At 31.8% G+C, this 68,325-nt stretch overlaps 3 protein-coding genes across 3 annotated transcripts; 2 read left to right on the top strand and 1 right to left on the bottom strand.

Moving 5' to 3' along the window:
- Positions 1-3,030: 3,030 nt before the first annotated feature.
- Positions 3,031-12,091, bottom strand: LOC143241733 (CYFIP-related Rac1 interactor A-like). The gene is made up of 4 exons (XM_076484959.1): positions 11,690-12,091; positions 6,986-7,084; positions 4,222-4,343; positions 3,031-3,048 (listed from the first exon to the last, which is right to left on the bottom strand). Exons 2-4 carry the CDS (start codon positions 7,053-7,055, stop codon positions 3,031-3,033), a joined length of 210 nt encoding a protein of 69 aa, XP_076341074.1. The 5' UTR covers positions 7,056-7,084; positions 11,690-12,091.
- A 9,686-nt stretch (positions 12,092-21,777) lies between these two features.
- LOC143241732 (sodium- and chloride-dependent glycine transporter 1-like) lies at positions 21,778-51,275 on the top strand. Its single transcript, XM_076484958.1, has 4 exons — positions 21,778-21,906; positions 31,216-31,278; positions 50,852-50,998; positions 51,186-51,275. The coding sequence occupies exons 1-4, from the start codon at positions 21,889-21,891 to the stop codon at positions 51,273-51,275; spliced, it is 318 nt and encodes a 105-aa protein (XP_076341073.1). The 5' UTR covers positions 21,778-21,888.
- A 5,594-nt stretch (positions 51,276-56,869) lies between these two features.
- Positions 56,870-62,540, top strand: LOC143241968 (sodium-dependent proline transporter-like). Its single transcript, XM_076485305.1, has 3 exons — positions 56,870-56,938; positions 57,444-57,517; positions 62,158-62,540. Exons 1-3 carry the CDS (start codon positions 56,870-56,872, stop codon positions 62,306-62,308), a joined length of 294 nt encoding a protein of 97 aa, XP_076341420.1. The 3' UTR covers positions 62,309-62,540.
- Positions 62,541-68,325: the final 5,785 nt, after the last annotated feature.

Below are 68,325 nucleotides of genomic sequence, written 5' to 3'. Positions count from 1 at the left end.
AAAAATATTTTCTCAACCCAAACGAGCCGCTTACATATAAATTTCTCCACAAGTGGGTTTCTATCACCTGAGTCATACACACTGTTAATCCAAAGACATATATTAACTACAGAGTCATATCCAACACTTAACTACAGTCATACACACTATGTCAATCCAAAGACATATTAACTATAGTCATATCCAACACATCATAACTACAGTACACTGTACCAATCCAAAGAAATATTAACTACAAAGTCATATCCAACAGTCTTAACTACAGTCATACATACTGTGTCAATCCAAAGACATATATTAACTACAGTCAAATCCAAGCACATCACTACTATAGAGTCATACAAACTGTGTCAATACAAAGACATATACAGTTATGACAGAAAGTGTTCGTGAGCTGAGTTGTGAGTAGGGTTTTCCTCATAACATAAAAGTATCATGATTAGGTAATGAAAGTATAGTATATTATACATATTATAATAACACACATCTACATAAATTTTTATGTAAATTAAACGAAAAATAAACTGTTTATAAACAAATAACCAAACATAGGAGGGGCAGAAAGTGTTCGTGCATCTACTTTAATGGTCAGTTGTGTAGCCTTTCAGGCGAAGTTACTTGGCAATCTCTCCTCATTGCCCCTCTATGATTATTTGACAGTACTTGACTGGTATTTTCTTCCATTCTTCTTTACAGAAGGCCTCCAACTCTGCAAGTTTTTCAGATGACGCTGATGAACCCTGGTGTTCAACCTCATGCCAAACGTTTTCAATTGGGTTGAGATTGGGTGACTGCGATGGAAACTCCAGAATGCTTATATGGTTACTCTGCAACCAGGATTGCACATATTTCGATGTGTGCTTAGGGTCATTGTCGTGCTGGAAGATCCAACATACTCTCTTCTTTTTTCATGATTTCATTCACGTGGTGAAGACTGCCTACATCAGAAGAGCTGAAGGAACCCCATAGCATGATCGAGCCACTCCGGTTTAACTGTAGGACAGTGTTCTTTGAAGATTTCATTCCCCCTTACAGAAAATATTCCAAACATCATTGTGGCTGAAGAGCTAGATCCAAAGAATACTCTTCCAATAGGTAAAGGGTTTATGTACATGTTTCTTGCATACCTCAATCGGTTTCTAAATGAACAGGCTTTAAATATGGAGTTCTACAGGGAAGACATGCTTTGAACCCAGAAAAGCTGTAACATGTTCATAACTGTAGAGGTGCTTATTTCAACCCCAGTTTCCCACCAGTTTCTGTATGTCATTACGTGTTAAACGAGGGTTCCTGCTAACTTCTCTGAGAACCTTCCCTCGTTCTCTCTGGAATTTGGTGGAGTGTCCTGAAAGAGGGAGGTTAGCAGTTGATCCTGTAAGCTTAAACTTGGCAATAGTGCTTTGAACAGTAGATTTCGCACATTAAGTTGTGTAGCAATACCGAAAGAGACACACCGAGACTTGTATTTTACAATAATTCAGTTTTTTAAATCACTGGACAGTTGTTTCCTGTTTGCCACAATGACCAAGCAGATAATGACGGAGATAGCGCTAAATTGACAGAAGTACATTTTTTGCTGGCTAAATTCCAATAATTATGACACAATGTGACATATATAAACTATTACTAACAATGGTTAGTGAACTGATTTTAAATCTATCACACTGGTACACACAGTGTGACATCTCTTTACTTTTAAAACTACATCCTTTAATATCTACATAAAAAAATTCTACTTACTTTTAAATCATCAAATTCTAACACAAAGTCCAAGATTTCAGCAAACTGTTTTACTAAAGCTTGTTGAGTCTCTAAGTGTTGCATTGGAGTCATTGGACCAGAACACAAATCCCACAGTATATGAGGAACTACTTGTTCTACAATATAAGACAATGTTGTTAAATAGGCTTAACGCTTGTAATCTGCAGTTTGTTCAACCTAAAAAATTAAGTTCTCTTAATTATAAATTTTAGTTTTAAAACTAAAACTGTTGGTCAGTTAGTTCAATTGCATAAAAATCTACTTTATTCCAACAAACTTCAAATGCACATAAGTTCTTAAATAAAGTTTGTAATCAGACTATAGTTAACCCACTTATGACCATTTATCAGTTTATCCTAATTACTGTTATCAACAGCAACTAACCAGGTAGTTTTATTTACCAATTCCTTGGTGACTGTATGATCACCATCACCAAGACAATGACAACAACTGTAATTATTAAATGAATCCTGTGAAAACATTGTTCAACTGGTGACCCAACTTGTTGAAGTGCATAGAAGCATTATTTCTAAAACTATGTACACAAGTTGAGTCTCTTATATAAAAAAAGAAGTGTTTACAGCTGAGCTCAGATCAAGAGGACAAAGGCTGTAAAGTGTAACACATAACAAAGCAGTAGCAAGTTAAGATGTAGGAAATGTTTAAACTGACAAAACCCAAAAGCAACTAGGTTAATGATGCAATCAATGTATAACACCTATCTTTATATATCCTGTCTAATGATATGTTTATGTATAACACATAGCCTTACATATCCTGAGCTGAGACAGATGAGATTATATGCCTTACTTAACACTGGTCATTTTAGTGGAAATAATTTTAGTACAATTTTTTTACACTTTGTTAAAGTAAAGAAAACAAATAACATATCTACACAATTTGTTTAAGACAGCACGCCTACATACCTCTTGTTTTAAGACATCAGACAACACACCTACATACTTGTTTAAGGTTCTTTAACACAACCTTCACACAATTTTGTCAACTTGTTAATTTAACTAATTTATCAGAAATCATTTATGTTAAACAGTTTTCTACCTAAGTGAGTCAAACAAAAACTACCATCTAAGATTTAACATAAAATGCTATAAGTATATCCAACAACAACAAAACAAAAAGAGCAAATACTTTCTTTAAAGAATTTACAAAGTCTGTGATAATTACCTATTTCTTGAGAATTCAGAGAATTCTCTCTGCTTGGTGACCAGAGGTATAACAGCTTCCCAAGCTGCACTCTGATTGCTTATTTTAAGGGTTCCCTATTGCCTGTTGAAAAATTAAAAGAAAGCCTATGTTTGATAGAAGGTTCTTTGTGTAACATGAATGCTGCCCAACAATAAGTCCAATTTATTCAAGAATTGTATACAAGTAATAACACACTACAAGAAAAGCTACAGTATTACTTTATAAGAAACTTCCAAATTGTTAACAGTCATCTGTAATCACAGATATTTAAACATACCAAGACTGTATCAAAGAAGGCCACCTACTGAGACCAGAACTAAAAATTAACCTTTAAAGGTAAGACAAAACATCAAGTTTATTTCAATAGGAGTTGCAGTTGATTAACGTTTTCAAACCAACTCTGCCTAAAGTTACAATAAACAACACTGTTTTATGTTTTTGGTACCTCAACATATACAATATTATCAGCCATAAAACCAACAATGTTTTATGAAGTTAGACAGCATAAGTTAGTCCTAACTCTATACATTATGCTACCAATGTATAGCAATATCAATGATAAAAGTATAATAATAAAACATTCTAAAATAATAAAACCAGATATACTAAACTTATTAACAACAGTAACACTAAAGAAGGAATACAGTTTATATCACTTATGGAGCATAGAAAATGAAATTTTCACTTCAAGTATTATTGAAGGTTTAACATTTACTGAACATAACAGATAGAACTGTGTATAAGTAAATTATCCCTAAAACAAATTGTGATCAATGTAAGTGGATCCAACAGTGAACAAACCCTGTTAGGTGGTGAATCAAGTGTAGGAGAGTACCATACAGCAGCCAAAAGTAATTTTATGAGGATATGAAATAAGAAACTGAATGAGTGCTTGAATTATACAGTAAATAATTAAATATTGGTACTATAATTACAAGATAACAGTGTGAAATGTAATATAAGAAAAACCAGTTTATTAGATAAATTATGAGATGTGTATAACACAGCTAATCTGAGTAACTATCTCCTGTCATTTAAAGTGTATAGAGCAGAAAATAGGAAGTGACAGATAAAGGTATGTATCAAGTTTTATTATAATAATATACTCTCTTTAAAAAAGAAATCTGGTTTAATGATGCAACTATTCCAAGTAAAATTATTTTAATGTTATTTATAAAAGGAAAAAGTTTTTTCTATATTAAAGACTTCATATTTATGTCCACAAGTGAGATAACACAAAACACAACAACTCACCACTTTGATTTCATTTCCTGCTCCTTTGTAAACCCTGAGGTCAGCTAAAATCTGTCTTGAATGCTTTAGAGCTTCTTGTACAATACTATAGGTTGTCATTTCAGACTGTGAAGGTTTTGCATCTGCAGCATTCAAAATATTATTAAACTTTGAGATATCTTAGACTACACACAGACAGTACTTGTGTAGTAACTAATGCTTTATTGTACTTTCAAAAAATGCATCTTAACATATACAACAGTTTTTATTCAACTTTACTGTTGGATCAAACCATAATTTTTAAGCTCTTTCATTTATTAACTTGCAAAGAGTGGAGATCCACCAACTGACAACCTTAATACAAACAGACAAGACACTTGAAGGAAAACAATACACTACTACTATGGAATAAATGAATGAAAACATACTTACATGAAACCAAAATCTGTCACGATATTCTACTATGGAATAAATGAATGAAAACATACTTCACATGAAACCAAAATCTGTCATGTTATTCCACAAGTTATTTGTCGCCAACTTTGTGCATGGAAGACAAGAATGGCGCGTTGATTACAGGTGAATGACTCACTTTGTTTTATTGCTATGATAGTTTTATACTGATAAAGAAATATGTTTATTACAAACTATCTACTGAAATTGTTTTCTTCAACTGTAAAAACAGAGGTCATTCTATTTTCATTAATTTATTACTTACACCCCAGGAATGTGTCACAAGAGTTAAATAAATAAAAAAGGACGTGGAATTTTAAACTGATAAACTACCATACATTTTGAACTAATAACTTGTAAAGAGAGAGGGAGAACAAAGGATTGCTACAATTTCTGTGACAATAAATGGTTTTGATTATTTAAGTGCTGCATATCTAATGTTTGGAACACTGAAGTGTGAAGCAGTTGAAAAGAACTTGCAGCAGGTACTAGTTAGAATAATAGTTGAAGCTGTAAGTCAATGATTTGTAATTTAAAGAAAATGTCTTCAGCCAGACAGTGTCAAAACTCAACAAAAGTAACCACTGCTGAAGACACAGGTATAAGAACCTATAATAAAACATTTAATGAAACCTCCTATATGTGGTAAATAACCATTCTGAAATCCATGTAGTTAAATGTATCCAAAAGATACAAATTAGTCACTAGAAATATTAAATATTTGCTATAATACAGGTAAGGAACAACATATACAGATGACAAAGTGTCTTATAACAATTATGTAATAACTGGTCTATCTGAATAAAACAGAAACTATACAGGGTGAGCCAAAAGTAGGTGGACAGCATTTGGAATAGGTTTATGTATCTGTTATATTAATGCAATTGTATATTATAACTATGTTGCAACTATATTATTTGTGTTATATAATTACAATTTTATAATTACATTTGTTTTAATTTAATCTGTTTTCTTTTTTTTTTAGATTGTTAATAGAACCCATAATGTCAAATACTTTAAATACAGATAAAAGAATATGGGTGTTAAAAGAGTATTGGAAATCTCAAAATACTGAAACCGTAAGGAGAAAGTGGGTTGAAACATTTGATACTCCAGCTCCAAAAAGACAAACCATTTACCATATCCGTGACAAATTCGACGCCACTGGCTCAATCCTTAATGCTGCTAAAACTGGTCAACCCAAAACAGTCTGTACAGAGAATAATAAGCAACGTGTTGCCGATGCATTTGTTCAAAGTCCAAACAAATCCACCAGAAGAGCTTCTATGGAATTGAACATACCACAAACATCTATTAGGCTAATTATAACGCAAATTGGGTTGAAACCCTATCGACCACAACTAATTCATGGCTTATTGAGGATGATCCAGACAGGCGACTGCAATTTAGTGAAATTATGCTGAACAAGATTTAAGAAAACCCAGGAATTTTAGATAACATTGTGTGGAGTGATGAAGCTTCTTTTAAATTATCCGGTCATGTCAATAGACATAATTGTGTTTTCTGGTATAGTGAGAACATGCATTTAACATTAGAACAACAGCTAAATCAGCCTGGTGTCAATGTTTGGGGTGGTATTTCAAGTTTTGGTGTTTATGGACCATTTTTTTGGACGGAACAATTACAGGAGATAAGTATCTCAAATTTAAGGAATCAAGTTGTTCCCCAGTTACAGCAACAACCTAATTTACATTACTTTTATTTTCAACAAGATGGGGCCCTCCACATTATTCCAAAGGAGTTCGTGAGTATCTTGATGAAACATTTCCATTGAAATGGATTGGTCAAGAGGTCCAATCGACACAGCATGCTCACCGGACTTGACCCTATGGATTTTTTCTTTTGGGGAGTACTCAAGGAAAAAGTTTATAGTCAAAACCAAGAAGTGTCGGTGATTTAAAAATTACATAAGAGATGCATTTCAAGAAATTAATGCCCAGAGTGACTTGTGCAAAAATGGTTGTCGGCGTAAGAGGTAGACTTCAAAGCTGTGTAAATCAAGAAGGAAAACAATTTGAGCATTTGCTAATAAATAACATTTTATTTTCATTAATATAATTGTCTTATTACATATAGTTGTATGATAACGTGATCTCTAAATAAATGTTTTTTACTGTCCACCTACTTTTGGCTCACCCTGTATAATATGCACCAAGTGTATATAACTACTATCTATTTCAAGTCTACACCCACAGCATGTCACTTTTCATTAAAAGACCAACTCTGTACACTATAAACATTCACCACACTTAATGGTCCAGCAGTATACAAGTACCTCTTTTCTTACATAATAGTAATTACCATTACTTACTTTCAAAATCCACAAAGACATCATATTTTGGTGTTTCATCCCTGTACAATAACTTAAGTAGATTTCCCATTTCCACTTCTTCTCAATTGCATATATTATCTAAAAGTGATTCAAGAAATTTAAATAGAGTTAAGCAGATCACGGATTGACTTAACAAAATTTTTAACATGTCTGTAAAAGATTTGGTAATCATTTTATTAAAATGTTTTATTGTGTATTGAATATTATAGACAATAACAACATCAATTATTTATTCTGCTATAATATACCACCAAGTTAATTTATGTAATATATTCATTCAACAACAGTCAATTATTTATTCTGCTGTAATCTACTACCAAGTTATGTCCCTCACATCATATAATGTAATATATTTAAAAGAATATCACTTTCAAATAATGGTAGCAACATAAAGCTAATGAATAATTTTTTTCAAAAAAACAACACTGTATTAAGAATTGATGTATGAAATTGGATATAAACAACACTGTATTAAGAATTGATGTTGTATGAAATTGATATAAACAACACTGTATTAAGAAGTGATGTTGTATGAAATTGATATAAACAACACTGTATTAAGAAGTGATGTTGTATGAAATTGGATATAAACAACACTGTATTAAGAATTGATGTTGTATGAAATTGGATATAAACAACACTGTATTAAGAATTGATGTTGTATGAAACTGGATATAAACAACACTGTATTAAGAATTGATGTTGTATGAAATTGGATATAAACAACACTGTATTAAGAATTGATGTTGTGTGAAATTGGATATAAACAACACTGTATTAAGAATTGATGTTGTATGAAATTGGATATAAACAACACTGTATTAAGAATTGATGTTGTATGAAATTGATATAAAACAACACTGTATTAAGAATTGATGTTGTATGAAATTGGATATAAACAACACTGTATTAAGAAGTGATGTTGTGTAAAATTGATATAAACAACACTGTATTAAGAATTGATGTATGAAATTGGATATAAACAACACTGTATTAAGAATTGATGTTGTATGAAATTGGATATAAACAACACTGTATTAAGAATTGATGTTGTGTGAAATTGGATATAAACAACACTGTATTAAGAATTGATGTTGTATGAAATTGGATATAAACAACACTGTATTAAGAATTGATGTTGTATGAAATTGGATATAAACAACACTGTATTAAGAATTGATGTTGTATGAAATTGGATATAAACAACACTGTATTAAGAATTGATGTTGTATGAAATTGGATATAAACAACACTGTATTAAGAAGTGATGTTGTGTGAAATTGGATATAAACAACACTGTATTAAGAAGTGATGTTGTGTGAAATTGATATAAACAATACTGTATTAACTAGTGATGTTGTGTGAAATTGATATAAACAACATTGTATTAAGAAGTGATGTTGTGTGAAATTGGATATAAACAACACTATTAAGAAGTGATGTTGTGTAAAATTGATACAAACAACATTGCATTAAGAAGTAATGTGTAAAATTGGATACAAAACAACATTGTATTAAGAAGTGATGTTGTGTGAAATTGGATATAAACAACAACGTGCATTAACTAGTGATGTCGGTGAAATTGGATATAAACAACACTGTATTAAGAAGTGATGTTCTGTGTAAAATAGGATATAAACAACTGTTTAGTAACTACTGATGTTCTGTTTAATACAGACAATAGCTTATTAACGAGTGTTGTTCCATGTATAATTGGATACAAACAATATTGTATGAACAAGTGATGTTCTGTATAACACTGGATATAAACAATATTGTATAAACCAGTGATGTTCTGTGTAAAGTTGATATTTACAACACTGTATTAACAAGTTGTAACACTGGATACAAACAACATTGTATTAACTAATGTTCTTTGTAAAACTGGATACAAGCAACATTGCATTAACAAGTGACGCTTGTGTAAATTGAATTCAAACAACACTGTATTAACTAGTGATGTCGCTGTACAATTGGATATAAACAACACTGTATTAACTAGTGATGTCATGTACAATTGGATATAAACAACACTGTATTAACTAGTGATGTCGTGTACAGTTGGATATAAACAACAGTTTATTAACAAGTGATGTTTTGTGTAAAATTGGATATAAGGCATAATTTATAAACAAGCAATGTTCTGTGTGAAATTGGATATGAACCATATTTGATTAACTAGTGATGTTCTGAGTAAACTAGGATATAAATAACAGTTTATTAACTGGTAATGTTCTATGTAAAATTTGATATAAATGATATTGTATTAACTAGTGATATTTTTGTGTACAATTTGATATAAACAATATTGTATTAACTAGTGATGTTCTGTGTAAAATTTGATATAAACGATATTGTATTAACTAGTGATGTTCTGTGTAAAATTTGATATAAACGATATTGTATTAACTAGTGATATTCTGTGTAAAATTTGATATAAACGATATTGTATTAACTAGTGATGTTCTGTGTAAAATTTGATATAAACGATATTGTATTAACTAGTGATATTTTTGTGTACAATTTGATATAAACGATATTGTATTAACATGTGATGTTTTTGTGGGAAATCTTTGTGAGTTAAATTTTTTGTGTGTGTACAGCTCTGGTTCAATTTTATGAGCAAGAATTGTACTCTTGTTATAAGAAGTAAAGAAATAAGATTGTCACAAATGCTGTACACATGTACTGTTTCAGTCCTATCAGAACATGAAGGATATCAGGATGCAGAGATGGGCGAGGAGAGCATAAAACTACATCTGCCTTCTCTGAAATATAAGGCTTAGTTCATATGTTTCAAATTATAAAGAATGTGAATTATCTCTTTAAAGATTGTATGAGAGTTGGAATTAAAAATTGGAGGTAATATATGTAAGCTTTCAAATATAATCTTGGTCTTCTACGTAAAAACTAGGACAGTAGAATAGTTTGCCTATTGATGCGACTAACTCTTGACAGATACTGAAGTCAAACAACAGAAGATTGTTCAGTAGAAAGTGCCTTTTTAGCCTCTAACCCAAAATGTCAACTTAGCTGCATGTTAAAAAGTTATATCTATGTGTATATAATCAATCTTGCCTTACACTAATTATTTACTGTTAGAAAATCCTGGTCCTTATTCTAATTGGTGATTTTACATGTTTAATCATTAAAGCATTCAACTGCAAGAAAACTGTGAAAATATGTTCAGGTTTTTAGTTGATCAGATTAGAAACTCAAAGATAATTCTTTCTTCAAAATATTAGTTATGATTTGTTGCTATAAAATGAGATATTTTAATTACATGGTATTTGAGTACAAATCATATTATTATTTTCCCATTACAGTTATTTATGGAATTTTAAATTTGTTTGGTTTTGTTACAGTAAACAAATCACCCACTTATAAGTTAATTCTTTGCTCTGTTGTAAATGTACTTTAAACATTTACAATTCATTAAAGTAACAATGTATTGTTTAACAATAACTTCTGATCAGAGATAGTAGCTACCTGTATAAATCAAAATTAAAAATATATATTATGGCTAATTTAACACATCTATCTTACTAAAATGAAAGCTTGTTTCATCAGTTAGGTACATTCATTGCTAGCAATATTTTTAGGCTAATCCCTAAACTAACATTCATCACAAAAAATAGTTTCTAAGTTTTGGTGGAAGATTAATTTTGTTATTTTTTGCACTAAAAAGTAATTTTAAGAATAATTGTCAGGTCTTGTTTCGTTACACATGAACAAATATGTAGTACCATACAGCCATAAAATGTGCTGAACATTTTCATCGAATAATTTTACTATTCTCTGTACAAAAGTGAACACATTCTTCCAAGATTTGACATATTCAATATACAAGGTTCCAGCCTAGAAGCAGCAACATGCCCAAAATTAGAACAGACTCAAACTTTCAATAACATAATTAATATTTTGTGCCCTCTCCAACTACACAAATGATTATTACATGTGAACTGTCACTACTCTTAGAAATAATTCATACCCTAGGGCCATTCATAAGGTGGTAAGGAGCTGTCTTCCAAACTTGTATGCAACAAGAGAAATTTCGCTTTGAAACATAACTGTCTCTAACCCACCAGCATGTCAGCCAGTCCATCAGTAAAGGTTGGTTGTTATCAACTGGTGTGGTAAATGGCAGCCAAAATGTTAAGTTAGCAGCAATCTTTCTTACTACCCCAAGATATTACAACCAGATATTATACTTGCTATAAGTATGACTTATAATAATTATATACTATATTTCATTCAATTGTCTCATATGAAATCAAATGAACATAAGACAGTGTGAACAGAGAATCAACAGAAAAAGAAAAGCATTCAATAACTTTTAAATGATTCTTTAGTTCATTAAACATAATTACAAAGTCAAACACGACTGACTAACCATCAACTAGTAAAACATTCAAATGACCTAACTGCTAGACAAGATGTATAACTCATATATATCCTTTAATCACAGTATTGGGGCACATGAATATATATATTAGTATTTGTATCTCAGAATGGCTGGTATGGGTATTAACACTTTACTGAACCTGAAGATGACCTAGGAAGGTCGAAACGTTGTTCTCTCCTTATCAATAAAAGTGTTAATACCCATACCAGCCATTCTGAGATACATTTTTTATTTCAAGCGGGTTTCTCATCATCAAGAAGGTAACTGTCTCCACTTACCCTTGTTACAACTTATTATAAGTTGCAAACGAGTTATTTTTAAGTCTGGCTTTCATACCAATCTTCTAGCTAGTCATCACCTTGCAAAATGCTTTGCCAGACATTAAAACTCGAACTCAGTGATACAATACTTTAAGTTGTGTTGTTAAATGTATTGATTCAAACTCTAATAAAAACTTGTCGGTTAAGGAAGTAACAAACTATACGTTGATTCAAAAAAGATAACCATACGCTCAAAATGGGTAGATGCCTTGTTTTTACTGTGCTTTCTACAAAAAAATAGATAATAAAATACTAACTAAACTCAATGTCTAAAGAATTTAATAATAATTAATACGGTATGTAAAGGCCTAATTTTAAAGATCAAAAAATGAAGCCTTAGGCCTATCACACTAATAGTTTCACCATCATCCACCAGGTGGTTATAATGTATAAACCGCGTGTATAATACTGACAACAACACTAATGCCGAATATCTTATTTAGCTCAAAGATCTATACCAGTTATTAAAATGATACAATTATTGTGAATATGTATAGTGACTGCTGAAACTTGTAGAGCTTAAAATTTATATTATGGGATATAATTAAACACTGAACCTACCGAACAGTTACATCATTCTTGTTGTGTTAGGTAACACTTTATGTTTTCTTTTGATATGCTTTATCGTTGATGTATTTTTTTCTTTTATCGTTGGGGCACCTATATTTTAGTTGCCTTAATGTTAGTTCAACTGGTTCCTAGTTTTATACATAAATAATACACTTGTTTTGATTATAAGAAACTTTTCTCGCAAATTTCTCGACTAAACACAACAAAATCCCATATCATTAGAAAGCCCTTTGTTCAAGGAACTCAGATTGCATGTGCAGAACACCTTACCTTTTGGTTAGCAAAATTGTCAGTGCAAGTAGTGTAGTATAAGATGACACAATGCCATTGTTATCACGCGAAGACTGGCTCTTCGACTATCTTCTATTTCAACTTTAGTTTGTATTTGCGAAGTATTTGAAACAAGCAAAACTTAACCCGCGTGTAATTTCCCAAAACAAAGGAATAAACTATTAAACTAAGTACAATTTCTTAACTACTTCAGGCCTAAAATATGCATGCACAGTTCAATATATGTAAAACAGCTCGTTTGGGTTTTTTTTTTTTAAATTTCCGTAAAAAATTTTCTCAACCCAAACGAGCCGTTTTACATATATATTTTCTCAACAAGTGAGTTTTCTCGACATCAGTGCATGCACGAGCTGTGCACAGCCTGTTTAACACACATTCAAACGTTTCTGCATAATTAGATAAAAATATTTGTCTTCATTACAACTTTACATTTACTTAACTTTGCAATAATTTAGCTTCAGTTGTTGTTTGTAATTAAGCACAGTGGTTCACAATTGACTGTCTGTGATCTACCACCGCTGGAATCAAAACCTGGATTTTAGCATTGTAATTTCGCAGACATACCGTTGTGTCATTGGGGGAACTTACTGTTGGTTTGTTTCATATACTGCTATAAACACTTTGGGACCACTTTTTTTCTTTATTAGAATATTTATTCCTCATTTTTGTGAGTTTCATTTTTTGCAACTTGTAAAACTGCGTTATACATTGAATGTTTTTAATTGATTCATACTTTGCACAATATTATAAATACTTATAATTTAATTTATTGTTTTTTTACGTATAGTTTTATTGTATAAATTTTCATCTAAGTGCGTTTGTTTGCTTGACTTCTTAAATGTTTTTTGTTTGTTTTTTTCAAATCATAATGCCTGCAAAAAGAAATGTAGCTTAGATAATGTGCCTGAAAGCCACAAAATACTTATAATTGAAGCGAAGAGCATGAAAACTGTTGCAAATATTTTGGGGTCACAGCTAGTATTAAATCTTGAACACGGGATTTTTGTACTAAAATACAAACACGGGTTTCCACTATCAGTGGCATATAGATACTATGTTTATATTTGTTTGTTTCTTTTAATTTCGCGCAAAGCTACACGAAGGCTGCGCTAGTAGTCCCTAATTTAGTAGTGTAAAACTAGAGGGAAGGTAGCTAGCCATCGCCAACTCATGGGTTACTCTTTACCAACGAATAGTGAGAGTTACACCGTAACATTATAACGCCCCACGGCTGAAAGGGCGAGGATGTTTGGTGCAACGGGGATCGAATCCGCAACCCTCGGCTTACGGGCCATTTATGTGGCTGTGTAAAACAAATTTTATGTTAAATAGTTAGTTACGTGATTATGTCATCTCGTGACCTGACATGGAAATAAAAAAAGTTAAAATTTAAATGAATAGAAAAATGTGTCAGATCAAAGTTATGAAACTTCTGTACTTAAGATGTTTGATTTGTTAAAAAATTAATCCAAAATGTGATCATTGTATTGTGATCATCATAAAGTGTAACTATAAAACTAAAAGGTATTATTGCAAGTAACGGTTTCATAAGTTGGTCTTTAATGATCTTCGGCCCAGCATCTTTGTCCCGGATTCGAATCTCCGTCACACCAAGCATGCTCGCCCTTTCAGCTGTGGGAGCTCTATAATGTGACAATCAATCCTATTATTCGTTGGTAAAAAAGTAGCCCAAGAGTTGGCGGTGGGTGGTGATGACTAGCTGCCCTCCCTCTAGTCTTACACTGCTAAATTAGGGACGACTAGCGCAGATAGCACTCTTGTAGCTTTAAGGAAAATTGAAAAACAAACAAACAATGATCTTACAAATTACGTTTTTATTCTATTTTTTTCATTTAGTAATTTTTAATACTATTATTAATTTTGGCATTGATTCTAACAGCTTTTCTTTCTTAGATTATTTGTGTTTAATTTTAGAGGTTGGGTTATTACTTCTCAAAGTCTTCAATAGACTTTGATTTGGTTTTGTAAAGTTTGTATTGCGTTTGAAAAGTTTGATTTTTTCTTACTCTGGTTGTAAGATGGTGGACATGATGTGCCACAATTCTACTTGGACCCCTCAGTGGCCCAACGACAACATCAGAAACTGGATTTCGATACTCGTGGTGAGCAAAGCACAGACAGTCTAATGTGTTGATTTGTACTTAATTACAAATAAACAAACATACACTTGGATGATATCTTTTGTACAGGTTTCTCAAACCTGGCAAAGATTTGAGAATTGCGACAAGACTAAAGTCCTGTTCTAATAGACATAGTTTATAAAATACATTTATTACTAAAAATTACTGAACTGATATGGGTTTTAACTTGAATAGCCCAGATTAGCTGTTCTCAGCTTCTCTTATTCTCATAGACTCAAACTTTCACGAACCAGATATAATCTTATGGACCCGAAACTCTGAACAGTTCCTCTGAAGAAGAAACAACTGATACGAATAAGTATATAGGTTACACCCAAAACTTAAAATGTGGCCATCATGAACAATGACCAGGCGTTTTAATCATTGTCCGAAATAACTAGAAAAATCAAGAATTTCGAGTTTTGGTCAAGTATTATTAGTGATGATCAGCCTTTGTTGGCCGAAGTACGAAATAACAGTTGTATAAATTTTAAGACATTATTTAATGAGGCTAAAGAAAATGCCCATAACTTAGACTAACTCATACTCAGAGCTTTTAATATTAACACATGATGTGTTTAGCATTGACACGCATGTTTGAGTAAACTGAACATGAAACAAACATTAGCCAGCAGAACCTGTGAATTACTGACATAGATTACCAGTGTCCAATGTAGTTTAATTAAAATACATATTTTAAGTTTTCATCGGTCAAGTTGGACATTGCTCATAATGGCAAGCTATTATCATTCTTGACCAGTTTTTGGGTTTGGACATAATATATAAAACGATAAGTTAAAGAAAGTTTCAGATAAAATATTACATTTTCTTAATCTAGATGAACATATTTTGTTTTCTAACTATAATATGAAAATTGGACCTTCACCGTCTTCAGCCTACTTTATCACTGCCAAAGTTAAGAACCATGGGATGGTATCTTAGGTTTCCCAACAAAGTAGAGAAGTCTGGGCAAAGAGGTTCGCGGATTTCATATCCAGTATTAAAATTCATATAATCACTATTAGTTTGTTCTTTTTTAGGCAACTCATTTCAAATTAAAAAGTATAGCCATGCTAGATTGATAAAAAGAAGAAACGGTACAAAACAGATACGTTAATTTTTATTACAGTACTTCCCGATATTTCCTTCAGATGGCAAAACCGACACTAAAGAATTTCTCTCACTAATATCTAGACAGTGCAAATGCGCTGAACTATTACGCAAGCGCCCGCCATTATACGTCATCACAGTATGATCTGTGGTGGAACCCATACTTTTCATTGGAGGAAATGTTTGTAAAATAGGTTAATATTATACATCAGAATTACGAGTGTTTGTAAAAAAATAATTAGTTACAGAATGAGATTCATTGGTGAAAATAAAGCAGATTTTAAATAGAATCAGTGTGGGAAATAGGTTAGGAAAACATGGTGCTTTTAAATAAGTATTTTGTGAAGTACAAACATATCATTTTCACGATGTCCGATTTTTACAAGTTTAGAGAACATCAGTATAACTAGTCAGAGCTGGAAAGCACTGAGTGTGTACCTGGTTTATACATTACAGTCAGAGCTGGAAAGCACTGAGTGTGTATTTGGTTTATACATTACAGTAAGAGCTGGAAAACACTGAGTGTGTATCTGGTTTATATATTACAGCCACAGCTGGAAAGCACTGAGTGTGTATCTGGTTTATACATTACAGTAAGAGCTGGAAAGCACTGAGTGTGTATTTGGTTTATACATTACAGTAAAAGCTGGAAAGCACTGAGTGTGTATTTGGTTTATACATTACAGGCTTGTAAGAAAAATGTACTTTTTTGAATAGTTGATTAAAACATTTTGTGTATGGTTTTATTTATCAAATTATACACCGCAGTCAGACACGTTCTCTGAACTGCTATAAAACAAATGCTCAAGGGTAGAATTGTTTTATTTGCGAATTTGGGTGGATCTTGGAGCGTGAAATCAAACGTTTCTCGCAGGATTTTGTTGAATAAAACTGCAAAATCGCAGCAAAGACACGTGAGCTAAACGTGTAGCTAATTCATTCTTTAGAGTTTAGAAGACTGCCCATGATTCACTAGTAAAGACACGTGAGCTAAAGGTGCAGCTGATTCATTATTTAGAGTTTAGAAGACTGCCCATGATTCACTAGTAAACACTCATGAGCTAAAGATGCAGCTGATTCATTATTTAGAGTTTAGAAGACTGACCATGATTCACTGGTAAAGACTCGTGAGCTAAAGGTGCAGCTGATTCATTATTTAGAGTTTAGAAGACTGCCCATGATTCACTGGTAAAGACTCGTGAGCTAAAGGTGCAGCTGATTCATTATTTAGAGTTTAGAAGACTGCCCATGATTCACTGATAAAGACTCGTGAGCTAAAGGTGCAGCTGGTTCATTATTTAGAGTTTAAAAGAGTGCCCATGATTCACTGGTAAAGACTCGTGAGCTAAAGGTGCAGCTGATTCATTATTTAGAGTTTAAAAGAGTGCCCATGATTCACTGGTAAAGACTCGTGAGCTAAAGGTGCAGCTGATTCATTATTTAGAGTTTAGAAGACTGACCATGATTCTATGGTAAAGACACATGAGCTAAAGGTGCAGCTGATTCATTCTTTAGAGTTTAGAGACTGCCCATGATTCACTAGTAAAGATACGTGAGCTAAAGGTGCAGCTGATTCATTCTTTAGAGTTTAGAAGACTGCCCATGATTCACTAGTAAAGACACGTGAGCTAAAGGTGCAGCTGATTCATTCTTTAGAGTTTAGAAGACTGCCCATGATTCACTAGTAAAGACTCGTGAGCTAAAGGTGCAGCTGATTCATTATTTAGAGTTTAGAAGACTGCCCATGATTCACTGGTAAAGACTCGTGAGCTAAAGGTGCAGCTGATTCATTATTTAGAGTTTAGAAGACTGCCCATGATTCACTGGTAAAGACTCGTGAGCTAAAGGTGCAGCTGATTCATTCTTTAGAGTTTAGAAGACTGCCCATGATTCACTGGTAAAGACTCGTGAGCTAAAGGTGCAGCTGATTCATTATTTAGAGTTTAGAAGACTGACCATGATTCTATGGTAAAGACACATGAGCTAAAGGTGCAGCTGATTCATTCTTTAGAGTTTAGAAGACTGCCCATGATTCACTAGTAAAGATACGTGAGCTAAAGGTGCAGCTGATTCATTCTTTAGAGTTTAGAAGACTGCCCATGATTCACTAGTAAAGACACGTGAGCTAAAGGTGCAGCTGATTCATTCTTTAGAGTTTAGAAGACTGCCCATGATTCACTAGTAAAGACACGTGAGCTAAAGGTGCAGCTGATTCATTATTTGGAGTTTAGAAGACTGCCCATGATTCACTGGTAAAGACTCGTGAGCTAAAGGTGCAGCTGGTTCATTATTTAGAGTTTAGAAGACTGCCCATGATTCACTAGTAAAGATTCATGATTTCTGCACAACCTCTGGAGATGAGATTTTATCTCTAGATGAATCAATAATTTCATTTAAATGCTGAACTTTTTCATCCTGCGTGATCACGATGATTTGTCTTCAACTGTTTCTGTGATTGTATTCTCAAGACGGCTGGTATGGGTATTAAAACTTTAATTAAAATAAAGTACAAAACAACGCTTCGACTTTCTTAGATACATGTCTTAGAGAAGAAATTCTAGGGGTTAGTTGCAAATTTGTTAACCTGAAGAGGACCTAAGAAGGTCGAAACGTTGTTCTGATATCCAGCTTCAGTAGTCGAAGGACCAGTATCTGCAGTGGAAGTATCTTTGTTGACCTCGACTAATGACCAGCATTTGCAGTGGAACTATCTTTGTTGACCTCGACTAATGACCAGCTTTTGCAATGAAACTATCTTTGTCGACCTCGACTAATAACCAGTATCTGCAGTGAAACTATTTTTGTTGACCACTACTAAGGAATAGCATCAGCAATGGAACTGTCTTTGTTGACCTCGACTAATGACCAGCAACTGCAGTGAAACTGTATTTGTTGACCTCGACTAATGACCAGTATCTGCAGTGGAACTCTCTTTGTTGACCTCGACTAATGACCAGCAACTGCAGTTAAACTATTTTGTTGACCACTACTATGGAATAGCATCAGCAATGGAACTGTTTTGTTGACCTCGACTAATGACCGGTATCTGCAATGGAACTATCTTTGTTGACCTCGACTAATTTTTGGAGATTTTAATGTTTTTTGTTTCTTTAATAATTCAAAGATGCTATGACATATTATCATTTGTTTGTTTATTTTCCACATTTTAGTGACAGTTATTATTGTGCTTTTTGTCCCTCGCTCTATGTTTATATTCACATAGCCACACACAAAATGAGCAACAATCCTTGTCTTCATAAATTAACTTTAACACTGAAACATAAGAATTTATTTACGTTCTGAAACAAAAATAAACTTCATTCTGACGTCGGTCTCTATTAAATATTAATATAGTCTTAGACCACCATCAACAAATGTAATGCAAACTTTACTGCCAACATAGAAACTAATATTCGATAACCATTGGTACCCACAACAGATCAGACAATTATAATCACTGAATGGATCAGATAATTTTAAACCTTATAACTCAACAGTAATATACAGCATTATATTGCTACTGTAACTCAACGGTACAATACATCTTTATATTGCTACTGTACTCAACGGTACAATACATCTTTATAACGGTACAATACATCATTATATTGCTGCTACTGTAACTGTAACTGCTATTGCTACTGTAACTCAACGGTACAATACATCATTATATTGCTAATGTAACTCAACGGTACAATACATCATTATATTGCTACTGTAACTCAACGGTACAATACATCTTTATATTGCTACTGTAACTAAACGGCTACAATACATCATTATATTACTACTGTAACTCAACGGTACAATACATCATTATATTGCTACTGTAACTCAACAGTACAATACATCATTATATTGCTACTGTAACTCAACGGTACAATACATCTTTATATTGCTACTGTAACTCAACGGTACAATACATCTTTATATTGCTTGTTTGTTTTGGAATTTCGCACAAAGCTACTCGAGGGCTATCTGTGCTAGCCGTCCCTAATTTAGCAGTGTAAGACTAGAGGGAAGGCAGCTAGTCATCACCACCCACCGCCAACTCTTGGGCTACTCTTTTACCAACGAATAGTGGGATTGACCGTCACATTATAACGCCCCCACGGCTGGGAGGGCGAGCATATTTGGCGCGATTCGGCGCGAACCCGCGACCCTCAGATTACGAAGCGCACGCCTTAACGCGCTAGGCCATGCCAGGCCTCTTTATATTGCTACTGTAACTCAACGGTACAATACATCTTTATACTACTACTATAACTTAACGCTACAATACGTCTTTAAATATTATTATAACTTAACGCTACAATACGTCTTTTAAATATTATTATAACTTACATCGTCTTATAATATTATTATAACTTAACGCTACAATACGTCTTTTAATATATTATTATAACTTACATCTTTATATTACTATTATAACTTAACGCTACAATACGTCTTTTAAATATTATATTAGTACAATACTTTCAATGTTCTTTAGTACAATACATCTTTATATTACTATTATAACCTAACGCTACAATACGTCTTTATATTACTATTATAACTTAATGCTACAATACGTCTTTTAAATATTATTATAACTCAACAGTACAATACACATTTATATTACTATTATAACTGAACAGTACAATACGTCTTTATATTACTACTGTAACTCAACAGCTACAATACGTCTTTATATTACTAAACTCAACAGTACAATACATATTTATATTACTACTATAACTCAACAGTACAATACTTTATATTCTATTTAACTATACAATACGTCTTTAAATATTATTATAAACATCTTTATAACTATTATAACAATACAATACGTCTTTTTATTATTATAACTTATCTTTATATTACTATTCAACTTAACGCTACAATACGTCTTTTAAATATATTACTACTTATAACTATTAACTTAACGCTACAATACGTCTTTATATTACTATTATAACTCAACTTTTAAATAGTACAATACATACACATTTATATTACTACTGTAACTCAACAGTACAATACGTCTTTATATTACTAAACTCAACAGTACAATACATATTTATATTACTACTGTAACTCAACAGTACAATCAACGTCAATACATTATATTACTAAACTCAACAGTACAATACATCTTTATATTACTACTGTAACTCAACAGTACAATACATATTTATATTACTACTGTAACTCAACAGTACAATACATATTTATATTACTACTGTAACTCAACAGTACAATACGTCTTTATATTACTAAACTCAACAGTACAATACATATTTATATTACTACTGTAACTCAACAGTACAATACGTCTTTATATTACTAAACTCAACAGTACAATACATCTTTATATTACTACTGTAACTCAACAGTACAATACATATTTATATTACTACTGTAACTCAACAGTACAATACGTCTTTATATTACTAAACTCAACAGTACAATACATATTTATATTACTATGTAACTCAACAGTACAATACATCTTTATATTACTACTGTAACTCAACAGTGCAATACATATTTATATTACTATGTAACTCAACAGTACAATACATCTTTATATTACTACTGTATTTTAATGGAACAATACAAGTTCTGCCTTTAGTGACAGCGTGTCCAGGTGGTGATAAAGGTACCTTTTGACTGTACTGTATGGTTTGTTTGTTTTTTTTCTGTTTTTACTGTAAGATACAGTAAATATAATCCAACTTCCATACATTAAACCTTTATAGAGTAAATCAGTTTTGGAACTGTAAGAACATTTAAACAACTTGTGTCTATTTTTATCTCAGTACACACATCCATTGAACGCAAACCTTATGACGTTATGATTATCACTGTAACGTATGTATTGTTTCATGTGTCGTAACGACAGTATTTTTAAAGCTTTGTCTACCACCGTTCTGTATCATAGAATGACACTATTTCCGATAAACCTGTTCTTTGTTAACCTAAATAGATAATATAAGATTAAGCCTAAGTTTTTATCTTTTATCATGTTACTCTGGTCAGAAAGTGGACTGAATAAACATGGATGCTAAGAGCCTGGTAAGATAATTTTATTTCGTACCTTGTAACAGAAACATAAGAAACCACCTATAAAAAGTTTTATAATTAATCTAACATACCTATTAGTAACGTTATCAAAGTTCTATTTACATACCTAGTAGTAACATTATCAAAGTTCTATTTACATACCTAGTGGTTACGTTATCAAAGTTCTATTTACATGCCTAGTAGTAACATTATCAAAGTTCTATTTACATACCTAGTGGTAACATTATCAAAGTGTTATCCACATCTACACGTAACTAATATCAACATTATCAAAGTCCTATTTACATACCTAGTAGTAACATTATCAAAGTGTTATCCACATCTACACGTAACTAATATCAACATTATCAAAGTGTTATCCACATCTACACGTAACTAATATCAGCATTATCAAAGTTCTATTTACATACCTAGTAGTAACATTATCAAAGTGTTATCTACATCTACACGTAACTAATATCAACATTATCAAAGTTCTATTTACATACGTAGTGGTAACATTATCAAAGTGTCATCTACATCTACACGTAACTAATATCAACATTATCAAAGTTCTATTTACATACCTAGTAGTAACATTATCAAAGTTCTATTTACATACCTAGTAGTTACGTTATCAAAGTTCTATTTACATGCCTAGTAGTAACATTATCAAAGTTCTATTTACATACCTAGTGGTAACATTATCAAAGTGTTATCCACATCTACACGTAACTAATATCAACATTATCAAAGTCCTATTTACATACCTAGTAGTAACATTATCAAAGTGTTATCCACATCTACACGTAACTAATATCAACATTATCAAAGTCCTATTTACATACCTAGTAGCAACATTATCAAAGTGTTATCCACATCTACACGTATAATAATATCAACATTATCAAAGTTCTATTTACATACCTAGTAGTAACATTATCAAAGTGTTATCTACATCTACACGTAACTAATATCAACATTATCAAAGTGTTATCTACATCTACACGTAACTAATATCAACATTATCAAAGTTCTATTTACATACCTAGTAGTAACATTATCAAAGTGTTATCTACATCTACACGTAACTAATATCAACATTATCAAAGTGTTATCTACATCTACACGTAACTAATATCAACATTATCAAAGTGTTATCCACATCTACACGTAACTAATATCAACATTATCAAAGTTCTATTTACATACCTAGTAGTAACATTATCAAAGTGTTATCTACATCTACACGTAACTAATATCAACATTATCAAAGTTCTATTTACATACCTAGTAGTAACATTATCAAAGTGTTATCTACATCTACACGTAACTAATATCAACATTATCAAAGTTCTATTTACATACCTAGTAGTAACATTATCAAAGTGTTATCTACATCTACACGTAACTAATATCAACATTATCAAAGTGGTAACTAATATCAACATTATCAAAGTGTTATCTACATCTACACGTAACTAATATCAACATTATCAAAGTTCTATTTACATACCTAGTAGTAACATTATCAAAGTGTTATCTACATCTACACGTAACTAATATCAACATTATCAAAGTTCTATTTACATACCTAGTAGTAACATTATCAAAGTTCTATTTACATACCTAGTGGTAACATTATCAAAGTGTTATCTACATCTACACGTAACTAATATCAACATTATCAAAGTTCTATTTACATACCTAGTGGTAACATTATCAAAGTGTTATCTACATCTACACGTAACTAATATCAACATTATCAAAGTTCTATCAAGATCACATACCTTATATTAACATTATCAAAGCGTTAAAAACATTTAAACAGACTACATTTCCAAAAGCAATGTTCAGTAACTGCTAGCTATGTAACCAATAACCAATAGTTTATGCTGTGGGTTATTCTAATTTTAATAACTTTCCACGATGATTGAAGTCTACACCAGTTTAATTAAGACGACTCCTCTAATATTTTAACCATGTTCTAACACTCTATAATATACTGTATGCAAGTCTGACAGTATAATTTATAATTTCGTATAATAGTGTAGTTTGGTATTTAAAATATCATATTTTAGTATCCTTACACTATGAAAACTGTTTAACTACAATCGGTGTGCACAGACTGAATCTTGATCGGACTTAAACTTATCTAACCATCTTTTGACAGATGTCCATAATATCTGTGATTTTTTATTCTATCATCTTTTGAAAGACATTCGTAGTAACTGTACTATCTTATTCAATCATCTTTAGAGAGATGTCCATAGAAACTGTAGCGTTATATTCAACCATCTTTATAAAGATCCATATTAGCTCTATTATCTTATTCAACCATATTCGGCGAGATGTCCATATAAACTGTATATCTTATTCAACCATCTTTAGTAACATCCATATTAACTGTAGTATCTTATTCAACTGTCTTTAGAGATGTGCATAGTAACTGTAGTATCATATTCAACCATCTTTTGAGAGATGTGCATAGAAACTGTAGTATCATATTCAACCATCTTTTGAGAGATGTGCATAGAAACTGTAGTATCATATTCAACCATCTTTAGTAATATCCATAGTAACTGTAGTGTTATATTCAACCATCTTTAGTAACATCCATATTAACTGTAGTATCTTATTCAACTGTCTTTAGAGATGTGCATAGAAGCTGCAGTATTGTATTCAACCATGTTTAGTAACATCCATAGTAACCGTAGTATCATATTCAACCATCTTTTGAGAGATGTGCATAGAAACTGTAGTATCATATTCAACCATCTTTAGTAACATCTATAGTAACTGTAGTATCTTATTCAACTGTCTTTAGAGATGTGCATAGCAGCTGCAGTATCGTATTCAACCATATTTAGTAACTTATATAGTAACTGTAGTATCATATTCAACCATCTTTTGAGAGGTGTGCATAGAAACTGTAGTATCATATTCAACCACCTTTAGTCTACTTAGGAACTACTTCTTTCCTAATTACGAAGAAAAGTATCCAACATTTACACACACAATTCACCTTTAATTAAAAAAAACAACACCCGTTAAATACTTCATTAGTGATATACGTATCCAAGTGTTTAAGGTGCAATCAGGGATATACTGGATTAACCATTGCTGATCCCTGTTGTCAGATAAAAGAACAACAGTGGTATTAAGAATTTCGACTAAATGGCTGGTTTTATGTTTATATCTACTTTTTCCATATTATTCTTACCTTTAAATAATATACAACTATTAGCCTAACTAAGTAAACCAAATTGAAGAGCTACTCACTATTTCTACAACTGTGAATATGAAAATAAATTTAAAAAAATGTGTACTTCGAACATGACATTGGTGTTATTGTGTGTGTCCATGAGGACTTCGAACATGACATTGATGTTATTAGATATGATAATCCTTTTCTCAAGGTATAATCATATATCAGTGATATGGTTACAGGCAGATGTCAACCAAAACAAAACATGTTGAAACAGCTGACAACCAACAGTTCTTATCAGTTTAATCGCAGCTTTAATAAACGTCACGAATTTTTCGACTGGACGTGTTTTGTAATGTAATTACGACTATGAGAGCTTCGTATATGATTTTTCTATGTAGACATAAAGTCACGTGTAACTAGATAGTTAATATTTCACAGAGATTGATTTATTGCTTTAGATAATAAAAATTCATCGCGCTTTATTAAGAGTTACGTTCTCGTTAAGGTCAAATCTTTGATAACAAACGTTTCTTTGCAGCATATCATATTCAGGAGAATGACCATATATTAAACTATACAACACGATCCGAAAATCTGTATCCAAGCGACAAGTGAATTTTACGTTTGAAAGTATGTATTGTGTATTGCAGAATTTTATGAGCGTCATCAGTTATTTCATAATATACGTTTTATGAAAGTAGTAACCAGGTAACGAGACAAAGTAGGTACGATTTATTCCGTAAAATACGTTGTTTTATACAGAATAATTGTGCACTTCAAAGAATTGTAACCAGGTAACGAGACAGGTAACGAGACAAAGTAGGTACGATTTATTCCGTAAAATACGTTGTTTTATACAGAATAATTGTGCACTTGATAGAATTGTAATGAGGTAACGCATCAAAGTAAGTTTTGTTTTATAATATTACTTTATACAGAATAATTGAACATTTCAAAGAAATGTAACCAGGTAACAAGACGAAACAAACACATTTTAGAATAACGAACAAATAAAACACAACGTTAAAAATTGACACACAATTAGAAAGTTTTTTAGTTCAGGCTAATTCATACCCTCTACACGTGTTTTGACGTTTACCAGTTCATCATCAGAAGTGAAATTGCAAGGGACAAGTATCATATTTATTCATTCACAGCTAGGTCATGTGGCTTGTGTATAAGTTTACCTTTGTACATAACAGAGGTCTCCCTACTTTCTTACACAGATATTCTCCGGACCTTGATCTCTATTTAAAAATTTATAATTTCTTAAAGATTTTATTATTTCTAAAGATTCGCGGATATTACTGGAAAAATCCCTTTAGCTGAGCCTATATTACTGTTTTTCCCATTATATATATGTATATATATATATACATATATATATATAATTTGTTATAAAAACAAAAACAACCTCAAACAAATATACAAAATGACGCACTAATCGAAATGATCCCTAGGGTACAGGCTATAATGTGGGATAAATAAATGTATCCTAGGTTTTGGAGATGACTGAGAAGTAAGAGCCATATTGCGGTGGGGATACACCGTTTATTAGTCTTAACCTCCGTTCGCCAGACTAACATAAAGAATAATTAAATAATAAAAAAAAATAAAAATTAGGAGAGCGAAATGTGGGTGTTGAAATCTGTAACATCCCACATCTATACCATCCTTCACTGCCTCCAGACAGTTGTGGTGACTGCTCTCCATTGTACACATTGTGTCGTAGACGAAATTTCGGTTGTTTTATTTTGTACATATCCATTATGTGGTTTTCATGATGGAATATGGGTTACCTTGAATTGTCCTACTAGACCAACTGTATCATGTGTATTTATGTACCTTTACTTATGAATTAGCAGAATTTCAGTGGTTGTATTTGAATCCATGCAAGTAATACGTTTAAGGTAAGAAACAATTTTGAATATTACAAAGACATATTTAAACTAATTTTTGACGAACGTGTTTTTGTTATTGGTCTATACTTTGAGTCTTGATATACAGATATACCGTTAAATAGAGTTAAATAATAATTTAATTTTTCATAATTATCATGTTGTTATGGTTATAACTAATCCTATCTTTATTAAATTATTAGAACAACTTGACGGAATGTTGTGTTCAAGGGTTGCACCAGGTTTAGCAAATGTGTTTTTACCATCAGGAAAAATAGGTTCTTGGAATCTTGTCCCGAACACTTACTACTATACATTTGTAATTTTAAGAATATTTTGATATTAAGGAATTCCAATAGTCAACACCACAACATCAAGTTTCCAATAGAAGAGCAAATAGTTAATATTTCACTTTTAGACACCAAGATACTTAACTAAGCTACAATCTTTGGTACTAAGTGTTATCGTAAACAAAAATTTACTGCACAATAATTTCATTTCGATAGTTTTTATCTTTTGAATTCAAAATTAAACTAATTTACATCTTACTTCACTGATCCTATAATGTAGTTAGTTCATTTAACATCGTAATTCACTGAGCCTGTAATGTAGTTAGTTCATTTAACATCTTAATTCACTGAGCCTGTAATGTAGTTAGTTCATTTAACATCTTAATTCACTGAGCCTATAATGTAGTTAGTTCCTTTTTACATCTTAATTCACTGAGCCTATAATATAGTTTTGTTCCTTTTACATCTTAATCCACTCAGCCTATAATGTACTTAGATCCTTTTAGATCTTAATTCACTGAGCCTATAATGTAGTCAGTTCCTTTTAGATCTTAATTCACTGAGCCCATAATGTAGTTAGTTTCTTTTTTACATCTTAATTCACTGAGCCTATAATGTAGTTAGTTCCTTTTTACATCTTTATTCACTGAACCTATGATGTAGTTAGTTCCTTTTTACATCTTAATTTACTGAGCCTATAATATATTTAGTTCCTTTTTACATTTTAATTCACTGAGCCTATAATGTAGTCAGTTCCTTTTACATCTTAATTCACTGAGCCTATAATGTAGTTAGTTCCTTTTTACATCTTACTTCACTGAGCCCATAATGTAGTTAGTTCCTTTTTATATCTTAATTGACTGAGCCTATAATGTAGTTAGTTCCTTTTTACATCTTAATTCACTGAGCCTATAATATAGTTAGTTCCTTTTTACATCTTAATCCGCTCAGCCTATAATGTAGTTAGTTCCTGTTCACATCTTAATTCACCGAGCCTATAATGTAGTTAGTTCCTGTTCACATCTTAATTCACCGAGCCTATGGTGTAGTTAGTTCCTTTTCAGGTTTCCATAAAAAAGTGCAAAACATAAAATATTTTTCACAAAACAAAGTTTCCCCTTTCAGTTAACTGATAGTTTTATTGAACGCTGTTTAAAAGGTTTGAACACGTTTAAAATTACCAAACATGTTGAACCTAATCAAGTAGTGTTTGGTATTCTACATTTCATTCAATAGAATGAAAGAAAAAAGTTAAAGCGATTTTGAATAACAAGATTTATGTACTTCAGATAAAAAACACAATAACTTTATTTGTTACATAGATTTGCTGTTGAAATGTTTTTTTTTATATTAAAACACTTTTCCTGTCGAGTGGCCTGCTGGACACAATGTATGTTATTAACAGTAGTGATACTTTAGCGATTTCACACTTTTTGTTGTTCGCATTTGGTAATCGAAAATAGGATATATTTTCAGTGGATGGGTTCCACTGGACCCTTACTTCAATTGCCAAATATTAAGGCAATCCATTTCGAAATACAAGAAATATAAAATCTGTTTTTCTCATTTTTTTTGACAGAAAAACATACTTGACTTTAATGGATTTTTGTTCATATTTGGTACATTGACAGATCTTTACATCCTATAATCATGTGCCAAATTTGGACTTAATATATTAACAAAAATCGTTCAAATTTGACCAAAAGATTTGCGCACGCTTATGCAAAAATTCTCTGGAGCTATCGGTCTAAAGGTTTTACTACAAATTCATTTAAGAGTAAGAGAGTATCTCTTTCAGTTTTTTGTTATTCAGATTAAAGATGGCAAATCTATAGATACAAATACGAATGTATTGTTCAGATCAAGCAAACTAGATTAGTAGTTTCCAGAATCATACGAGTGGGCGGTTATTATTGATCATTCATTGCCAAATTCTAAGCACACATGCACTAAATTTTATGAAATTATCCAAATTAAAGTAAGTTTAGTGTTACATGAGATTAGATTAAGTAATTAGTGTAACTAATTATGCAGGATATGGTTGTACCAAGTGCATACTTATGATGACAAGAAACTGTTAATCTATATTCCATAGCGTTACTATAAAAGAAGTTATTATTACTGTTTTCGAGAGGAAACTACCACCATATATTTTAATGAATTTCGTAATTCTATAAAATACAGGTATGGTCTGAACAGTGGGGTAGCAATTCTAAAGCTAATATTGGTTACTATCGAATGTCATTTTCTTAATTACTGTGGTTTGTTGGTGTGTGCTGACAAAACGTCATTATATCTAATAAAAAACCACCTTAGGCGTGAAGAAAGGAATTTTGGCCACACCTATTTTCACACCCAATGTGTTTTTGATTAGACTGATAATATAAATATATAGAAAAAATAATTCAAATTTTAATGAATCGTATGTATCGTTGGTTATTTGTAGAATTAGTACAAGAATTATCCAAAACAAAAGTAATCAGAAGAACACAAATAAGTAACGTAACACTAGAGATAGATATTAAAACGTTTGTTTAATTCATACTTTCGTTGGCAAATTTAGTCTGCTTCATTTAGGGATAGAAAGTCGTTCAAATGTATCCAACTTTACTTGTATGTGAACCTTTTACACTTCTTATAGCACTCTACAGTAATCCATACTTTGCATTAAAATTGTAATTCTTTTCTGGTTTATTTGTCTTTGTTTTTATATGTCCATGGAATGGATATAACATCTATAACATTTCAACATTACCATATCATTGATAGCTATAACTTTTACACTAATTAAAACCACAATCATAAATGTATAATATGTTATCCTTAAATTGGCTCACAGATAAATGTATAAAGCTGATAAAGTATGAATTAAATTTTATATGTTTGTTACAAAATGTAATGAAACAAGAGTTAAACCACAATCACAAATTTGTAAAGTTTAATTTCTACGCTAGCAACTTTACTGATACATTTATGTGTAAGCCAATTTAAGGATAACATTTTATAAATTTGTGATTGCGGTTTTAATTATCGTTTCATTAAGTTTTATAACAGGAACCCTATTTCGTTTTAAAATTCACAATGTTTCAATACTCTTTGTATTTTTTTATGATATATCTGTATAAATATATACATTACATGCAGAAATTCTCTTGTCTATTCATCGACATGTTGCGCCACCTTCCGACTTGGATTGGGTTGGAAATATTTTGCATGATATGTTTATCATTTATAAAAGGAAATCTGTATATATTTATCGGTATACCAAAAGCGGATAGCCACAGACCAACCAAGTAAGTCGGAAAAATTTTGTAGTGATAGTACAGGTCACTGACGTGATCAAGTAGATAGACAGTAAACGAAACAACTGCTGTTTAAGAAACTTAGGAATTATTACGCCAGAAATGTTAGCGACCCTTTAATCAAAATATTACTTATACGCACATAATACATTGTAACAAAAACTTTTAATGGTCCGTTTTTCGCTTAGGAATCCAATACTGTGGTTTATCTGTGCATGAATTATTTGGAAACCTTGAAGATACCAGTTATTAAGTACTACTGTATTATCTCAGTTTATTAAGCTCATCTGCTGATGAAACGTTCCTGATTGTTTTATCTTTCCTTTGTTTAACATGATAGATGGAGTAAAAGGGCGTTAATCTTTTGTTTTTTAAATTACAATCACCTAAATGACACATTTATCAGAAAACCGTAACATCATAACGGTCGTCATGGAATCCTTCCACACTAACAAATAAAACAGTTCATTTTTAAATTGTTTAGTTCCCGGGTAATTTCAGTCAAATGAAAGATGAACACAAACCAACAACCAAAAGCTGAGTTATCTTATTTAGTATTATTTATATAAAAGAAGCAGTCATCATAAGTTAAAGGTACCTTTATTATCAAATCTTCATAGGACATGAAGAACACAAGTAACCAAGAAAATGAATTACCTCCTGCTTATTCTGACGTCATCGCGGTAAGTAAATATTTATCTAATTTATTCGCGTAAAAGCATGGCTAGTAAATAAACACTAAATTGAATGTATAGTAATACACCATACTTTACATGTAGTATTTGTACGGTCAGTAAATAAACAGTATATTGAAGATTTAGTAATATACGACGCTTTACATGTAGTATTTGTACGGTTTCTGTATAAACAGTGTATTGAATATTTAGTAATATATCACGCTTTACATGTAGTATTTGTACGGTTTCTGTATAAACAGTGTATTGAATATTTAGTAATATACGACGCTTTACATGTAGTATTTGTACGGTTTCTGTATAAACAGTGTATTGAATATTTAGTAATATATCACGCTTTACATGTAGTATTTGTACGGTTTCTGTATAAACAGTATAATGAATATTTAGTAATATATCACGCTTTACATGTAGTATTTGTAATGGTTTCTGTATAAACAGTGTATTGAATATTTAGTAATATACGACGCTTTACATGTAGTATTTGTACGGTTTCTGTATAAACAGTGTATTGAATATTTAGTAATATACGACGCTTTACATGTAGTATTTGTACGGTTTCTGTATAAACAGTGTATTGAATATTTAGTAATATATCACGCTTTACATGTAGTATTTGTACGGTTTCTGTATAAACAGTGTAATGAATATTTAGTAATATATCACGCTTTACATGTAGTATTTGTAACGATTTCTGTATAAACAGTGTATTGAATATTTAGTAATATACGACGCTTTACATGTAGTATTTGTACGGTTTCTGTATAAACAGTGTATTGAATATTTAGTAATATACGACGCTTTACATGTAGTATTTGTACGGTTTCTGTATAAACAGTATAATGAATATTTAGTAATATATCACGCTTTACATGTAGTATTTGTACGGTTTCTGTATAAACAGTGTATTGAATATTTAGTAATATATCACGCTTTACATGTAGTATTTGTACGGTTTCTGTATAAACAGTATAATGAATATTTAGTAATATATCACGCTTTACATGTAGTATTTGTACGGTTTCTGTATAAACAGTGTATTGAATATTTAGTAATATACCACGTTTTACATGTAGTATTTGTACGGTTTCTGTATAAACAGTATAATGAATATTTAGTAATATATCACGCTTTACATGTAGTATTTGTACGGTTTCTGTATAAACAGTGTATTGAATATTTAGTAATATACCACGCTTTACATGTAGTATTTGTACGGTTCTGTATAAACAGTATAATGAATATTTAGTAATATATCACGCTTTACATGTAGTATTTGTACGATTTCTGTATAAACAGTATATTGAATATTTAGTAATATATCACGCTTTACATGTAGTATTTGTACGGTTTCTGTATAAACAGTGTATTGAATATTTAGTAATATACGACGCTTTACATGTAGTATTTGTACGGTTTCTGTATAAACAGTATATTGAATATTTAGTAATATACGACGCTTTACATGTAGTATTTGTACGGTTTCTGTATAAACAGTGTATTGAATATTTAGTAATATACGACGCTTTACATGTAGTATTTGTACGGTTTCTGTATAAACAGTATATTGAAGGTACAGTAATACAGGATACTTTGCCTGTAGTATAGGTTATTTGGATATAAACAATATCTTTAGTCAGTGGCTGTAATGTTCTAACGAGCTTTTAACGACAGCATGATTCTATATCCTTACTAATTATAATTGATTATTTTAATAAACTATTAATGACACTATTATTGTATAATATTGCTGTTAATAGTTGTAATATTCTAACAAGTTTTAACGACAGCATTATTCTATATCCTCAATAATTATAATTGCATTATTTTAATAAACTCTCACTGAGAGTATTATTGTTTCATATTATTGCTCATTAGTGTAAAAAAATAAACGGAGAATAGTATGTAACAAAATCTTCTATAGTATTACCAATCAATAAATCTCACAGGTTTATACGTTACCTTCCAAGTGCAATAAGTTAATAAACTTACCTTTGTTTAGTCAAACATAAACGTGTCATAAATTTGATTATCATTTATTATAAATTAAACCTGAAACACCAAGAAATAAAGGTTACATCATTTATCACCTAACATTAAATAATCAAGCTACTGAAACACCAAGAAATAAAGTTTACATCATTTATCACCTAACATTAAATAATCAAGCTACTGAAACACCAAGAAATAAAGTTTACATCATTTATCACCTAACATTAAATAATCAAGCTACTGAAACACCAAGAAATAAAGTTTACATCATTTATCACCTAACATTAAATAATCAAGCTACTGAAACACCAAGAAATAAAGTTTACATCATTTATCACCTAACATTAAATAATCAAGCTACTGAAACACCAAGAAATAAAGTTTACATCATTTATCACCTTACATTAAATAATCAAGCTACTGAAACACCAAGAAATAAAGTTTACATCATTTATCACCTAACATTAAATAGTCAAGCTACTGAAACACCAAGAAATAAAGTTTACATCATTTATCACCTAACATTGAATAATCAAGGTACTGAAATACCAAGAAATAAAGTTTACATCATTTATCACCTAACATTAAATAATGAAGCTACTGAAACACCAAGAAATAAAGTTTACATCATTTATCACCTAACATTAAATAATCAAGCTACTGAAACACCAAGAAATAAAGTGTACATCATTTATCACCTAACATTGAATTATCAAGGTACTGAAACACCAAGAAATAAAGTTTACATCATTTATCACTTAACATTAAATAATCAAGCTACTGAAACACCAAGAAATAAAGTTTACATCATTTAACACCTAACACGAAATAATCAAGCGATTCACAGGTCTCAAAACGGATCATATGTACTAAAAATTTTATTTTTTCAAAAAGTGTTCGTTAAAAAAACCACTGAAGATACACAGTGTTTTCCACTAAATATTAAAGTAATGAGATACAAAGTGTTTTCCACTAAATATTAAAGTAATGAGATACAAAGTGTTTTCCACTAAATATTAATATTATGAGATACACAGTGTTTTCCACTAAATATTAATATTATGAGATACACAGTGTTTTCCACTAAATATTAATATTATGAGATACACAGTGTTTTCCACTAAATATTAATGTAATGAGATACACAGTGTTTTCCACTAAATATGAATGTAATGAGATACACAGTGTTTTCCACTAAATATGAATGTAATGAGATACACAGTGTTTTCCACTAAATATGAATCTAATGCACTCCTTTACATTCATTCCTTCTTGATATCAGGACCAACGAAGATTTCAAACTAGTCATAAGTAAAAGTACAAAACACAAGTATCGTTGATACCAGTACCAATGAAGATTTCCTACTTGTAAGTAAAAGTACAAAACACTAGCATACTCGATACCAGGACCAATGAAGATTTCCTACTAATTGTAAGTAAAAGTACAAAACTCCAGCATCTTCATATCAGGACCAACGAAGATTTACTACTAATTGTAAGTAAAAGTACAAAACACCAGCAACCTTGATTTCAGGACCAACAAAGATTTACAACTTGTTGTAAGTAAAAGTACAAAACACCAGCATCCTTGATATCAGGACCAATGAATATTTACAACTTCTTCTAATTAAAAATACAAAACACCAGCGTCTTTGATATCAGGACCAACGAATATTTACAACTTCTTCTAAATAAAAATACAAAATACCAGCATCTTTGATATCAGGACCAACGAAGATTTAGTACTAGTTGTAAATAAAAGTACAAAACTCCAGCATCCTTGATATCAGGACCAACGAAGATTTATTACTAGTTGTAAGTAAAAGTACAAAACTCCAGCATCCTTGATATCAGGACCAACGAAGATTTATTACTTCTTATAAATGAAAGTACAAAACACCAGCATCCTTGATATCAGCACCAACGAAGATTTAGTACTAGTTTAAAGTAAAAGTACAAAACACCAGAATCCTTGATATCAGGACCAACGAATATTTACTTCCAGTAATAAATAAAAATACAAAACACCAGCATCCTTGATATCAGGACTAACGAAGATTTACTTCTAGTAATAAATAAAAGTACAAAATACCAGCATCCTTTATATCAGGACCAACGAAGATTTAAAACTAGTCATAAGTAAAAGTTCAAAACACAAGCATCGTTGATACCAGTACCAACGAATAGTTACTACAAGTTATAAGTAAAACTAAAAATCACCAGAACCCTTGATATCAGGACCAATGAAGATTTACTACTAGTTGTAAGTAAAACTACAAAACACCAGCATCCTTGATATCAGGACCAACGAATATTTACTTCTAGTAATAATTAAAAGTACAAAATACCAGCATCCTTGATATCAGGACCAACGAATATTTACTTCTAGTAATAATTAAATACAAAATACCAGCATCCCCTATATCAGGACCAATGAAAATTTACTACTAGTTGTAAGTAAAAGTACAAAACACTAGCATCCTTGATACCAGGACCAATGAAGATTTCCTACTAGTTGTAAGTAAAAGTACAAAACTCCAGCATCTTGATATCAGGACCAACGAAGATTTACTACTAATTGTAAGTAAAAGTACAAAACACCAGCATCCTTGATATAAGGACCAACGAATATTTACAACTTCTTCTAAGTAAAAATACAAAACACCAGCGTCTTTGATATTACGACCAACGAAGATTTACTTCTAGTAATAAATAAAAGTACAAAATACCAGCAACCTTGATATCAGGAACAACGAAGATTAATAATAGTTGTAAGTAAAAGTACAAACACCAGCATCCTTGATGTTAGGACCAACGAAGATTTACTTCTAGTAATAAATAAAAGTACAAAATACCAGCATCCCCGATATCAGGACCAACGAAGATTTAGTACTAGTTGAAAGTAAAAGTACAAAACACAAGCATCATTGATACCAGTACCAACGAATAGTTACTACAAGTTATAAGTAAAACTAAATATCACCAGAATCCTTGATATCAGGACCAATGAAGAGTTACTACTAGTTGTAAGTAAAAGTATAAAACACCAGCATCCTTGATATCAAAACCAATGAAGATTTCCTACTTGTTGTAAGTAAAAGTACAAAATACCAGCATCCCCTATATCAGGACCAATGAAGATTTCCTACTTGTTGTAAGTAAAAGTACAAAACACCAGCACCCTTGATATCAGGACCAACGAAGATTTAGTACTAGTTGAAAGTAAAAGTACAAAACACCAGCATCCCCTATATCAGGACCAATGAAAATTCACTACTAGTTGTAAGTAAAAGTACAAAACACCAGCATCCTTGATATCAGGACCAACGAAGATTTAGTACTAGTTGAAAGCAAAAGTACAAAACACCAGCATCCTTGATATCAGGACCAATGAAGATTTACTACTAGTTATAAGTAAAACTACAAAACACTAGCATCTTTGATATCAGGATCAACGAAGATTTAAAACTAGTAATAAGTAAAAGTACAAAACACAAGAATCGTTGATACCAGTACCAACGAAGAGTTACTACGAGTTATAAGTAAAATTAAAAATCACCAGAATCCTTGATATCAAGACCAACGAAGATTTACTACTATTTATAAGTATACCAACAAAACACCAGCGTCATTGATATCAGGACCAACGAATATTTACTACTACTTATAAATAAAACTACAAAACACCAGCATCATTGATATCAGGACCAACGAAGATTTAAAACTAGTCATAAGTAAAAGTACAAAACACAAGTATCGTTGATACCAGTACCAACGAATAGTTAGTACAAGTTATAAGTAAAACTAAAAATCACCAGAATCCTTGATATCTTGACCAACGAAGATTTACTTCCAGTAATAAATAAAAGTACAAAACACCAGCATCCTTAATATCAGGACCAACGAAGATTTTCTACTAGTTGTAAGTAAAAGTGCAAAACCCCAGCATCCTTGATATTAGGACCAATGAATATTTACAACTCGTTGTAAGCAAAAGTACAAAACACCAGCATCCTTGATATCAGGACCAACGACGATTTACAACTTGTTGTAAGTAAAAGTACAAAACACCAGCGTCTTTGATATCAGGACCAACGAAGATTTACTTCTAGTAATATATAAAAGTACAAAACACCAGCATCCCTATATCAAGACCAACGAATATTTACTACTTGTTATAAGTAAAAGTACAAACACCGGTAACCTTGATTCTGACCAATACAAACACCGGTAACCTTGATTCTGACCAATAACGAACCACCTAGCCATTCTAGATCCATGTTCCATCACTCTGACATACATTAAAGGATAGTAAAAAAAAACGATTCCCATTGGTTTGTCATCTTATTATTCCATAGCGAGAACCTATGTTAATTCGTTCGTTACCATAGCAGTTAAAAATTAAATTTAAACATGAAGTTAGAACAATACAAACATTTGATCTGTATACTGTTCCTATTGTTAAAATAATAAATTTTCCAGGGCAATTTTAAATACCTTAATAATTCTGTTAAATTAATTATTTGCGTCTGTTTACTGACTTTCTGTAGCAATGACAGTTATTTTACATTAGAGGTACTCTAACAAGACATGTAGTTTTTAACACTATAATACCTTTGTGTATTTTTACCAGAATGTCTTTAAGCAGATACAACGAGTTCAGAATGGGAGTAATTTGAATCGGAAAAAGAAACAGAACTTCTGTGACAGAGATTTAGTTTGGGAGTGAAGCTGGAGAGTTTATTGATGTCTATATACCCCTTCAGGCCTCCAGCAAAGTTTGATTTCTTTAAGCAGTGAGTGCCCGTGTTTAGTGTTCGGTTTAAATAAACAGAGAGAATCTTCAAAAGAGTCACGCTTGGGATGTCAGTTGATGGTGATATCCACATAAAGAAAAGAAATGATGAAACGATCTTACATGACGGCCTGGGTCTAAAAATTCAATTAGAATTAGAGGATCTAAATACCTAAAACTTTGTTATGCGGGAAAGGGGATGTACCCCGCCAGATCCGTTAAAACTTTGTTATGGGGAAGAGGAGGAGAACCCCTCCAAATCCGTTAAGACTTTGTTATGGGGGAAGGGGGAGTACCCCTCCAGATCCGTTAAAACTTTGTTATGCGGGAAAGGGGAGTACGCCTCCAGATCCGTTAAAACTTTGTTATGGGGGAAAGGGTAGTACCCCTCCAGATCCGTTAAAATTTTGTTATGCGAAAAAGGGGAGTACCCCGCCCGATCCGTTAAAACTTTGTTATGGGGAAAGGGAAAGTACCCAGCCAAATCCGTCTTTAACAGAATAATCTTCCCACAGTCGAAATTATAAAACGACGTCAATTTTAATCATGAATATTGTGTCTATGTTGATATGAATGTAAATCATGAATATCGTGTCTGGATTGATTTGAATGTAAATCATGAATATTGTGTCAAGGTTGATTTGAATGTAAATCATGAATATTGTGTCTAGGTTGATTTGAATGTAAATCATGAATATTGTGTCTATGTTGATTTGAATGTAAATCATGAATATTGTGTCTGGATTGATTTGAATGTAAATCATGAATATCGTGTCTAGGTTGATTTGAATGTAAATCATGAATATTGTGTCTAGGTTGATTTGAATGTAAATCATGAATATCGTGTCTGGATTGATTTGAATGTAAATCATGAATATTCTGTCTAGGTTGATTTGAATGTAAATCATGAATATTGTGTCTAGGTTGATTTGAATGTAAATCATGAATATCGTGTCTGGATTGATTTGAATGTAAATCATGAATATTGTGTCTAAGGTCGATTTGAATGTAAATCATGAATATCGTGTCCAGGTTGATTTGAATGTAAATCATGAATATTGTGTCCTGGTTGATTTCACTGTAAATAATGAATATTGTGTCTAGGTTGATTTGAATGTAAATCATGAATATTGTGTCTAGGTTGATTTGAATGTAAATCATGAATATTGTGTCTATGTTGATTTGAATGTAAATCATGAATATTGTGTCTAGGTTTATTTGAATGTAAATCATCAATATTGTGTTTATGTTGATTTGAATGTAAATCATGAATATTGTGTCAAGGTTGAATTCACTGTAAATAATGAATATTGTGTCTGGGTTGATTTGATTGTAAATCATGAATATCGTGTCTGGATTGATTTGAATGTAAATCATGAATATTGTGTCTAGGTTGATTTGAATGTAAATCATGAATATTGTGTCTAGGTTTATTTGAATGTAAATCATAAATATTGTGTCTATGTTGATTTGAATGTAAATCATGAATATTGTGTCTAGGTTGATTTGAATGTAAATCATGAATATCGTGTCTAGGTTGATTTGAATGTAAATCATGAATATTGTGTCTAGGTTGATTTGAATGTAAATCATGAATATTGTGTCCTGGTTGAATTCACTGTAAATAATGAATATTGTATCTAGGTTGATTTGAATGTAAATCATGAATATTGTGTCTAGGTTGATTTGAATGTAAATCATGAATATTGTGTCAAGGTTGATTTGAATGTAAATCATGAATATCGTGTCCAGGTTGATTTGAATATAAATCATGAATATTGTGTCCTGGGTTGAATTCACTGTAAATAATGAATATTGTGTCTAGGTTGATTTGATTGTAAATCATGAATATTGTGTCTAGGTTGATTTGAATGTAAATCATGAATATTGTGTCTAGGTTGATTTGAATGTAAATCATGAATATTGTGTCTAGGTTTATTTGAATGTAAATCATAAATATTGTGTCTATGTTGATTTGAATGTAAATCATGAATATTGTGTCTAGGTTGATTTGAATGTAAATCATGAATATCGTGTCTAGGTTGATTTGAATGTAAATCATGAATATTGTGTCTAGGTTGATTTGAATGTAAATCATGAATATTGTGTCTGGTTGAATTCAATGTAAATAATGAATATTGTATCTAGGTTGATTTGAATGTAAATCATGAATATTGTGTCTAGGTTGATTTGAATGTAAATCATGAATATTGTGTCTAGGTTGATTTGAATGTAAATCATGAATATAGTGTCTATGTTGATTTGAATGTAAATCATGAATATTGTGTCTAGGTTGATTTTAATGTAAATCATGAATATTGTGTCTAGGTTGATTTGATTGTAAATCATGAATATTGTGTCTACGTTGATTTGAATGTAAATCATGAATATAGTGTCTAGGTTGATTTTAATGTAAATCATGAATATTGTGTCTATGTTGATTTGAATGTAAATCATGAATATCGTGTCTATGTTGATTTGAATGTAAATCATGAATATTGTGTCTAGGTTGATTTGATTGTAAATCATGAATATTGTGTCTAGGTTGATTTGATTATAAATCATGAATATTGTGTCTAGGTTGATTTGAATGTAAATCATGAATATAGTGTCTAGGTTGATTTTAATGTAAATCATGAATATTGTGTCTATGTTGATTTGAATGTAAATCATGAATATTGTGTCTAGGTTTATTTGAATGTAAATCATCAATATTGTGTTTATGTTGATTTGAATGTAAATCATGAATATTGTGTCAAGGTTGAATTCACTGTAAATAATGAATATTGTGTCTGGGTTGATTTGATTGTAAATCATGAATATCGTGTCTGGATTGATTTGAATGTAAATCATGAATATTGTGTCTAGGTTGATTTGAATGTAAATCATGAATATTGTGTCTAGGTTTATTTGAATGTAAATCATAAATATTGTGTCTATGTTGATTTGAATGTAAATCATGAATATTGTGTCTAGGTTGATTTGAATGTAAATCATGAATATCGTGTCTAGGTTGATTTGAATGTAAATCATGAATATTGTGTCTAGGTTGATTTGAATGTAAATCATGAATATCGTGTGTCTGGATTGATTTGAATGTAAATCATGAATATTGTGTCAAGGTCGATTTGAATGTAAATCATGAATATCGTGTCCAGGTTGATTTGAATGTAAATCATGAATATTGTGTCCTGGTTGAATTCACTGTAAATAATGAATATTGTGTCTAGGTTGATTTGAATGTAAATCATGAATATTGTGTCTAGGTTGATTTGAATGTAAATCATGAATATTGTGTCTAGGTTGATTTGAATGTAAATCATGAATATTGTGTCTATGTTGATTTGAATGTAAATCATGAATATTGTGTCTAGGTTGATTTGAATGTAAATCATGAATATTGTGTCTAGGTTGATTTGATTGTAAATCATGAATATTGTGTCTAGGTTGATTTGAATGTAAATCATGAATATTGTGTCTAGGTTGATTTTAATGTAAATCATGAATATTGTGTCTATGTTGATTTGAATGTAAATCATGAATATTGTGTCTAGGTCGATTTGAATGTAAATCATGAATATCGTGTCCAGGTTGATTTGAATGTAAATCATGAATATTGTGTCCTGGTTGAATTCACTGTAAAGTAATGAATATTGTGTCTAGGTTGATTTGAATGTAAATCATGAATATTGTGTCTATGTTGATTTGAATGTAAATCATGAATATTGTGTCTAGGTTGATTTGAATGTAAATCATGAATATTGTGTCTAGGTTGATTTGAATTGTAAATCATGAATATTGTGTCTAGGTTGATTTTAATGTAAATCATGAATATAGTGTCTAGGTTGATTTGAATGTAAATCATGAATATTGTGTCTATGTTGATTTGAATGTAAATCATGAATATTGTGTCTAGGTTTATTTGAATGTAAATCATGAATATTGTGTCTAGGTTGATTTGAATGTAAATCATGAATATTGTGTCTAGGTTGATTTGAATGTAAATCATGAATATCGTGTCTAGGTTGATTTGAATGTAAATCATGAATATTGTGTCTAGGTTGATTTGAATGTAAATCATGAATATTGTGTCTAGGTTGATTTGATTGTAAATCATGAATATTGTGTCTAGGTTGATTTGAATGTAAATCATGAATATTGTGTCTAGGTTGATTTTAATGTAAATCATGAATATTGTGTCTATGTTGATTTGAATGTAAATCATGAATATTGTGTCTAGGTTTATTTGAATGTAAATCATCAATATTGTGTTTATGTTGATTTGAATGTAAATCATGAATATTGTGTCTAGGTTGATTTGAATGTAAATAATGAATATTGTGTCTGGGTTGATTTGATTGTAAATCATGAATATCGTGTCTGGATTGATTTGAATGTAAATCATGAATATTGTGTCTAGGTTGATTTGAATGTAAATCATGAATATTGTGTCTAGGTTGATTTGAATGTAAATCATAAATATTGTGTCTATGTTGATTTGAATGTAAATCATGAATATTGTGTCTAGGTTGATTTGAATGTAAATCATGAATATTGTGTCTAGGTTGATTTGAATGTAAATCATGAATATTGTGTCTATGTTGATTTGAATGTAAATCATGAATATTGTGTCTAGGTTGATTTGAATGTAAATCATGAATATTGTGTCTAGGTTGATTTGATTGTAAATCATGAATATTGTGTCTAGGTTGATTTGAATGTAAATCATGAATATAGTGTCTAGGGTTGATTTGAATGTAAATCATGAATATTGTGTCTATGTTGATTTGAATGTAAATCATGAATATCGTGTCTAGGTTGATTTGAATGTAAATCATGAATATTGTGTCTAGGTTGATTTGATTGTAAATCAATTGAATATTGTGTCTAGGTTGATTTGATTATAAATCATGAATATTGTGTCTAGGTTGATTTGAATGTAAATCATGAATATAGTGTCTAGGTTATTGAATGTAAATCATAAATATTGTGTCTATGTTGATTTGAATGTAAATCATGAATATTGTGTCTAGGTTGATTTGAATGTAAATCCATGAATATCGTGTCTAGGTTGATTTGAATGTAAATCATGAATATTGTGTCTAGGTTGATTTGAATGTAAATCATGAATATTGTGTCTAGGTTGATTTGAATGTAAATCATGAATATTGTGTCAAGGTCGATTTGAATGTAAATCATGAATATCGTGTCCAGGTTGATTTGAATGTAAATCATGAATATTGTGTCCTGGTTGAATTCACTGTAAATAATGAATATTGTGTCTAGGTTGATTTGAATGTAAATCATGAATATTGTGTCTAGGTTGATTTGAATGTAAATCATGAATATTGTGTCTAAGTTGATGAATGTAAATCGAATATCGTGTCTATGTTGATTTGAATGTAAATCATGAATATTGTGTCTAGGTTGATTTGATTGTAAATCATGAATATTGTGTCTAGGTTGATTTGATTGTAAATCATGAATATTGTGTCTAGGTTGATTTGAATGTAAATCATGAATATAGTGTCTAGGTTGATTTTAATGCTAAATCATGAATATTGTGTCTATGTTGATTTGAATGTAATCATGAATATTGTGTCAAGGTCGATTTGAATGTAAATCATGAATATCATTGTCCAGGTTGATTTGAATGTAAATCGCATGAATATGTGTCCTGGTTGAATTCACTGTAAATAATGAATATTGTGTCTAGGTTGATTTGAATGTAAATCATGAATATTGTGTCTAGGTTGATTTGAATGTAAATCATGAATATTGTGTCTAGGTTGATTTGAATGTAAATCATGAATATCGTGTCTATGTTGATTTGAATGTAAATCATGAATATTGTGTCTAGGTTGATTTGATTGTAAATCATGAATATTGTGTCTAGGTTGATTTGATTGTAAATCATGAATATTGTGTCTAGGTTGATTTGAATGTAAATCATGAATATAGTGTCTAGGTTGATTTTAATGTAAATCTTGAATTTTTGTGTCTATGTTGATTTGAATGTAAATCACTTGAATATTGTGTCTAGGTTTATTTGAATGTAAATCATCAATATTGTGTTTATGTTGATTTGAATGTAAATCATGAATATTGTGTCTAGGTTGATTTGACTGTAAATAATGAATATTGTGTCTGGGTTGATTTGATTGTAAATCAGTGAATATCGTGTCTGATTGATTTGAATGTAAATCATGAATATTGTGTCTAGGTTGATTTGAATGTAAATCATGAATATTGTGTCTAGGTTTATTTGTATGTAAATCATAAATATTGTGTCTATGTTGATTTGAATGTAAATCATGAATATTGTGTCTAGGTTGATTTGAATGTAAATCATGAATATTGTGTCTAGGTTGATTTGAATGTAAAAATCATGAATATCGTGTCTATGTTGATTTGAATGTAAATCATGAATATTGTGTCTAGGTTGATTTGATTGTAAATCATGAATATTGTGTCTAGGTTGATTTGAATGTAAATCATGAATATTGTGTCTGGGTTGATTTGAATGTAACCATGAATATAGTGTCTGTCAGGTTGATTTTAATGTAAATCATGAATATTGTGTCTATGTTGATTTGAATGTAAATCATGAATATTGTGTCTAGGTTTATTTGAATGCAAATCATAAATATTGTGTCTATGTTGATTTGAATGTAAATCGCGAATATTGTGTCAAGGTTGAATTCACTGTAAATAATGAATATTGTGTCTAGGTTGATTTGATTGTAAATCATGAATATTGTGTCTAGGTTGATTTGAATGTAAATCATGAATATTGTGTCTAGGTTGATTTGAATGTAAAATCATGAATATCGTGTCTATGTTGATTTGAATGTAAATCATGAATATCGTGTCTAGGTTTATTTGAATGTAAATCATAAATATTGTGTCTATGTTGATTTGAATGTAAATCATGAATATCGTGTCTAGGTTGATTTGATTGTAAATCATGAATATTGTGTCTATGTTGATTTGAATGTAAATACATGAATATACGTCTAGGTTATTTGAATGTAAATCATCAATATTGTGTGTTATGTGATTTGAATGTAAATCATGAATATTGTGTCAAGGTTGAATTCACTGTAAACAATGAATATTGTGTCTAGGTTGATTTGATTGTAAATCATGAATATTGTGTCTAGGTTGATTTGAATGTAATCATGAATATTCTAGTCTAGGTTGATTTGAATGTAAATCATGAATAGTGTCTATGTTGATTTGAAATGTAAATCGCGAATATCGTGTCTAGGTTTTATGAATGTAATCAAGAATTTGTGTCAGGTTAAATTCACTGTAAATAATGAATATTGTGTCTAGGTTGATTTGAATGTAAAATGAATATCGTGTCTAGGTTTGATTTGATTGTAAATCATGAATATTGTGTCTAGGTTGATTTGAATGTAAATCATGAATATTGTGTCTAGGTTGATTTGAATGTAAATCATGAATATACGTGTCTATGTTGATTTGAATGTAAATCATGAATAATGTCTAGATTGATTTGAAATGTCAAATCGCGAATATTGTGTCTAGGTTGATTTGAAATGTAACCATGAATATCGTGTCTATGTTGATTTGAATGTAAATCATGAATATCGTGTCTAGGTTTATTTGAATGTAAATCATAAATATTGTGTCTACGTTGATTTGAATGTAAATCATGAATATCGTGTCTAGGTTGATTTGATTGTAAATCATGAATATTGTGTCTAGGTTGATTTGAATGTAAATCATGAATATTGTGTCTAGGTTGATTTGAATGTAAATCCTTGAATATCGTCTATGTTGATTTGAATGTAAATCATGAATATCGTGTCTAGGTTTATTTTGTAAATCATGAATATTGTGTCTGGGTTGAATCACTGTAAATAATGAATATTGTGTCTAGGTTGATTTGAATGTAAATCATGAATATCGTGTCTAGGTTGATTTGATTGTAAATCATGAATATTGTGTCTAGGTTGATTTGAATGTAAATCATGAATATTGTGTCTAGGTTGATTTGAATGTAAATCATGAATATCGTGTCTATGTTGATTTGAATGTAAATCATGAATATCGTGTCTAGATTGATTTGAATGTAAATCATGAATATTGTGTCTAGGTTGATTTGAATGTAAATCATGAATATCGTGTCTATGTTGATTTGAATGTAAATCGCATGAATATCGTGTCTAGGTTTATTTGAATGTAAATCATAAATATTGTGTCTACGTTGATTTGAATGTAAATCATGAATATCGTGTCTAGGTTGATTTGATTGTAAATCATGAATATTGTGTCTAGGTTGATTTGAATGTAAATCATGAATATTGTGTCTAGGTTGATTTGAATGTAAATCATGAATATCGTGTCTATGTTGATTTGAATGTAAATCATGAATATCGTGTCTTGGTTGATTTGAATGTAAATCATGAATGTTGTGTCTAGGTTGATTTGAATGTAAATAATGAATATTGTGTCTAGGTTGATTTGAAGGCCAAATATTTATTGTGTAAGGTACTTTTTCTAGTAAATAGGGCATCAGTCAATGTGTTTCTCGTTTTTGATAGCAACTGAGTGCTAGGAATGTTAATTTCTGGTCGACTAATATTAAAATTTGATGAATTTGTAACGTGATACAATTTCTGTCAGACATGTTGAAGGTGACTTGCCAACAGTATATCTTGTTCAAAGTGACTGGACGTAGACCACTTGTAACAAGGCTTAGATAAATGATGTCGTTTACTGATATATTTCTTTATGTTTCTAAAATATTGGCACAGTGGTTATGGTTCTTGACTAGCAATATGCGGGTTCTGGATCCCCGTTATACGAACATGCTCGCCCTTCCTCCGTATCGGTACGTTATAATTCGACTGCCAATCACATTATTTGTTGGTAAAAGAGTAGCCCAAGGGTTGGTGGTGGGTGGTGATTACAACCACCTTCCCTCTAGTCTTCCTTACCTAATTAGAGACCACCAGCTCAGATAATAATTACGTAACGTTGTGCGATATCCAGAACAAACCTCAAACCCTGAAACATTCAACCCATGAATGGATGATATTCAGAAACATGTTTTACTTTTTGATAATTTAAAAAAATCTTTATTTAAACTTGGTCGAAAACTCACATCGATAGCGTTAAGTGGGATAACTATCAATTGCTATTATTACACTTATCAGTTACAGCATTCAGTGAATTTTGAACACAGTTTGACGCTATTGGTAGGTTTCGAGATAAGCTCCAAACACAAATACCGTCTGTAGGTAGTGAGAAAATATATGTACGTTAAATCAGAAAACGGTTTATTCCTACTTGTAATTACGGAACGTTTCAACTACAGGACTCAGAGAAATTCAACAATATTCCTGCTAGTGAGCAGTAAAATATTAAAAAGTTCACAACAGTACTGTGGAAAATTCAACAATATTCCAGTTATTTAATAAAGTATTAGAAGTTTTATAACAGTACTGTAGAAAATTCAACAATATTCCAGCTAGTCATTAACACATTAAAAATTTCAACAGTACTTTGGGAAATTGAACAATATTACAACAATTTATTAAGGCACAAGAAGTTTCACATGAGTTCTGTAGGAAATACAAAAGAGTTTCTGATATTGATTAAGATATTAGAAGTTTTACTACAATACTGTGAGAAATTCAACAATATTACAACAATTGATTAAGGCACAAGAAGTTTCACATGAGTACTGTAGGAAATACAAAAGAGTTTCTGATATTGATTAAGGTATTAGAAGTTTTACTACAGTACTGTGAGAAATTCAACAATATTACAACAATTGATTAAGGAACTTGAAGTTTTCTAACATTACTGTGGGAAGTCAACAATATTTCTGGTGTTGATTAAAATATTAGATGGTTTCACCTCAGTACTGATGGACAGTCCAAGATGTTGTTCAAACAGAAGTTAGAATAACAAGTAACACTTAAATGGCTGACATATATAGAATGAATTACATTAAATATATGTTTTCTTAATATTAAAACAAATTATTGCATAAATATTGCATTATTTTTGTTAGTGATTAAGGAACTAGAAGTTTTATAACACTACTGTGGAATGTCAACAATATTTCTCCTGGTAATTAAGGAATTTGAATTTTATAACACTACTGTGATAAGTCAACAATATTTGTGGTATTGATTAAGATATTAGAACTTTTACATCAGTACTGTTGGAATTTCAACAATATTTCTGCTAGTGATTAACGAACTAGAAGTTTTATAACACTATTTTGGGATTTCAACAATTAAACAGTGAATGTCAAGTAGGTAAAGCATACAGAAACAACACTGGCTGTATTAGTGTTAAAAAAAGGACTTGATAAACGAACAACATTGGCTGTATTAATGTTAATATATTGACTTGATAAAGAAACAACATTGGCTGTATTAGTGTTAAAATATTTGACTTGATGAAAGAACAACAATGGCTGTATTAGTGTTAAAATATAGGACTTGATAAAGAACAACATTGGCTGTATTAGTGTTAAAATACAGGACTTGATAAAGGAACAATATTGGCTTTATTAGTGTTAAAATATTGAATTTGATGAAATAACAACATTGGCTGTATTAGTGTTAAAATATAGGACTTGATAAAGGAACAACGTTGGCTTTATTAGTGTTAAAATATTGAACTTGATGAAGGAACAACATTGGCTGTATTAGTGTTAAAATATAGGACTTGATAAAGGAACAACATTAGCTCTATTCGTGTTAAAACATTGAACTTGATAAAGGAACAACATATGGCTGTATTGGTGTTAAAATATTATATGTGATGAATTCTGTTGTACGGAGATCACGAGGGGAGATGGAGAGACCTAGCAAGTTTCACTCCCGTTACATATCACGTGTTTAATAACATTATGTTTTTGCTACTTTTGGGTATTCATTTCAGTGTATTCGTTTTTGTTTTCCCAATATACGCGATGAATAAAGGCAGATCACATAATACTATCAGATTAGGTATGGAAATTACGACGTGAGTTTCAAGGAGAACTTAAATAATTGCTTAGTCACTGCAAACACTTAAGAATACTCTAATCACTTGAGTGCTGTTTTTTCGTAGAGCTCTGAGCTATAAATGATAACGTTTATCGCCGTGACCTTACCTTTATCCTAGGAGTTTACACATTTTTTAGATTAAAAAAAGAAAAAGACAGATTAGACACAATGGTTTGTATACCAAGTTTCTCATCTCAAAATTTCAACATATCTCTCATGACCTGTTTCATTTTACCACCACATAAGAAAATCGTAAATGGTGTTTAGTAAATGTAAACCTAGAATACACATGTTTTGGCTATTTGTTTCTGCCACGTTCCTCTCAATGTATACGTCACGGATTTGAAAGTAGCAGTAAATTAAAACATGATTTATCTTTATCTTGTCAGTCAAAAGATAATATCTAATCTCGAAAACAAATTCAATCATGACTTCGGCCTGAGGCCAAACTGATAAACAAAATAGAATAACTAAGCCTAATGTTCATGATAAAATTACATTAGCAAATTAACGATTTTTCACGTTCCTTTTAGAATCTCTGTTGTCTAGTTCTTTTAGTTTGTTTTTATAAATAAATATTTTTTTAGTGAAGAGCTACACACTGGGATATCTGAGTCTGTCCACTACGAATAATCGAACTGTGGACTTTACTGTAAATCTTTAAACTTACTACTCACCGAGGGACTTGTAAAATTTTATGTAAAACACAAAAGGTTAATGTTTCAACGTCAATTATCTTAAAATGTATTAATAAGGTGAGAAACGGGAATCAACTTATGGTTACAGTTTTCATATCTCCAAGCAGTTTTCATTCTATCTGATATTTTGAAAACACAGATTTTTGCCACCCATGAGATGTTTGGTCTCCTTTTTCTCTTACCTGAAAAAATAATCAGAATTAAAACTATATTATTAAGAAATACCCAGTCGAAAGTTATGTTGATTCATGATTAATGAAAGGTTATCTCATTAAAAGTTGTTTCCCTTTTATGTAATTATAAACAATACCCATAAAAACTGCAAAACACAAAATGTGAAACCGCAAAATTGTATGTATCTTCCCATGAACTCAACAAACCTTCAAACAAAATTTAGTGAATTTTCATCACTAGGGGCGAAGTGGTGGTTAAAAATGTAAACACTTCCATAAAAACTTCAAAACAAAAGCTAAAAAGTTTGTATGTACCCGAGTATGAGCCTAATGAATTTCTTCACTGGAAGTAGTTACATAAAACAGTCACAACACTATTATATTTATACAGATTCTAATAAACATAAAATATCTTGAATGCCTCAGAGGTATTAAGGTGAAATATTAAAGGATGAACCCAAACTCACAACTATAAAGTTGATACCAGATTAAAGTTGTGGAATCACACTTAACTGCCTGAAACTAAATCCAGAATATGTAGTTCTAGAAATAAGAAACGAGTCTGTAGGTGAAACTTGGAATTATGTTTTTATTCTCCAAGTCGCAGAGTTCTTACTTGATATCGTAGTGTAACTGTTGTTCGTTGTTATGGATAATGATTTTTGTAACAGAAAGTTAACTTAATAAATATGCTATTCAGGAATTTTATGCTATAATTATGAGAGTTATTCTAATGTCATAGTCCCAGGCGGAATCCTTCCAAGCCATTGAAAACTTATTTGTTAAATAATAAAAATTGTTTCTTACAAATAGCATGATTCATTAAGCTCTGCTCTTTATAACAAAACAGTGTTTTGATTTCAGACAATTACGGTACCAGATAAGGTCAAAGATCACTCTGAACACCGAGGTCAGTGGGGTCGAAGCTTGGAATTTTTGATGTCATGTATATCCATGTCAGTTGGACTCGGCAATGTTTATGTTTTCCCAACATTGCTTACAATGGTGGAGGTAAAGATATTGTTTCACAGATCGCAATATCTGAAAACTGAATAATTACTAAAACTTTGTTGTTTTTATCCAAGATTTGTAAGATACTTAAGCATAAAAGTGGTTTTTCCAATTTAGAACATGTACTTTATCTTTCTTGTATAACAAAATAAACAACATTAAGCCGATGCTTTTAATGAACATCTAGGGCTTTCCTCATTCCTTATCTCCTGTTGTTGTTTGTGATTGGTCGACCGCTATATTACATGGAACTAGTGCTTGGACAGTTCAGCGGTAGCAAGGACCTATCAAAGCATGGAAATGTGTGCCTGCACTGAAAGGTAAGGTTTTCACGGTTTCTGGTAGATAGTTACCACGTTTTCACACCAATGATTGAGCCTTCCTATATAACTGCTATTAAATATTATCCATTTGTCTCTCCTGGTTTGTATAAACATCTCCCCTTCTCTCCTGAGGTCTTACTGTTCCCTGTTCATCTCTCTACGTCTTTCCTGGTCATTGTAGACTCCTCTCCCCTACCTCCTGATGTCTTAATGTTCCCCTGTTCATCTCTCTACGTCTTTTCTGGTCAGTGTAGACTCCTTCCTTCCTCTCCTCTCCTGATGTCTTACTGTCCTCCCTGTTCATCTCATCTCACGTCTTTCCTGGTCAGTGTAGACTCCTTCCTTCCTCTCCTGAGGGTCTCAGTGTTCCCCCTCATCCCTTCCTCGTCTTTTTCTGGTCAATGTCTAGACTCCTTCCTTTCTCTCTCCTGAGGTCTTAATGCTCACCATTTATATCTCTACATCTTTCTGGTCAGTGTAGACTTTTTTCTTCCTCTCCTGAGGTCTTAATGTTCCCCTAGTTTATCTCTCTACGTATTTTCTGGTCAGTGTAGACTCCTTCCTTCCTCTCCTGAGGTCTTAATATTCTTCATTCATCTCTCTACGTCTTTTCTGGTCAACGTAGACTCCTTCCTCTCTCCTGATGTCTTACTGTTCCCTGTTCATCTCTCTATTGCCTCCTCGTCGTGTAGATTCCTTCCTTCCTCTCCTGAGGTCTTAATGTTTCCCTCATCCCTTTATTGTCTTTTCCTAGTCAACGTAGACTCCTTCCTTCCTCCTCTGATGTCTTAATGTTCACTGTTGATCTCTACATCTTTTCTGTCTGTCAGATTCTTTTTCCTTCCTGAGGTCTTAATGTTCCCCCCTCATACCTTTATTGTCTTTTCTTGTCACAGTAGACTCCTTTCTTTCTCTCCTGAGGGTCTTATTGTCCCCTCGTCCCTTTACGCCTTTCCTAGTCAGCGTAGACTTCTTCCTTCCTCAAATGATGTCTTAATGTTTCACGTTGATCTCTCTACGTCTTTCTGGTCAGTGTAGACTCCTTCCTCTCCTGAGGTCTTAATGTTCCCCTCATACTTTTAAATCTTTTCTTGTCAGCGTAGACTCCTCCTTCCTCTCCTGAGGTCTTAATGTTCCCCGTTCATCTCTCTACGTCTCTTCTTGTTAGTGTAGACTCCTGTCTTCCTCTCCTGATGTCTTAATGTTCCCCGTTCATCTCTCTACGTCTTTCCTGGTGTGTGTAGATTCCTCTCCTGAAACCTTGATTCACATATTTACCATTTGTCATACTATCTGTAAAAAGACTATAAGGTTTGTTTGAGTTAATTAGCATTTAGATGACAGTTCGAACCCAGTTGTTATAAAGGTAAATATCTAATGCGTTAGTCCCACTTTGTTGGTAGATTTTACCATACTAGGCTCACTTCCAAATGCCATAAAACAATTATGTTTTATTCTGTTACAGAGTTAGTAGACTTCATACTTCATCTAACCTTCTATATCAAGACTTATGGGTAGACTTCATACTTCATACTCAACCTTCTATATCAAGACTTAAGGGTAGACTTCATACTTCATTCTTCTATATCAAGACTTAGGGGTACTTCATACTTCATCTAACCTTCTATATCAAGACTTATGGGTAGACTTCATACTCTCATAAGACTTAGGTAGACTTCATACCACATCTAACCTTCTCTACTTCATAACATCAAGACCTAGGGGTAGACTTCATACTTCACCCAACCTCTATATCAAGACTTATGGGTGGACTTCATACTACATCTAACCTTCTATATCAAGACTTCTGGGTAGACTTCATACTTCATCTAACCTTCTATATCAAGACTTATGTGGACTTCATACTCATATAATCTTCTATATCAAGACTTTGGGGTAGACTTCATACTCTATCTAACCTTCTATATCAAGACTAAGGGGTAGACTTCATACTTCATCTAACCTTCTATATCAAGACTATGTAGACTTCATACTTCATCTAACCTTCTATATATCAAGACTTATGGGTAGACTTCATACTTCATCTAACCTTCTATATCAAGACTTAGGTAGACTTCATACTCTCATCTAATCTTCTATATCAAGACTTGGTGTAGAGACTTCATACTTCATCTAACCTTCTATATCAAGACTTAGGGGTAAACTTCATACTTCATCTAACCTTCACACATACTTCATGGGTAAATAAATCATCAATTCTTCTGCCAGTCTGAAATAACCTTTATATACACGCCACAAGCTTGTGTTACATAAACAACACAACTTGTGATGAAATACCCACATCGAGGGGCGCCAAAACCAACATAGTAATTATCAGTTATTGTTACTTCTACAGGGGAAGGGTATCGAATAAAATGTTCGCTCAGGAGCCAAAATGTAACATACTGAGAGTAATGCAACAACATCGTAACAAGAGTTGTTACCTAGGGTTCGGAAACAGTGCTAACAAAATAACAATTCCAGAGAAGAGATGTAGGATGTACCTGACCTTCCTGGTCCAAAACATAGACCGAATTCTGATAAAGAATATGTAGGGCCGGTTTCTTTAACACGAATCTCAGGAGTTTAACGGCCTCAACACTGGTTCGTGTTGAGAACAATACAATATTCATGGGCTTAAAAACACATTGGTATTGGTTGATGCACAATGTTTGTGTTCAGATGTACACGTAGGAAAATGAAGTGATGGCTTATAGAAAAGTGAAGGTACAACACCTGTAAGAAGAGGATAAAACATATGAGCATATAAAGTTTAGCAGTATGCAACAATTACCCTTGTAAGAAGATTAACACGTGTCTTAAAAAACTGAGTCGTGACTAATTATATGCACATAAACATGCTAGCTTGAAACTTAAGAACAAAGATATGCAGCTTTAGCCTGTGTAACGAACAACACGTGCTCTAAACCTTGAGACTCGATTCATGACACAAGAAACTTCGTGCTTAGAAGTTTGGAAAATATAACGCGAATAAACAAAACTAAACATGCATTCTACAACAATTACAGAAGGGTAAACAGTCATTACAAATATAACACAAATTAATTTCACAACGCAACGATTGCATTTCAGTAAGCATGATTTGAATTAAAATCCACATGTAATTAGTTTGTTCGAAAACACCACTGTAGTGTGTTTATATCGCTACAACAATATTTTTATAATATGCACATTTCTGTAATTTACAACATAACTTTGTTTCAATCTAACCCTCCCAATTCTTCAATTATTGAGTTTAAACTAGAGGGAATCCTCAATAGCCGCGGCACATGAGATTCTTTAGGCAAGATTAGACTATGATGCATGGCCCGGCATAACCAAATGGGTTAAGGCGTTCGACCCATAATCTGAGGATCGCGGGTTCGAATCCCCGTCGTACCAAACATACTCGCCCTTCAGCCGTGAGGGCGTTATAATGTGCGATCAATCCCACTATTCGTTGGTAAAAGAGTAGCCCAAGAGTTGACGGTGGGTGGTGATGACTAGCTGCCTTCCCTCTAGTCTTACACTACTAAATTAGGGACAGCTAGCGCAGATAGCCCTCGAGTAGCTTTGTGCGAAATTCAAAATAAACAAACAAACAACGCCTTGGGTACGGTAAAATAAATAAATCGAAGAAGCTTTACCCCTTGAGTCCTAAACTGTTTATGGATCTCAAATTGGACAAGAAATGGCTGAAAGTTCAAAATAAAAAAAACGAACTCATTCTACTAGCTGCGGCTGATATCCCCCCCATAAAAAAGGGGTTACATGTTAGTATCAACAATTAACACTAACTCTGTAGAGTTAAAATATCTTTAATAAACAGAATAAAACTGTCCTTAATCTTTCAGAGGTTTCTGTTTTTTAACAACAATTAATACAAACTCTATACAGTTACAATATACTATATACAGTTACAATATTGAGTTCGATTTACATGAAGTGGTAATACCTCTAAATTCTCCATAACAAATAACTACGAACTCTGCACGGTTAGAATATCTTGTGTTGTTAACTGAAGATTTATTTTTTAATGTTTTATTTATAATATTGTAGACACAATAAGTTAAGCTAAATAAGCTGTAAATGTACACTCTTGTAAATTAATTGAAACAAGACGGAAAATTACGATTGTTTCAATTTTTTGCGTTTTATTTCTAAGAATCCAAAATTAATCACAAATTAATACATAATATGACCGCCTTTTTTTTTCAGAAGATCATTAATCCGCTTTGTCATCGAGTCCACGAGTTGACTGCAATCTTTACTAATTTTGATCGCTTAGCTTATCTTTCGTAGTACAGTCTTTTCCCCGAAGTCTTTCTTTACAAATCGCCCAAAGATTTTCAATAGGATTTAAGTCCGAGAGTTTCCAGGCCAGACCAGCACCTTTATTCGCGTTGTAGTAATAAAATTCTTCACAAGATTCGATGTGTGGCACGGAGCCAGATCTTGCTGGAAAATGCCAGATCCATCTGGAAATCTCTTTTTCAATTCTGGAATGACTCTTCTTTGCAAAACTTCGATGTACTGTGGTCCTCACGTCATACCTTCTACGACATGTAAGCCTCCGACGCCATAGTTGCTAAAAACACCCCAAAACATCTTCAAGAGATGTTTTACGAACTGATTGATGTGAAATTTCGAAGTTTCTCACCTGGAGATCTGCGAACATGCAGACTTCTTTGACCCTGTACAAAGAAATGAGTCTCGTCACTGAATAACACTTTCCTCCATTGTTCTTGTGTCCAGTTCTTGTATTTCAGACCCAATTGATACCGTTTTTCTTCATTGAGTTGGTAAAAGTTGTTTTTGACTGGTCTCCTTGCCCTTCTAACGCAATTTCGAATGACGTAATATTCCTCAAAATTTCGTCATATATCCCAAAATAGATTGACCGTACTGCAAAACACAGCTAATGACACCGTCTGTGTGAAAAAAATGACTATTAAAGGAAATCAGCAGGTCCAGCGAGTCCACACCGGCCGCCATGCTGAAAATATTGTAAAATGACCATTTGTTTCAATTTATTTGCACAAGGGTGTATATTTGTATAAATTATGTTAAGAGTTTGATTAATAACTGTTACTTACTATTCTTTTATTATTTTTTTTCATCGAAATATCCTCCTGGTGACTGCTGTGTTATATGACTAAAAGATCAAATTTCAATACCGTTGGTGGACACAGTGCAGACAATCGTACAGCTTTCATCTTATAATAAACGCCCAGTTTCTCACAAAACTGACTATTTTCACAAAAGAACTGTTTTGTTGCTTACCTTTGATACTTAAGAACTTATTGTGCTATTGTAATTATTGTTTTAAGCTACTATTTATGAATATTACAACAGTAATGTAAGTTATTGTTCAATACTCGAACTTTTCTTACGTCATTGTTTTAAATTACCTCTTTAATTTACTATGACGTTATTGTTTGAACAGTTTTCATCTTCTAGGACTTGGGTATGCTCAGGTTATTTCCACAAGCTACCTTACAATATTCTACAATTATTTAATGGCTGTGTCAGTATTTTACCTCGCTCCATGTCAAGCCAACTTCCATGGACGACTTGTGATTCTTCGTGGGCAGGAGATGTGTGTAACGAAACAGAGGTATAACATTTCATTATAAACAGAGGTATAGCATTTCTTTATGTAAACAGAGGTATAGCATTTCTTTATGTAAACAGAGGTATAAAATTTCTTTATGTAAACAGAGGTATAGCATTTCTTTGTGTAAGCAAAGGTATAACATTTCTTTATGTAAGCAGAGGTATAGCATTTCTTTATGCAAACAGAGGTATAGCATTTTTTATGACAGAAAAAAAATAAAGCTATGAAATTTTATGGTCGTTTTCTTCATAAGATTTTAAAGATAATCATATTCATATCTTCATATTCATGTCTTCATATTCATCTCTTCATATTCATGTCTTCATCTTGATATCTTCATATTCATGTCTTCATATTTATATTTTCATATTCATATCTTCATATTCATGTCTTCATATTCATGTCTTCATATTCATGTATTCATATTCATATTTGTGTGTTTATATTCATATCTTCATATTCATGTCATATCATACATGTCTTCATATTCATTTCTTCCTTCCAGTTAATGAATCGAAGTAATTCTTGTGATTCTAATAATACGGAGAAGAGAATTTCATTGACCGAATTGTACTTCAAGTAAGAGTCGTTTTAGTAATAATGTATCCATACTTATAATATTATGTTTGTACTTCAAGTAAGAGTCATTTTAGTAATAATGTATCCATAGTGATAATATTGTGTTTGTACTTCTAAGTGAGAGTCATTTTAGTAATAATGTATCCATACTGATAATATTGTGTTTGTACTTCAAGTAAGAGTCATTTTAGTAATAACATTATCCATACTGATAATATTATGTTTGTACTTCAAGTAAGAGTCATTTTAGTAATAACGTATCCATACTGATAATATTATGTTTGTACTTCAAGTAAGAGTCATTTTAGTAATAACGTATCCATACTGATAATATTGTGTTTGTACTTCAAGTAAGAGTCATTTTAGTAATAACGTATCCATACCGATAATATTATGTTTGTACCAAGTAAGAGTCATTTTAGTAATAATGTATCCATACTGATAATATTATGTTTGTACTTCAAGTAAGAGTCATTTTAGTAATAATGTATCCATACTGATAATATTATGTTTGTATTTCAAGTCAGAGTCATTTTAGTAATAATGTATCCATACTGATAATATTGTGTTTGTACTTCAAGTGAGAGTCATTTTAGTAATAATGTATCCATACTGATAATATTGTGTTTGTACTTCAAGTAAGAGTCATTTTAGTAATAATGTATCCATACTGATAATATTGTGTTTGTACTCAAGTGAGAGTCATTTTAGTAATAATGTATCCATACTGATAATATTGTGTTTGTACTTCAAGTAAGAGTCATTTTAGTAATAATGTATCCATACTGATAATATTATTGTTTGTACTCAAGAGTCAAGTAAGAGTCATACTTTAGTAATAAGTCATTTTATCCATACATGATAATATTATGTTTGTACTTCAAGTAAGAGTCATTTTAGTAATAATGTATCCATACTGATAATATTATGTTTGTACTCAAGTAAGAGTCATTTTAGTAATAATGTATCCATACTGATAATATTATGTTTGTACTTCAAGTGAGGAGTCATTTTAGTAATAATGTATCCATACTGATAATATTGTGTTTGTACTTCAAGTGAGAGTCATTTTAGTAATAATGTATCCATACTGATAATATTGTGTTTGTACTTCAAGTGAGAGTCATTTTAGTAATAATGTATCCATACTGATAATATTGTGTTTGTACTTCAAGTAAGAGTCATTTTAGTAATAATGTATCCATACTGATAATATTGTGTTTGTACTTCAAGTGAGAGTCATTTTAGTAATAATGTATCCATACTGATAATATTATGTTTGTATTTCAAGTAAGAGTCATTTTAGTAATAATGTATCCATACTGATAATAGTGTGTTTGTACCTTCAAGTCAGAGTCATTTTAGTAATAATGTATCCATACTGATAATATTATGTTTGTACTTCAAGTCAGAGTCATTTTAGTAATAATGTATCCATACTGATAATATTATGTTTGTACTTCAAGTGAGAGTCATTTTAGTAATAATGTATCCATACTGATAATATTATGTTTGTACTTCAAGTAAGAGTCATTTTAGTAATAATGTATCCATACTGATAATATTATGTTTGTACTTCAAGTAAGAGTCATTTTAGTAATAATGTATCCATACTGATAATATTATGTTTGTACTTCCAAGCAAGAGTCATTTTAGTAATAATGTATCCAGTCTGATAATATTGTGTTTGTACTCGAGTAATGAGCGGGTCCTTAGTAATACATGAACAAGGCGTATAGGTTATCATAGTAGATTTGATACACGAACAAGGTGTATAGGCTCTCATAGCAGATCTTTAATACGATCAAGGTATAGGCTCATAGCAGATCTGATAATACGAACAAGGTGCTTCATAGCAGATCTGGATACATGAACAAGGTGCATAGGTTCTCATAGCAGACCTGGATACACGAACAAGGTGTATAGGTTTCATAGCAGATCTGATACATGAACAAGGTGTATAGGCTCATTAGCAGCTCTTAATTACACGAACAAGGTATATAGGCCTCATAGGATTTCATACTAGGCAAGGTCTATTCACAGCAAATACTGTGAACAAGGTGTATAGGTTTCATAGCAGATTTGATTACATGAACAAGGTGTGTAGGCTCAGCTAGCTGTTTTGATCACGAACGAAGACAAGTATACAGGTTTCATAGCGAGATTTACCACTTGAACAAGGCAAGCAGGGTTCACAAAGATCTGGATACGAACAAGGTGTGTAGGTTTCACAGCAGATCTGATTGCCACGAACAAGGTGCATAGGCTCATAGCAGATTTGATACATGAACAAGGTGCATAGGCTCATAGCAGATCTGATACACGAACAAGGTGCGTAGGTTTCATAGCAGATCTGATGCCATGAACAAAGGCGTATAGGCTCCATAGCAGATTTGATACACGAACAAGGTGTGTGTAGGCTCATATAGCAGATCTTGATACCACGAACAAGGTGTATAGGTTTCATAGCAGATCTGGATACGAACAAGGTGTATAGGTTTCACAGCAGATTTGATACATGAACAAGGTGTCATAGGCTCCATGTTAGCAGATTCTGATACACGAACAAGGTGTCTAGGTTCTCATAGCAGATTTGATACACGAACAAGGTGTATAGGTTTCATAGTAGATCTGATACATGAACAAGGTGTATTTCCATAAGCAGCAGACGATACAATGAACAAGGTGTACAGGCTTCAGCAGACGGATACTACGAAACAAGGTGCATAGGCTCTCCAGCAGATCTGATACACAAAATTGCGTGTGAGGTTCATAGCAGATTGGATACACGAACAAGGCATCGGTTTCATAAGCAGATCTGGATACACGAACAAGGTGTATAGGCTCTCATAGTGACTTAGATACACCAAGGCTCTCACAGCAGATCTGATCCATGAACAAGGGCATAGGTTCCATAGCAGATTTGATACACGAACAAGGTGTGTAGGTCTCATAGCAGATTGGATACATGAACAAGGTGCGTATAGGCTTCATAGCAGATCTGATACACGAACAAGGTGTATAGGCTCACATAGCAGACTTGATACACACGAACAAGGTGTATAGGCTCATAGCAGATTTGATACACGAACGTGTATAGGCTCATAGCAGATTTGATACATGAACAAGGTGTATAGGTTCCATAGCACGAACAAGGTGCGTGAACAAGGTGCAGGGCTCTACAGCAGATTATATGACACAAAGCAAGGTGTAGGTTCATAGCTAGACTTGATACATGAACAAGGTGTCTAGGTTTCACAGCAGATCGGATACATGAACAAGGTGTCCAGGTTCTCACAGCAGATTTGATACATGAACAAGGTGTATAGGCTTCACAGCAGATCTGATACATGAACCTGAGTGTATGTGCCTCTCATAGCAGATCTTGATACACGAACAAGTGTGTATAGGCTTTGCAGCAGATTGATACACGAAACAAGTTTTGTATATGTGGTGCTCTATAGCAGATCTGGATACACGAACAAGGTGTGTAGGCTCTCATAGCAGATCTGGATACATGAACAAGGTGCAGCGGTCATAGTAGATCTGATGATACATGTGAACAAGGTGTATAGGCCTCACAGCAGATCTTGATACACGAACAAGGTGTATAGGCTTCACAGCAGATTTGGATACACGGAACAAGGTGTATAGGTCTTCATAGCAGATCTGATACACGAACATGGTGCATAGGTTTCTTAGCAGAACTGGCAGAAGGCAGGGCGTGGCTCATAAAGGATTTGATACACGAACAAGGTGCATAGGTTTCATACAGCAGATTTGATACACGAACAACGTGTATAGGTTTCACAAAGCAGATCTTGATACGAACAAGGTGTATAGGTTTCAAAGCAGATCTTGATACCACGAACAAGGTGTCTAGGTTCTCTCATAGCAGATCTGATACACGAACAACGCGTTAGGTCACACAGGAGATCTTGATTACTACGAACAAGGTGTATAGGCTCTCACAGCAGATCTGACATACGAAAAGCAGACAGCTGATCTTGATACACGAACAAGGTGCAGGTATTCACAGCAGATCTGATATACGAAACAAGGTGGCTCTACAGCATCTGGATACGAACAAGGGGTGTAGGCTCTTACAGCAGATCTGATGAACCAACAAGTGCGTAGGTCTCATAAAGCAGATCTTGATACACACAATGTGCGGTAGGCTTCAAAGCAGATTTGATACATGAACAAGGTGTATAGGTTTCATAAAGCAGATCTGGATACATGAACAAGGCGTGTAGGTTTCATAGCAGATTTGATACATGAACACGGTGTATAGGTCTTCCGCATAGCAGATTTGATACATGAACAAGGTGTGTAGGTGGTTCTAAAGCAGATTTGATACACAAGGTGTGCAGGTTTCATAGCAGATTTGATACATGAACAAGGTGTAAAGGCTTCATGCTGTTTTCACAGCAGATTTCATGCAGTATGCAAGCAGATACCTAGGGTTCCATTTTGTTTTCACACATTCATTGTAGCTGTCAGACATGTTAATCTTAGTCGAAGTTTTCTTTTTTTATATTCATAAAGAGAAACACCTTGAAACGCCTGTTAAGTGTAGATTAGACTCGGTGTTTTAATTAAATGTTAATAAATGGATTTTGTTTATGTTTCTTACTTAGGAACTATGTTCTACATTTATCCAGTGGATTACAAGAGGTCACCATGCTCAACTGGAAAATGTGCTTATGTTTAATAGGAGCATGGACAATGGTCTATTTCTGTGTCATTAAAGGAGTCCAATCATTGGGAAAGGTTAATTCCAATGTTTAAACTAACTGAGAAATGTTAATTGTTGTAACTGAGATAATTATAACTTATTGTCTAGGGTCAATTACATAAATGAACGAATTTTATCGTATTGAGAAAAGTTAACACATTATTAATATACAATACCAGTAGTATCAAGTTAATCAGAACCTGTCTTTAAAATTTAACCTATTTACTGTAAGATATGTAATAAACAAATGTTACTACTATAGTCAGCTATAATAAACCTTGTATACTTCTGAAAGTCTACATCTTGACTATCTTATATTGATACAATAGACACCCCCACACCAGCTTTTATACTACATGTTATGTATTTAATCACAATTTAATTTTCTTTTATTGATCCCAGTGGCGCCATCAATATTGGTCTGTTTAAATAATTCTCCATATCTGCCTAGGAACCATTGACGTAAACCTTCAACTTTTGTTTTGGAATATATATTTTGACAGAAATACGCATAATGTAACTCTCACACATAAACGTAGGCATCAATCATTCTGTTCTGTTACACTGACCTTTACTACATCTATATATACATATTATAAAATCAATACATTTATTCAATATTATTTATTTCACAACCACAGTGCTGTGTATGTTACCATTCTCTATGGCAGTGGTTCCCAAACCAGGGATGCGAGATAACATTTCAGTTTATTATTATTATATATTAGGGTACTGTCCTATATATTCAAATATTACGTTCGATTTTATTTCTTATTTTTTCTTTGTTTTGGCCACCTCCACATTAATATTCTTACATAAATAATTACTGTGAGGGGTGCGAGAACATATTAAAATTTTTTAGGGGTGGGGCATAAAAAAAGGTTGGGAACCATTGCTCTATAGCATAGCCTAAAATCAAAATTTATGTAGCACGTTAGGTATTTCATAATCATCTTCATACTTATATATTTTTCTGTATCATGACCTGAGATATAGGTTACGTAATTCAAAATGTAAGTACATATTTTCCTGTACTATAACTCACATATAAGTTATGTATTTCAAAACTGTTTTTCACACTTCTATGACCATTTTGTATGATATACAATAACCTCAACCTTTCTGTTGTACTTAACGACCATTTTGTATGATATACAATAACCTCAACCTTCTGTTGTACTTAATTCATTTTGTACGATATACAACAACCTCTAACCCTTCTATTGTACTTAACGACCATTTTGTACGATATACAATAACTCAACCTTTCTGTTGTACTTAACGACCATTTTGTAGGATATACAATAACCTCAACCTTTCTGTTGTACTTAACGTATTTCAAGACCTACTATATATTTTTGTGCCATAAGGTTACTACTTCACCGGCTATCTCTTCCTTACACCGTTTTAATTTCTCTGATGGTGGTGGCCTTAACTTTGATGGTGTTCAGATGGCATTAAGTACCTCTTCACGCCACACTGGAAGAAACTTTTGAAAATCGAGGTGAGTTATGTTGAGAAATGTAAATTTCACTTGTGACGGATATACTATATCTACTTTAATATCGATGATTGTTTAAATTAAATTTATATTTAGAAATATACATTTAAATCTGTATTGACAAACTCACATCTACTCACTAAAGTTGGAGAAAATTCTCGAGTGTAAGAATCAACAATACATGTGTGTACGTAAACACTAGTGTATCGTCTATATTGTTGTGCAGGCTGAAATTTTCAGAAACTCTCCTCACTTCTGCAAATGTAACTCACACGATGCACCAAAAGACAGTATATATTATTAGTTTGCTATAGTTGGGATGCTATAAACCTCGGAAGTTATAACAGTGATTAACGCTATTATTTGGGAAATTCAGATATTTGACCAGGAACGTTTATAGATTTCAAAAATTACAAGCCATTTCAGCAGATTCACATCGGATATTAATATTTGTACCAAAACATTGCATAACTTCATCTGTGGAAAAACTCGACATGTGACCGGCTAAGAAAGAAGACAGAGCTAGCTAATTCTCTGTTAATTGGATTATATCTACAATAACTTGAGATTAATTTCATCGTGAACTTTGATGAAATATCAGGAAAGTTCCATACCAGATAGAAGACTCAGTATTGTTTGTAAAACTTTGTACATATATCATTATGTGTAATAACCATTATTGTAAATTGTGTTGTTGTTTGTATGTTAAAATATATTTGTATTAAAAGAGAAAACTCTGTGTATCAATGTTGTTGGGAAGTATCATAAATTAGTTACATATCGATATTTATTTAACTTTAAATCTAACCATTTAACTCAGTTCTGACTATTTGAAATTTTAATACGTAACATATCGTACAAAAGTTTAATATAACTGAACTGATAAATGTTAATTTTACCGTTCAAAACTTTAATATTAATGAGTTGAAAAATATTAATTTTATTGTTCAAAGTTATAATATTAGTAAGATGAAAAATATTAACTTTACTGTTCAAAACTTTAATATTAGTGAGGTGAGAAATGTTTACTTTTATTGATAACAGACTTAATTTTATGAATACTTCGTTATTATAGCTGTACATCAATTTTAAGAAACAAAATGATTTAATGTGCACGATATTTTTGAGAAGTGTATAAACATTTAAATTTATATAATAACCTGTGTTGCTGCTGATACTGATTGGTTTTGAAATCAGTTAAGAGAGAAGTTTAAATACTTTCTTTGTTCTTATGATGTCTCCAACTTTTACCTACTGATATGATGACCTTTGATACAATAATAAAACTAGCTTTATTTTAAAACCTATATTCAAAACGCATTCTGTTACTAAGACGAAGGTGTCATTTACTATCCTTGCAATATCTGTAAGTCCAAGATGAATCGTTTTGGAATAAATTACTTACAAACTTTAGTGTTATTTTAAATTTTTAATACATTTGTCACAATTTCATGCTGGGCCCACCTTGTGTTTTATTAGATCATTTGTAATCGAATGAAATATATTTAGCTCTACAACAAAGTGTTTGAGGCATAATAAAATCAAATCTGATATTCTAATTTTTATTTTTTTTAAATTTAACCGTTTAGTAACAAGTATCGTGACATAAATAGAACTTACAAATCACAACATATCAGAATCTGCCCTACATTCCAGGTGTGGTACCGGGCGTGCGAGCAGTCATTCTTCTCTTTAGCGTTTTGGTTATGGAACCTTAGTCATGTATTCCAGTTACAATGAGTTCAGAAACAACGTGAACAGGTTAAACATATTTTTATTATTTGCCACATCATATCATGTTGATAAAGCTGTGCTTGACTTTACTAACAGAAATTGAAATATGCAGTAAAAATATTATTTTGTATAACAAATTTGGTTATAATATTTCTTTTAGTTTCTTTTTATTCATTAACCAGTTTTAAATTTCAGAAATAAAAATGTTTTAAATAAACATTTGGTTATAAATCATCTATTATAGAAACATCTTAGCATAGGCATACACACAAGAAATAGTAAACATCAGCTAAATCGATATATTTTACTCAATATTAGCAGAAGTTGGATAATCTGATAAAACAGTATAGATCTGGAAAACAAATCAAACTTAACATTAAGTGTCAAAAGAAATAAAACACTTTATTGTTTTATCCGGAGTTTTGTTGTCTTCAAATTATAGAGACGCTATTATCATCAGCGTCTTGGATACCTTCACCAGCATACTAGCAGGTTCTGTGGTATTCGCCGTGCTAGGGACCCTGGCCCACGAACTGTGCATACCAATAGAGGAAGCTGTCGACAAAGAAGGTTAGTGTTATGTATAATAACTTCGTAGATGTATCTGGGAGCCGGCTGTCAAAAATTAAGATAGGGTGCCTTAGAAGTTAGGTATAGTTGGAAAACGAAAGTGTATGTATTTATAATTCAGGTATTGCTGTGAAAATAAAATCAGTTATATCTAGAATTTGGACACTGTTGGAAAATGATAGTGGGAGTTTTTTATAATTTAGGTATTACTGTTAAAATCAAAGTAGCTATATTGAGAATTTGGTTATCGTTACAACAGAACTTGTAAGCATCACAATCAAAATTTGGCTAACATTCCAGATGTGGTACCAGGCAATAAAAGTTGTACCTCTGATTCCTGCTTCTGCCATTACATCGTTCCTTCACCTTCTCTTTTGTCTTTCCTTAGATATTTTCCCTATCCTACGTTGTCATTTAATTGTCTTACCATATAGCATTTATTAAATCAACAACACTTGTAGGCTTAAATAAGCTATGAGTCAGTAGTTGGCCACTGTATGCTCCATTGCAAGGTTCAGATTTAAAACATATTAACAAACGAAATGTGTTATGAATATGTAATTATAATACCACATTCAACAGTTTTTACACCACTATATTTAGAGGAGCGTCCCAAGATCATTTTAATGTGGGAATAAACAAAACGGGGCTCACTTTTATATTTTATGGATGTCTCTGGAAGTTTAAGCTATTAACGCTCGATGTGTCTTGTTTTGTCGAAAAGAGCTTTCATATGTATAAAAGGAAAAATACCATGTATCGTATAGGTCCTCAATATTTTCTTAGAAACTTATCATTCCTCAGAGTAGAATTTCATCAAGACAGGGTTAAAGGGCCCTTTCATCAAAACTGGACCAATAAGTCTCTCGTAAAGATTGCACCATTTGGGCTCTCTCATGGGATCCTCTCATCAAATATCAATAGGCCCTTCATTTGCTTTGACTTGAAAAAGTAATGATGCCCCTCAAAAATGACACCTCCAACGTTTTTGTGGTCATGAAAAACGCATTTTAAGTTCAAAAGATTTTAGTTTTGTTTTTTTCACACACGATGACCCTTTATCAATGCTCGTGTACAATGTGTGCAATCTTCGTTTGAGATTTCTTTCATTATGGAGATAATAATGAATAAGTGTGTATATATATATACATGTATGTATGCATATATATGTGTGTGTGTATATGTATATATATTTACTTTTAGAATTTGTTCCGTTTATGTGGTTCTGATCTGCGATTCCATTTTTTTCATTGAGATTTGAACTATCTAGTCATTTTTAATGTGTTACTAATTGTGGTTTTTTTTTCTATAAGGTAATACTTTGAAAAAATGTCTTAGTGAAATTCTTTACTTTAGTTTTCTACAACTTAAGAGTTTATATATATGCAAAAACGGCTCGTTTGGGTTGAGAAAATATTTTTCATAGAAGAGCGAACAACGTTTTGACCTTCTTCGGTCATCGTCAGGTTCACAAAGAAAGAGGTAACTGACCGGAAGCTGACCACATGTTTGAAAGGGGTTGTGTAACTAAGTGTCGGAATGTAGAGGGCGGTGTTAGATTTTGAATATATAATATAATTTTATTTATTTTATTATATTAATATAGGTATAAAGGCGTTCCTTTATATTGGTTTATTTTGGGTTTAAGTTGTATAAGTAAGGCTTCTTTAATTTTGCGTTTGTTTATGTTTGTTTCTTTATTTAGTATTTGAGTGTTTTCTATGGTTATGTTGTGTTTATTTGACTTGCAGTGTTCGAAAACGTGTGAAGGTGACTTTTTATGTTCTTTGAATCTGGTTTCCATTTTTCTAATTGCTTCTCCAATATAGAAGTCGTGGCAGTTATCACATTGTATTTTATAAATAATGTTGGTGTGGTGTTTGTCAGTGTAGTTTTTACATAGTATAGACCTCAGTTTTGTGCCGGGTTTTTGAATAAATTTGGAATTAACTGGAATGTCATATTTTGTTACTAGTTTTTGCCAAATGTTGGTTATTTTTCTGCTGATGTCAGGAATATATGGTATACAGCAGTATATGGTTTCGTGACTTTTTGATTCGTGAGATATATTTACTTTTGTTGGTTGATTTTGCTTTCTGTCTAGGTGTATGCGTATAATGTTTTCTACAGTTTGTAGAGAAACTTATTGATGTTGATGAAGTATTGTTTATTTTGTCTAATTCATCGTTAATTTTCTCTCAACCCAACGAGCCGTTTTTACATATATATTTCTCTACAAGTGGGTTTTCTCGACATCACTGATTA

This window comes from Tachypleus tridentatus, unplaced genomic scaffold (genome assembly GCF_004210375.1).
Source record: "Tachypleus tridentatus isolate NWPU-2018 unplaced genomic scaffold, ASM421037v1 Hic_cluster_1, whole genome shotgun sequence".
In the NCBI taxonomy this organism is placed as follows: Eukaryota; Metazoa; Arthropoda; class Merostomata; order Xiphosura; family Limulidae; genus Tachypleus; species Tachypleus tridentatus.
This window is presented reverse-complemented; position numbering and strand designations above follow the sequence as displayed.

Coding starts and splice junctions, on each gene's coding strand:
- LOC143241733 (XM_076484959.1), bottom strand. CDS start 7,055: ATGGGAAATCTACTTAAGTTATTGTACAGGGATGAAACACCAAAATAT. Junction 4,344..6,985: donor TGTCTTTGTGGATTTTGAAA/GTAAGTAATGGT, acceptor TGAATGCTGCAG/ATGCAAAACCTTCACAGTCT.
- LOC143241732 (XM_076484958.1), top strand. Junction 31,279..50,851: donor CTTATTCTGACGTCATCGCG/GTAAGTAAATAT, acceptor TTTTGATTTCAG/ACAATTACGGTACCAGATAA. Junction 50,999..51,185: donor CATTGCTTACAATGGTGGAG/GTAAAGATATTG, acceptor ATGAACATCTAG/GGCTTTCCTCATTCCTTATC.
- LOC143241968 (XM_076485305.1), top strand. CDS start 56,870: ATGTCAAGCCAACTTCCATGGACGACTTGTGATTCTTCGTGGGCAGGA. Junction 56,939..57,443: donor ATGTGTGTAACGAAACAGAG/GTATAACATTTC, acceptor TCTTCCTTCCAG/TTAATGAATCGAAGTAATTC. Junction 57,518..62,157: donor TTGACCGAATTGTACTTCAA/GTAAGAGTCGTT, acceptor TTTCTTACTTAG/GAACTATGTTCTACATTTAT.